The 71,773-nt window shown below is 42.3% G+C and overlaps 2 protein-coding genes and 1 pseudogene across 2 annotated transcripts, besides 2 other annotated features; 1 reads left to right on the plus strand and 2 right to left on the minus strand.

Annotated features, from left to right (window-relative positions):
• Positions 1-20,516: 20,516 nt before the first annotated feature.
• On the minus strand, positions 20,517-22,037 carry BEX1 (brain expressed X-linked 1). The gene is made up of 3 exons (NM_018476.4): positions 21,962-22,037; positions 21,508-21,597; positions 20,517-21,145 (listed from the first exon to the last, which is right to left on the minus strand). The coding sequence occupies exon 3, from the start codon at positions 21,138-21,140 to the stop codon at positions 20,763-20,765; it is 378 nt and encodes a 125-aa protein (NP_060946.3). The 5' UTR covers positions 21,141-21,145; positions 21,508-21,597; positions 21,962-22,037; the 3' UTR covers positions 20,517-20,762.
• Positions 21,927-22,221: an enhancer, noted in NCBI's record as "tiled region #49; HepG2 Activating DNase unmatched - State 4:PromP, and K562 Activating non-DNase unmatched - State 7:EnhWF". NCBI's record gives its function as "activates a minimal TATA promoter and a strong SV40 promoter by Sharpr-MPRA in HepG2 and K562 cells {active_cell/tissue: HepG2 | K562}" and the evidence as "EXISTENCE:reporter gene assay evidence [ECO:0000049][PMID:27701403]".
• On the minus strand, positions 33,676-51,009 carry NXF3 (nuclear RNA export factor 3). The gene is made up of 20 exons (NM_022052.2): positions 50,862-51,009; positions 42,581-42,749; positions 42,208-42,361; positions 41,475-41,558; positions 41,264-41,368; positions 41,059-41,139; positions 40,870-40,939; positions 40,626-40,714; positions 40,121-40,230; positions 38,442-38,478; positions 38,014-38,082; positions 37,879-37,934; positions 37,629-37,736; positions 37,450-37,508; positions 37,225-37,340; positions 37,087-37,129; positions 36,426-36,498; positions 35,480-35,612; positions 34,107-34,167; positions 33,676-33,866 (listed from the first exon to the last, which is right to left on the minus strand). Exons 1-19 carry the CDS (start codon positions 50,887-50,889, stop codon positions 34,156-34,158), a joined length of 1,596 nt encoding a protein of 531 aa, NP_071335.1. The 5' UTR covers positions 50,890-51,009; the 3' UTR covers positions 33,676-33,866; positions 34,107-34,155.
• On the plus strand, positions 44,862-47,337 carry LOC100128601 (zinc finger protein 770 pseudogene; annotated as a pseudogene).
• Positions 61,649-62,318: an enhancer, noted in NCBI's record as "NANOG-H3K27ac-H3K4me1 hESC enhancer chrX:102358711-102359380 (GRCh37/hg19 assembly coordinates)". NCBI's record gives its function as "activates a minimal SCP1, AML or CMV promoter by ChIP-STARR-seq in primed H9 embryonic stem cells {active_cell/tissue: H9 hESC(primed)}" and the evidence as "EXISTENCE:reporter gene assay evidence [ECO:0000049][PMID:30033119]".

The following is a 71,773-nucleotide window of genomic DNA, read 5'->3' on the forward strand; positions in this document are numbered from 1 at the left end:
TTTTAATTACCTGTTCTTTTGGGGTTTTCATCATTAATTCTTTGCCCAGACAAATGTCCAGAAGAGTTTTCCATAGGTTTTCTTCTAGTATTTTTATAGTTTCATGTCTTACATTTAAGTCTTTAATCCATCTTGAGTGAATTTTTGTATATAGTGAGAAATAGTGGTCCAGTTTTATTCTTCTGCAAATGACAATCCAATTTCCCAGCACCATTTATTGAAAAGAATATCCTTTTCCCAGTGTATGTTCTTGTTGATTTTGTCAAACATCAGATGGCTGTAAATATGTGCCTTTACTTCTGGGTTTTCTATTCTGTTCCATTGATCTATGTGTCTACTTTTATGCCAATATCATGCTGTTTTGGTTATACAGACTTGTAGTATAATTCTAAATCAGATAATGTGATGCTTCCAGTTTTATCATTTTTGCATAGGATTGCTTTGACTATTCAGGATCTTTTTTGGTTTCATAAGAATTTTAGAATTGTTTTTTTCTAATTCGGTAAAAAATTAAGTAGGTATTTTAACAGGGATAACATTGAATCTGTAGATTGCTTTGGGCAGTATGATCATTTTAACAATATTGATTATTAAGTGTGTTATTTATACCCTCAAGTATTTTGGGGGTTTTCCAGTTATCTGTCTCTTGTTGATTTCTAATTTAATTCCACTGTGGTCTGAGAGCATGCTTTGCATGATATCTATTCTCTTAAATTTTTAAGGTGTGTTTTATAGCCCAGAATGTCATCTATCTTGATGAATAATTTGTGTAAGCTTGAAAAGAGTATGTATTCTGCTGTTGTTGGATGAAGTATTCCATAAATATCAATTAGATACAACTGACTCATGATGTTGTGTTTAACTATATCCTTATTGATTTTATGCTTGCTAAATCTGTCAATTACTGATAAAAGGTATTGAAGTCTCTACCTACAATAGTTGATTCATCTACTTCTCTTTGCAGTTTTGTAAGTTTTGGACTCATATATTTTGATGCTCTCTGTTAGGCACATACACATCCAGGGTTTTTATGTCTCTTTGGAGAATTGACTCTTTTGTCATTGTTCAGTGCCCCTCTTTATCCCTGGTAATTTTCCTTCCTTTAAATTTTTCTTTGCCCCGAGTTTATAGCTACTATAGCTTTCTTTTCATTAGAATTAACATGGTATATTTTTCTCAACCCCTTCACTGTTACATTATCTATGTCTTCATATTTAAAGTTGGTTTCTTGTAGAATATAGAAAATATATAGTTGAGTCATATTGTTTTATCAACTTTGACAGTTCATTTCTTTCAGCTGATGTACTTAAATTATTAAAATTTAAGTGATTATTGGTATAGTTGAATTAATGTCTACCATGTTTTAACTGTTTTCGAATTCTTATCGCTGTTATTTCTCTCTCTTTTTTGTCTTCCACTCTTTTTCTGTCTTCTCTGGTTTTAATTGAGCACCTTGTATAATTCCATTTTATCTTTTCTCTTAGCATATCAATAATACTTTTTAAAAACTTTTTTTAGTGATCACCATCGAGTTTGTAATACATATTTATAACTAATAAAAGTCCACTTCCAAATAATACTATATATTTTCATGGATAAGTACTAATTAATAGAGTATTCCCAATTTCTCCCTCCTTTCACTTAAAACATTGCTGTTATTCCTATCACTTTTCCATAGCAGTAATCACTGAATGCATTGTTGCCATTGTTATTTTGAATAAATTGTAACCTGATACGTTTATTAAAATAATAAAAGATTTTATTTTATCTTCATTTACTCCTTCTCTAATGTTCTTCCTTTCTTTATGTAGATCCAAGATTCTGATCTGTATTATTTTTCTCTCTGAAGAACTTCTTTTAACATTGAAGCATATATTATGGCAACAAATTTCCTCAATTTTAATTTGTCTGAGAAAGTCTTTTTCTGTCTTTTACTTTAATTTTTTTTATTTTTAATGTTTCTGGATACACAGTAGGTATATATATTTCCCGGGTACATGAGATATTTTGATACAGGCATATAATGTGTAATAATCATATTAGGATAAATGGGGTATTCATCTCATCAATCATTTATCCTTTGTGTTACAAACAATCCAATTATACCATTTTATTTTAAAATGTACAATTAAATTATTTTTAACTATAGTCACCCCGTTGTACTATCAAATACTAGATCTTATTCATTCTTTCTATTTTTTTTCTACCTATTAACCATCCCCACTTCCTTCCCAAACACCCCCCTGCATTCTCCTGCAACTACCGTTCCCAGCCTCTGGTAACCGTCCTTCTGCTCTCTAGCTCCATGAGTTCAATTGTTTTAATTTTTAGCTCATGAAAATAAGTGAGAACACGTGAAGTATGTCTCTCTGTGCCTGGGTTATTTCACTCAACATAATGACCTCCTGTTCCATCTGTGTTGTTGCAAATGACAGGATCTTATTCTTTTTTTATGGCTGAATAGTACTCCTTGTGTATATGTACCACATCTTCTTTATTCATTCATCTGTTGATGGGCACTTGGGTTGCTTCCAAATCATGACTATTGTGAACAGTGCTGCAACAAACACGGGTAGGCAGGTATCTCTTTAATATACTGATTTCCTTTTTTGGGGTATGTAACTAGTAGTGGATTTGCTGGCTCATATAGTAGCTCTATTTTTTGATTTTGAGGAGACTGCAAAATTTGTAGTTGTACTCATTTGCATTCTCAAAAGCAGTGTACAAGGGTTCCCTTTTCTCCACATCCTCGTCAGCATTTGTTATTTCCTAACTTTTGGATAAAAGCCATTTTAACTGGGGTGAGATGATAACTCATTGTAGTTTTTACTTGTATTGCTCTGATGATCAGTGATATTGAGCACCTTTTCTTATAGCTATTTGCCATTTGTATGTCTTCTTTTGAGAAGTGTCTATTCAGATCTTTTCCCCTTTTTAATTGGATGATTAGATTTTTTTCCTATAGAGTTGTTTGAGCTCCTTATATATTCTGGTGGTTAATCTCTTGTCAGATAGATAGTTTGCAAATATTTTCTCCTATTCTGTGGGTTGTCTCTTCACTTTGTTGATAATTACCTTTGCTGTGCAGAAGCTTTGTAACTTCTGCACAGCAAAGGTAACAATGTGATCCTATCTGTCCATTTTTGCTTTGGTTGCTTGTGCTTGTAGGATATTACTCAACAAATATTTACCAGTCCAATGTCCTGGAGATTCGCCCCAACTTTTTCTTGTAGTAGTTTCATAGTTTGAGTTATTAGGTATAAGTCTTTAATCCATTTTGATATGATTTTTGTATATGGTGAGAGATAGGGGTTTAGTTTCATTCTTTTGCATATGGTAACCAGTTTTCCCAGGACCGTTTATTTAAGAGACAGTGTATTTTTTGGCAGCTTTGTCGAAAATGAGTTCAGTACAGATGCATGGACTTGTTTCTGAGTTCTCTATTCTGTTCCATTGATCTATATGTCTGTTTCTTCTTTTCTGATATGGAGTCTCTCTCTGTTGCCCAGGCTGGAGTGCAGTGCCACGATCTTGACTCACTGCAACCTCCGCCTCCTGGGTTCAAGTGATTCTCCTGCCTCAGCCTTTTGAGTAGCTGGGATTACAAGCGCCCACCACCATGCCCGGCTAATTTTTTGTATTTTTAGTAGAGATGGGGTTTCATCATGTTGGCCAGGCTGGTCTCAAACTCCTGACCTCAAGTGATCCACCCGCCTCGGCCTCCCAAAGTGCAGGGATTACAGGTGTGAGCCACCACTATGTGTCTGTTTCTATTCCAACACCATGCTGTTTTGGTTGCTATAGCTCTGTAGTATAATTTGAAGTCAGGAAATGTTATTCTTCCTGTTTTGTTCTTTTTACTCAGGACAGCTTTGGCTATTCTGGGTCTTTTGTGATTGAATACACATTTTAGAATAGTTTTTTTAAATTTCTGTGAAGAATCTCATTGGTATTTTGATAGGGATTGCATTGAATCCGTAGATTTCTTTGAGTAGTATGGACATTTTAACAATATTGATTCTTCCAATTTGTGAATTTTGAATATCTTTACATTTTTTATGTCCTCTTCAATTTCTTTCATCAATGTTTTATAATTTTTATTATAGTGATCTTTCACTTCTTTGGTTAATTCCTAGGTACTTAATATTGTTGTAGCTATTATAAATGGGATTACATTATTGATTTCATTTTCAGATTGTTCACAATTGGCATATAGAAATGCTACTGATTTTTGTATGTTGATTTTGTATCCTGCAACTTTACTGAATTTGTTTATCAGTTCTCTTAATTTTTTTAGTGGAGTCTTTAGGTTTTTTCCAAATATAAGATAATATCATCTGTAAACAAGGATAATTTGACTTCTTCCTTTCCAGTGTAGGTGTGCCTCATTTCTTTTTCTTGTCTGATTGCTCTAGCTGGGACTTCCAGTATTATTTTGAATAAGAGTTAATATGGTTTGGATTTGTGTCCCCACCCAAATCTCATGTCAAATTGTAATCCCCAATTTTGGAGGTGAGGCCTGGTGGGAGCTGATTGGATCATGGGGGCAGATTTCCCCCTTGCTATTCTCTGATAATGAGTGAGTTCTCACGAGATCTGGTTGTTTAAAAGTGTGTGGCGCCTCCCCCATCTCACTCTTCCTCCTTCTCCAGCCATGTAAGACGTGCATGCTTTCCCTTTGCCTTCTGCATGATTGTAAGTTCCCTGAGGCCTCCTCAGCCATACTTCCTGTACAGCCTGCAGAAATGTGAGTCAATTAAACCCTTTCTTTATCCAGTCTCAGATAGTTTTTTATAGCCATGAAAGAATGGAATAATACAACAGTGTAGCAAGGGGGCATCCTTGTGTTTCAGATCTTAAAGAAAAGGCTTTCGGTTTTTCTTCCATTCTGTTTAATATTAGCTGTGGGTCTGTTATATATGGCTTTTATTATGTTGAGACATATTCCTTTGATACTCAGGTTTTTAGATTCTTTTTAAATCATGAAGCAATGTTGAATTGTATCAAATGTTCTTCAGCGTCAATTGAAATGATCATATGCTTTTTGTCCTACATTCTCTTGATATGATGTATCATATTGATTGATTTGCATATGTTGAATCATCCTTGTATCCTAGGAATAAATCCCACTTGGTCATGATGAATGCTCTTTCTAATGTATTGTTAAATTTGGTTTGCTAATAGTTTGTTGAGAATTTTTGTATCAATATTCAGGAGACATATTAGCCTGTAGTTTATTTTCTGATGTGTCTTTTTCTGGTCTTGGTATCAGGATAATACTGGCCTAGTAGAATTAGTTTGGAAGTATTCCCTCCTCTATTTTTTGGAATAATTTGAGTAGGATAGGTATTAGTTCTTCTTAAAAAGTTTGATAAAATTCAGCAGTGAAGCCGTTGAGTCCCAGGCTTTACATTCCTGGGATAATTTTTATAATGGCTTTGCTGTTCAGGTTTTGTATTTCTTTCTGGTTCGATCTTGGTACATTGTATGTGTCTAGAAATTTATCTATTTCATCTAGATTTTCCAATGTATTGGCATATACCTGCTCATAGTAGCCTCTAATGATTCTTTGAATTTCTGTAGTATTGGTTGTAATGTCTACTTTGTAGCTCTAATTTTATTTATTTAGGTCTTCTCTCATTTCTTCATAATGACTCTGGCTAACGGTTTGTCAATTTTGTTATTATTTCAAAAACTCAACTTTTTATTTCATTGATCTTTTGTATCATTTTCTTCATAAAAATTTCATTTATTTGTGCTCTGATTTTAATTATTTCTTTTCTTCTACTAATTTTGTGTTTGGTTTGTTCTTGCTTTTCTAATTCTGTAAGATGCATTATTAGGTTGTTTATTTGAAGTTTTCCTGCTTCTTTGATGTAGGCACATATAACTTTAAACTTCCCTCTTAATACTGCTTTCACTGTATTCCATAGGTTTTGTTATATTGTGTTTCCACTGTCACTTGCCTTAATAAATTTTACAATTTCTTTCTTAATTTCTTTTTTCTCTTTTTTTTTTTTTTTGAGACGGAGTCTTGCTCGTCTCCCAGGCTGGGGTGCAGTGGCATGATCTCAGCTCACTGAAAGCTCCACCTCCCAGGTTCATGCCATTCTCCTGCCTTAGCCTCCTGAGTAGCTGGGACTACAGGCACCCGCCACCAGGCCCAGCTAATTTTTTTGTATTCTTAGTAGAGACAGGGTTTCACCATGTTAGCCAGGATGGTCTCAATCTCCTGACCTCGTGATCTGCCCATCTCGGCCTCCCAAAGTGCTGGGATTACAGGCGTGAGCCACCACACCCAGCCAATTTCTTTCTTAATTTCTTAATTGAACCATTGATTGTTCAGGAGCACATTGTCTGATTTTCATATGTCTGTATAGTTTTCAAAATTCCTCTTGTTACTGATTTCTAGATTTATCCCATTGTGGTCAGAGAAGATAATTGATATTATTTCAAAGTTTTAAAAACTGTTTTCAGACTTGTTTTGTGACCTAGTATATGATATATCCTTGAGAATAATCCACGTTTTGAGAAGAAGAGCATGTATTCTGCAACCGTTGGATGAAAGGTTCTATAAATATTTACTAGCTCCATTTAGTCTATAATGGAGATTAAGTCTGATGTTTGTTTATTTTCTGTCTGGATGATGTCCAATGCTAAAAGTGGAGTGTTGAAGTCTCCAGCTATTATTGTATTGATGTCTTTCTCTTTAGCTCCAGTAATATTTACTTTATATATCTGCATGCTCCATTGTTGGGTGCACACATATTTATAATTGTTATATCTTTTTGTTTAATTGACCCATTTTGCATTTTATAATGATGTTCTTTGTTTCTATTTATAGTTTGTGTCTTGAAACCTATTTTGTTTGATATAACTATAGTGACTCTTGCTCTTTTTTGGTTTCCATTCACATGGAATATCTTTTTACATCCCTTTATTTCCATTCTATATTTGGCTTTATACATGAAGTATGTTTTTTGTAGGCAACAGATAGTTGGTTCTTATTTTTTATCAATTCAGCCACTCTACATCTTTCAACTGAAAAGTTTAGTCCATTTACATTCAATGTTATTATTGATAAGTTAGGACTTACTCTTGCCATTTTGTTATATGTTTTCTGTTGTTTTGTGGTCTTCTCTTCCTTCTTTTCTTCTTCCCTGTCTTCCTTTTAGTGAAGATTATTTTCTCTGGTGGTATGTTTTAATTTCTTGTTTTTGGCCGGGCGCGGTGGCTCACGCCTGTAATCCCAGCACTTTGGGAGGCTGAGGCGGGCGGATCATGAGGTCAGGAGATTGAGACCATCCTGGCTAACATGGTGAAACCCCGTCTCTACTAAAAATACAGAAAATTAGCCGGGCGTGGTGGCACGCACCTGTAGTCCCAGCTACTCAGGAGGCTGAGGCAGGAGAATGGCGTGAACCCAGGAAATAGAGCTTGTAGTGAGCCGAGATCGCGCCACTGCACTCCAGCCTGGGAGACAGAGAGAGACTGCGTCTCAAAAAAAAAAAAAAAAATTATTGTTTTTGTTTTTTGTTTTGTTTTGTTTCTGTTGTGTGTTTTTGATTTGAGGTTACCCTGAAGCTTGAAAATAATATCTTATAACCCATTATTTTAAACTGGTGACAAGTTAACACTGATTACATATACAAACATATAAGCATAGAGAAAACTAATAAAACTCTACGCTTTAACTTTTTTCATGTGATTTTTAACTTTTTTTGTTTCCATTTATATCTTAATGTACTGTCTGTGTGTTGGAAATTTGTCATACTTCTTATTTTATATCAGTTCATCTTTTAGTCTTTCTACTTAAGATATGAGTAGTTTACACATCACAATTAGTGTTATAATATTGTTTTTCTGTGTGCTCACTATTACCAATGAGTTTTATACCTTCAGATGATAGCTTCTTGCTTATTAATATCTTTTTTTTTAGATTGAGGAACTCCCTTTAGAATTTCTTGTAAGACAGGTCTGATGTTGATGAAATCCCTCAGCTTTTGTTTGTCTTGGAAAGTCTTTATTTCTGCATTATGTTTGAAGGATATTTTCACCAAATATACTTTGCTATGGTAAAAGTTTTTTTTTCCTTCAGCACTTTAAATATATCATGCTACTCTCTTCTGCCTTGTAAGGTTTCTAATGTAAATGTGAAGGTCTGCTGTGAGATGTATTGGAGGTCCATCGTATTTTGTTTCTTTTCTCTTGCTGCTTTTAGGATCCTTCCTTTATCCATGACCTTTGGGAGTTTGATTATTAAATGCCTTGAGGTACCCTTCTTTGTTTTGTTTTGTTTTGTTTGAGACAGAGTCTTGCTCTGTAGCCCAGGCTGGAGTGCAGTGGCGTGATCTTGGCTCACTGCAACCTCCACCTCCTGGGTTCGAGCAATTCTTCTGCCTCAGCCTCCCAAGTAGCTGGGACTACAGATGCATGCCACCATGCCCAGCTAATTTTTGTATTTTAATAGAGACGGGGTTTCAGTATGATGGCCAGGCTGGTCTCGAACTCCTGACCTCATAATCCGCCCACCTCAGCCTCCCAAAGTGCAGGGATTACAGGCATGAGCCACCGCACCTGGCTGGTTTGTTTCTCTTGATAGCAGGTCTTGTTAAGAAGAACGAAAGGTTCTGTGTATATATCAGAATGGTTACTTTTAGCATCCCCTTGTCAGAAGCAGGAAGGTATTTTTTTTCTGATCTTCACTGTGAGAAACTGGTAGGGCTCCGGACATAAACACACAAAAGTAGGGGTGGATACAGGCTGAGACTGAGCCCACCTGGAATTTCCAACTCTTAATCTTGTCTACACTGAACCTTCAGTAATTTGTCAATTATGGGTTATGTTTTCCTACCGTGGTACAAGCTCCAGTGGTGGTTTCTGCTCCTGGGCTCCTGCTCCAGGTAAGCTGTGATTCTTTGTATACACCTGTCTGTCTCTCCAATTTGGGGGGACAGTAGTTTGCCCTGTGACCTCAATTCTCTCATAGTCTAAGAATTGTTGATTTTCAGTTTATCAGTTTTTACATTGTTGGAGAGAGAGAGAGAGAGAGAGATAAAGAGAGAGAGAGTGAGTCCCGGCCAGAGTCTATCCCATTCCCGGGTTTCAGCACCAGAATGTAAGGTCAGCCAAGAGAAAGGAGGAATAGACCCAAATTCAGGCAAGTACGTTTATTGAACCTGCTGGCTACTCCACTACAGACAGAGAAGGCAGCTCTGAGCTTACAAAATGAGAGATTTATATGGGGAAGAGAGACCCTGGGGTTGTTTGCTGGTTAATTTTGCCACATATCACCTTGTGACGTTTATTACAGGGGTGTAGGTAAAGTTTGTTTATGCTTCCCACGACCTCCCCTGGTGCGGTCCGGATGGTTTATAATTGGGGTTTGTTTATTGCAGCAAGGTCTGATAAGTGATGCTGGCTTCACTGCAGCGCCTGGATAAGGGCATAGAAATGTAAAGAGGCTTGGGGGAAGGAGAAGAGTTGCAGAGTGTAGGGGAAGGGACGGGCAGCACGGAGAGGTTTGGGGGAAGTGTTGGCAGTACCAAGAAGTTTTTTGGGGCAGCTTGTCCCTAACAGTAGGCATGATATTTAAGATGAGTCCTAAAGAGTAAATAGTTGTTAGCCAGGGCAGGAGTGTGGTTAGCCTCCCAGGAGAAACAGCAAATGCACAGGCTCTAAGGCAGGAAAGTCCTCAGCCCATTTAGAACTAAAGGAAAGCAGTGTCGCTGGAGCTTAGCAATGAAGGGAAAGAGTACCTGTGTCAGAGTAGTGGCCAAGAGCCAGATCTTACAGGGCCTGAAGGGTTTTATTTTTTTTTAACTACCTGAATGCAACAGAGGCATTTATTGGATATAATGAGGGGAGGTGTATGCTCTAATTATCTTGTAAAATGTTCTGGCTGGGTGCAATGCCTCACGCCCATAATCCCAGCACTTTAGGAGGCCAAGGCAGGCAGATCACGAGGTCAGGAGATCAAGACCATCCTGTCCAACATGGTGAAACCTCATCTCTACTAAAATACAAAAAAAGTTGGCCGGGTGTGGTGGCACACACCTGTAGTCCCAGCTACTCAGGAGGCTGACACAGGGGAATCGCTTGAACCCAGGAGGCAGAGGTTGCAGTGAGCCGAGATCGCGCCACTGCACTCCAGACTGGTGGAAGAGTGAGACTCTTTCTCAAAGAAAAAAAAAATGTTCCTTGGATTGCCATATAGAGACTGGATTGGAGAAGGGTAAGAGGAGAAACCGAAAGACCAGTTCACTGATTATTCAGTGGCCTAAGATCTGTGATAGATACAAAACAATTATGAAACATAATTTAAGGCATCATGGGGTGTGGGTGGGAGCAGAACATGGGATGCCTGTGCAGGTCCACTGTTGCATGTAACAACTGCTGGGGAAAAAAAATTGAAAAATTATGGGGTCCTGTCAGCCCAATAAAAGTCTGAGAAGGGGAGTATCTGTAGAGCCAGAGAAGTTATTGTGAGGAAGATGAATCTGGGTCTGATCTAGAAAGGTGGATTGGATTGGAGGGTTTTTTTTTTGTTTGTTTCCCTTTGTTGTTGTTGTTTGAGATGTTCTGGAAAGGGCTAGTGAAGTAAAGAGAGTAACCTGGCCTAAGAAGTGAACAAACAGTGCCCAGTGGAAGCCTTTGCAAACCTCAGCAAGATTCAAAGCTGAGACAACCAAAGTGTTTGTTTTTCAGGGATGTTGTGCAACAACATTCAATGCTGACTTTCTATCTACTCCTGGAAGGAGAGGGATGCCCAACATGGTCCACAGAGCAGGGCAAGATTATGGGAAGGGAGGTGCTGTGTATGTGATAAGAGTAACAACTCTAAAGAATGTATCTATTTGCAGTTCTCCTCACTTGATTCTGTTCCTCAGTGACTGGTTTTGTGGGCATCCTGTGGGCACAGACCCACATGATTTCCCCTTAGCTCTAGTGAATGGCCTTGTCAGAGCTGGTACTCTGAAAAATGCTCCTTGTTCCGGTTTTAACCCCAGGGATCCAGGGATCCCTCAGATTTTTGTCCATTGGGGAGCTTTTATTGAGTCATATTATTTAGCCTCTCTCTCTCTCTCTCTCTGGATCCTCTATTTTTTTTTCTCTCCTCCCCTGGGTGTTGGCACTTTCTGGATTGCCTCAGTTATTTAAGCCCCGCTTCCTTTCCTTCCAAAGATTATTCAGCATGTCTTCTTTCTGTCTTTCACCTCCCACCAGGTCCTCTTGGAGTCCATAGTGTCCTCAGCCATTCCTATGTTTGAGGCTCCCAGTGTCATCTATACCTACCTAACATGAATTTCCCTCTTCCTGCCTAACAGAACTCCAAATATCTGGATGTCAATGCCATCCCACTTCACCACAAGCTTCAGAGGACAGGTCCTAGTTATTCTGAACCTGTCAATACCTGGAATTTACCTAAGGGCCATTACTGGTTGAGGGTGGCCAATCCTCTTAAAATGGCCTGATCATATTGAAGGGATGGCATTTTATTCCATAGTTAGGAAAGGTTTTCCCCTCTCTCCTGAGGGACAGAAACAAAGAAGAATGTACACTCTATCACAATAAACAGCCATCTTGTTACATTAGGGATAATTCCAGCCTTAGGATGAAGCTGACACCAGGCATAGCAGAAGCTGACCAGAAATGGAAGGAACCTGGATCCTTAACGACTTCATTTAGTTACTGAATCAATGGCCCCTGATGCCTGTCCTACCTACCTGTGCTCTTCCTGCTATGTGAGATCACAAACTTCCTTAATAGTTAAGCTAGTTCGAGGGGATTATTTTTTATATACAGCTAAAACTCCCTATGCAATATAATTGATATAACAACATTGCCTAAAAAGTTTTCCATTTCATTCTGCTCAGAACTACTCCATTATTTATAATGGCTGTATAGTTTTTCCAAGTATTATTTCATCTTAATGTACTAATCTTTCCCATTATTTCTAAGCATTAAAGTCTTATTGAGTTTTTTGGTTTTTCAAAAGTGCTAAAATAAACATCCTATTATTGCATATATTTACATTCTTGCACACTTGGATATTTTCAAAGCCCAGATACAAATTATTTGTATGACTACTCACTTGTGATATAGTACAGTAATAGGCATAGAATTTCTAGGTTATAGATATTCTTTTAATACTTATTTCCAAGCCACCTTCCAGAAATGTTGTACCAGTTCTCATTCTCACCAGCACCGTATAAAATTGCCCATTTTTCTGAACCCTCATCTCTAGGTATGAATAATTAATAATGTCATGGATTCAGAAGTCAGACTGTCTATGTTCAACTCCAGCCTCACAAGTATAAAGTAATGTGGCTTTGAATATGTGGTCCAATCTCCTTATAATAGCATCTGTAAGCAATTTATATGGTTAGGGAAATTGAATGAGTAAGGCGTGTAAAGCACTTAGATCATAAGTTGTCAATAAATGTTGGCTGATGTTATTATCAAAATTATTTGCCAAGTTAATACTTCAAAATGTTACTTGCTCTCATTTGCATTTCCTTGATTACTAGCTGATGTGGACTGAATGTTTGTGTTTCCCCAAAATTAGTATGTTCAAGCCCTAATCCCCAATGTAATGGTATTTGGAGGTAGGATCCTTAGAAGGTACTTAGGATTAGATTAGATCATGAGAGTGAGGCTCTCAGGAGGAGATTAGTGGCCTTATAAAAAGAAAAAGAGTCACAGGATCTCTTTCTCTGCCTGTGAAGATACAGCAAGAAGGAAGCCATCTATAATGCAAGCTGGGAAGAAAACCCTCACTGAACTCAACAATGCTGGCACTCTGACTCCAACCTCCAGACAGTGAGAAGTAAAATTCTGTTGTTTAAGCCACCTAGTCTATGGTATTTTGTTATAGCAGCTTGAGCTAAGATGTGGATGAAATTGATCATTTTTTCCACGTGTCTATTAGTCAGTCATAAAATTTTTTACCTTTCCTTTTTTGTCGTTTTTGATATTTTTATGTTCCCCTTTCCTTGATTGATTTGAATCAATTTACTATATAGTTATAATATTAATCCTTTGTCTTTCCTATATGTAATATTTTTCAGTATTTCATTTGCCTGTTTTTACATTGTACTTATACAAAAGTTTATTTTTTATGTAATAAAATCAGTTATTTTATGTTTAATTTCCTTGAGTCATATGCTGAGAAATGCCTTTAACATACTTGAATTAAATAATTATCTGTACTTTCTCGTACTTTCTCCCAGTTTTGTTATTATTGTACTCAATTTGTTAATCCATTTAACAACTTTGTTTCAAAGAATTCTTAAAGATATTTCAAAAAGATTATGGTTGCTTTTTTTTTTTTTTTTTTTTTTTTTTGAGACGGAGTCTTGCTCTGTCACCCAGGCTGGCGTGCAGTGGTGCGATCTCAGCTCATTGCAAGCTCTGCCTCCCGGGTTCACGCCATTCTCCTGCCTCAGCCTCCCAAGTAGCTAGGACTACAGGCACCCGCCACCAGGCCCAGCTAATTTTTTGTATTTCTAGTAGAGATGGAGTTTCACCGTGTTATCCAGGATGGTCTCGATCTCCTGACCTAGTGATCTGCCTGCCTCGGTCTCCCAAAGTGCTGGGATTACAGGTGTGAACCACCACGCCCAGCCAAGATTATGTTTAAATGTTAAGTGAAAAAGGAACATAAAATGGTATGTACAGTATGATCCAATTTTTATAGAATAAGATTCTATGTATGAATATTTCATGTAGAAAAATCTAAACAAAAAGAAACTGAAATATTTATCAATATTTAGTAGAATTAAGATTTTTAATTTTTTCTTTGTGTTTTCCAAAATGATTGTTTATCATTTTTATCAGACATTTTAAAGTAAGTTTTTTTAATTTTAAAAACATGGTATAGCTTTTAAATGATTTGGAATGGTGCTATTTAATAGAAATATATTATGAGCTACAAATCTAATTTTAAGTTTTGTAGTAAACATAATTTAAAAGTAAAAAGAAACAGATAAAATTAATTTTAATAATATATTTAACACAGTATATCCAAAATGCTATCACTTCAACACATAATCAATATAAAATTACTGATATTTCACTTTATTGTACTATGTCTTTAAAATCCTGTGTGTACTTTATACTTTTAGCACATCTCCAATTGCATTAGTCACTTTTTAAGTTCTCAATAGCCAAATATGGCTCATGGTTACCTTATTGTAAATTGCAGATTTGGAGCATAAAAAGTATTGAATTCCGCATTGGTCTGAATCTCAATCATTTGCTGAACGATTGCTTCATATCACTTTTGAAATGTATTTGATATGAATTAAAGAATACAAATTGAAGTGCCTCTAGGGGCCAGGAAGGTAACTAGGTAATGTAAACAAGCTTTACTTTCTTTAAAGCTGAGTAAGGAAAGTAAAACGGAAACACCTGCCTTTCTAAAGGATTGAAACCACCACTAGGCTACCTCCAGTCAACTGATGCAATGTGGGAATGCAACCCCAGGGTTTACAAAACTCCTGGTTTTTCATGAAAATCTAAAATCTCGATTTTTCCTGTGGAATTTATCAATTTTTAAATATCAGCAGTGATTCAAAAATCATATATCACTGTGTGATACAAACTATGTGCTTGTCAGATTTGATCCTCTTTAGGCCAAATTTTGACATCTGGGATCAATAAATACTTTTTAAAACCCACTAATGTTATTAACTTTTAAAGATTAGACTACCCATTTTTAGTGAATCAAAAGCATTTTTTCATTTTACTGCTTTATAACATTAACAGCTAGCATTTACTGAGAACTTAGTATATGAAGGGCATCTTGCTAAACACTTTCTACATTTCACAGGTAAGAGAAATAAAGGTAAGGGAGGTTGACCAACTTTGTTTAAGGTCACACACGGTACTTGTAAGTGGTGGTGCCAATATTTGAAGTAAGGTCTCCTGACTCCAAAGTCCATGCTTCTACAAACACTCCTTTAAACTGCCTAGGAGTATTCATGTCTAGGTAATCAACCAATCTATCCCTTCCCACCATTACACCTCCCCCACTTTTCACAAACACACACACACGCACACTCTCACACACTTTTCTTGGCCCTTTTGCTCATAAGAGTACTGTATACAGCTGACTTCTGTCTGCCTTGATCTCTTTTTCTTTCATCTTCCCCTCATTTATGCTCATCCTACATCTCCTTTACAACATGTATTTCCTTTTCCCACTTTCATCTTTCATTTTCTTTGCATGGGAATGTTCCTCTTTTAATCACATTGATGAGGGAGGCCTTTAAGCAAGTGGTGTGCTCTTGACAGCAAATTGTGCACATCCCTTCTCAACTCTGCGTTAAGTGACATCATGTTGGTAGCTGGAAATCAACTGTAGCAGGAGCATTTACATAGTGGAAATAGGCTAACACTACAAATAGTTTAATGGAAACTCAGTTGTTAAACATTTATCAATACACAACTGCCTTTGTCCTTGTTAGGACCTCCAATAGAAAGCTTATCTTTATATCTGCCCATCTACATTTCCTTTGGTTCTGTAAATACTGTCTTTTGGAATTCAAACTCTCACTACCTCCTTCAACGATTATATTGATTCATAGCTTGTGTGGTAAATTTTATTCCTTTAACATTCATAAGAATTTTATTTTCTAGTTCTGTTGGAACAGTTTACTATAAATTCCCCATGGAATGAAACTACTTTTTATTCTTTAAAAAAAATCCATTTTAGTACCTCAAGTATCCATTAGTTAATAGCTAATGGATCTGTGCTGAATGCATTTTCTTCACTGGGCTAGTCGAATATTACCGGCAGAACCCCCTTCAGCTCATTCTGCATTGTTTTGTGCCCTGTTTTTGCATCTCTCCTTCTCTCTTAAGCTGCCTCTTACCCTGCACTTATGCCATCTATTTCATAGTTCCTTTCCTTAAAATCTTCTAAAATTTGTCCTTGGTCTTCTAGTTTTGTTTCAGCCCCATGCTGTTTAAAGGATCTCCAAGTCTCTGCTCATGAGAGCATACTATTATTATTATTTTTCTTCCTGAAGCACTTCCATTGCCCCACCTCCATGGGACTACTTCCAGATGACGTTGACTAGATGAACCCAATCTTTTCAGTATCGTATTCACAGATATTTTCCTGCTTTATCCACAGAGATGGAAAATCATGTCTGTTGTCTATCAGATTTACTCATTTATAATGCTCACAGGACATCTTTATTTCCAAAATGTGAGGCCCTGAAGACTCACAAGTTATATCCTCCATGTACAGTCAGTTGTCCCTCAATGTCCATGGGGAACTGGTGTCAGGAACCCCCAGGAATATAAAAATCTGCAGATGCTCAGTTTCTTAAAATAAAATGACATAGAATTTGCCCATAACCTATACACATCCTCCTGTAAACTTTACACAACGTCTAGATTACATTTAATACCTTATACAATGCCTACATATAACTTTGTTAAATGCAGATTCCATGTAGTACTTGGCATATTGCAAATTCAAATTTTTCTTGTTGAAACTTTATAGAATTTGTTTTTCCAAATATTTTTGATCCACGATTGGGTGAATCCATGGATGCGGAACCCACAAATATGAAGGGCCTACTGTATTTATATTAGTCCCCTAAATTTTGTGTGTCTTGAGAAAAAAAAAAATGGCTTCTTGGTGACATACTCCATCCCTTCTTCAATCAAACTGGATAATGAAATGGTTTCTTATGCTTTTTGGTTTATCCTGTTGTCTCAGTCCCATGTTTCCTCTAATAGCACTGTAATACAACTTGTCATTGAAGGTATTTACTCAATGGCAATAGTGAATGGTAATCTTGTAATTTATGCCTGCATCTTTCCGACTTTATCAGCCTGCAGCCAGTTTTTCTTTTTTTTTTTTCTTTTTGAGACAAAGTCTCGCTCTGTCTCCCAGGCTGGAGTGCAATGGCGCGATCTCGGCTCACTGCAACCTCCGCCTCCCGGGTTCAAGCAATTCTCCTGCCTCAGCCTCCTGAGTAGCTGGTATTACAGGCGCCCACCACCACACCCTGCTAGTTTTCATATTTTTAGTAGAGATGGGGTTTCGCCATGTTGGCTAGGCTGGTCTCCAACTCCTGACCCATCTCAGCCTCCCAAAGTGCTGGGATTACAGGCATGAGCCACCATGCAGGTATTTTTTTTCCTTCTAGAGTTAAACAAGTTACTTTGACAAATCTGAGTACATGTAACTATTTGACAAGACTTCTGAAAAATGCAGATATCAGAGTATCAAATGATTGTTTGGGGTTACTCAGTTGTGTGTCACAACCCTTCCTTATCCTCAGACTGTCTTAAATTTTCATTGCATAAACAGACCAGCTTTTCTGTTATCATTTGCTAGACTTTCAGAGTCTGTGACCCCAGACCTATGTTGGATCTGAGGCGTTTTTTCAAACACGCATTCTTTTGTCAGCTTCTCCGTAGAAGGCTTTACATTAGGTGTTTCCTGTTATTTGTAATTTGATGAGGCCAATAGTGTTCCTCAAGCACATAATTTATTTTGTGTTAGTTTACATAGTTTCAGGTTAAAAATTATGAGACCTGGGAGGGCACAGTGGCTCACACCTGTAATCCCAACACTTTGGGAGGCCAAGGCAGGCAGATCACCTGAGGTCAGGAGTTCGAGACCAGCCTGGCCAACATGGTGAAACTCTGTCTCTACTAAAAATACAAAAATTAGCCAGGCATGGTGGCGGGCAACTGTAATCCCAGCTACTTGGGAGGCTGAGACAGCAGAATCATTTGAACCCGGGAGGCAGAGGCTGTAGTGAGCTGAGACTGTCATTGCACTCCAGCCTAGGCAACAAGAGTGAAACTCCATCTCTCTCTCTCTCTCTCTCTCTCTCTCTCTCTCTCTCTCTCTCTATATATATATATATATATATATATATATATATATATATATATAACTACTGAGAATTTGAAGAGTGGACATTAAGAAATTTTTGCCCATTTTTATGTTTGATAATGGTGCTGTGGTTGTTTTAAAACACCATTATCCTTTAGAGACTGTATTAATTATCTATTGTTGTGTAACAAATCACCCCAAAATTTAGCAGCTTACAAGAACGTTCATTTATTATCCCAGAGATTCTGTGAGTCAAAAGTCTGGGTGTGGCTTATCTGGATCCTCCACCTCAGGGTCTTTTAGAAGGCTGCAATCAAGATGTTAGCCTGGGCCACAGTTTTATCTGAAGACTAAGCTGGGCAAGAATCTGCTTCCAAACTCACCTTTGTTGTTTTGGCAGGATTCAATTCCTCGAGGGCTATTAGACTGAGGGCCTGAGTTCCTCACTGGCTGTTGGCTGGCGAACACTCTCAATTCCTTGCTATATGTGCCTCTCCAACATGGCAGCTTGTTTCATCAAAGCCAGCAAAAGTGGGAGGAAGGAGGAAGGAAGAGACAGAATGAATCTGCTAGCAAGATGACAATCACAATCTTCTGTAACATAATCACAGAAGTGACATCCCGTCACTTTTGCTGTATTCTATTGATTAAGACAGTTATTTTACCTGCACTCCATAGGAGGGATAATTACACCAAGGCATGAATACTCTATCCAAGGCTAACATGAAATTTACATATCTCAGTTCTGTCAATGGGAATTTTTATGTGTTTCAATTGCATTTGTAAGCTAACTGAATAGTTCTTTGGATCTGGATCTGTTGTTAGCTTGTATTTCTTCTTAACGTAATCCATGTTAAGAAAAATGCAGTTGAGTACAGAAGAAATCACCTAATATTCCACAAAAGATAATAAAATTCAAATTGTTATGTAATAAATCTAATGCTTTTTTCATGATCTCATCCTTTACATTTTAATGGTTCCCTGAACTGAATTCAGATATTCACCTTTATATTCTGCAAGTTATTATGGCTTTTAAGAACTGATATCAGCTGGGCACGGTGGCTCACGCCTGTAATCCCAGCACTTTGGGAGGCCGAGGTGGGCAGATCACAAGGTCAGGAGATCCAGACCATCCTGGCTAACACGGTGAAACACCATCTCTACTAAAAAATACAAAAAATTAGCCGGGCGTGGTGGCGGGTGCCTGTAGTCCCAGCTACTCAGGAGGCTGAGGCAGGAGAATGGCGTGAACCCGGAAGGCAGAGGTGCAACAGAGCGAGACTCCGTCTCAGAAAAAAAAAAAAAATTGACATCATAGTAAATATTTACATACCAGTAGCCATTTAGACATTAATGTGCATCAGAATCACCAGGAAAGCTTGCTAAAAACAAAAGTTCTGAAGCCCCATTCAGGGGATCTATGTTGGGACCCAAGAACTTTGTATGAATCCACATTTTCAAGAAATCCCCTGGTGATTCTCACACAGGTGGCAGATTAGCATAGTTTTAGAAACACTGTGACATTACTAAATGAACCCAGTGTTCCTTTAGGAATGGCAAGTAATCTAAGTTACACATCCAAAGTTATTTACTTGTTTAGAAACTGAACCGAGACAAAAACTCAGAGCTCCTGACTCAGTCATTATTAATTTTACTTCGGTTAAGTGCCTGCCTCGTCATGAAGAAACCACAGCATGACCAACAGACATTTTATTCCTGAGAATAGGAACTATGCTGGACTAGTGAGACCTACCTTTGAGCACTCTGCTAAACATCTGAAGGGAAAATCTGAGGATGAGAGTCTTGCATAATAGGTGTGGATGGGAGAAAAAACAGGTAAACACAGGTCTCACACAAATGACCTCATTCCAGTCATGTGAAGGAAATGCCACCCCCAACTTATACAAATTCCTGAGTTTATTTACCTGGCTAAGAGATCCAAATTTGATTAGCAAGTATTTTTTTTTTCTTTTTTTAAGAAAACTTTTAGGTTCCAGGGTACATGTGAAGGTTTGTTACATAGGTGAACTTGTGTCATGGGCTGGGGGCAGGTGGGGGGGTGGTTGTTGCACAGATTATTTCATTACCCAGGTATTAAGCCCAGCACCCAATAGTTATCTTTTAGGTTCCTCTTCCCCCTCCCACTCTCCACCCCTACAGATCCCAGTGTGTGTTGTTCCCTTTTTTGTGTTCATGAGTTTTCATTTAGCTCCCACTTATAAATGAGAATATGCAGTATTTGGTTTTCTGTTCCTGCATTAGTTTGCTAAGGATAATAGCCTCCAGCTCTATCCATATTCCCACAACAGACATGATTTCTTTATTTTTATGGCTGCATAATATTCCATGATGTATATGTATATTTACTTTATCCAGTCTCTCACTGATGGACATTTATGTTGATTCCATGTCTTTGCTTTTGTGAGTAGTGCTGATCAGCAAGTATTTATTAAGTGACTCTACTGCCTTCAAAGGTTATTTAAAAATGTTTCCAATTTTTCTTAAATTACAGAAAATATAAAAAATACATTAACCCATCTCATAGAATGAGTCCCTATATTAATCCTTTGGTATATTTAATTTCAGTACTTTTCTTTTCATGTATTAAGTACAATCAATATAAATTTTTAACAAAAAAAGAATATAGAGATTGCTTTTTAAAGGTGCTTTATTAACTTCACTATAATGAGCATCTTTCCATGCAATAGGTAAAATTCTTCTGCTAACAAAAATCTTACAGACTGGTTCAAAAACACAATATTCAATTAGAAGCTGGTAATAGGAGACCCACGTAAACAAGTGACAGGTAAAGGTTTACAACAAGGGCACATCATGAACATGTAAATTCGAAAGCAGGGGTCTGTTTCCGTAATAACTTTAGGGAAACCATCAGGATTCAGGGCATAAGGCAAAACTCATCATGATGGTCATGGTGAGGGGGGTCAGTGCTGACTGCCCGCAGACTATGACTCAACTGCTTTTCCCTCAGCTTTTCCATCAGCTGTCTCACCTCCTCCCCAATCCTTTCCATATTCTCTTCTCTCATCCTTGCCTGTGGTTCTCCAAGCCTATGCATCATATCCCATCTATACTGCAGGATGGGCTGCCTAACGCGGAACCGCCTACGATTTCCTCTAGGCACACAGTATTCACCAGCATCCAAAGGGAGGGCCAAGGGCTCCCCTTTATTAGCAACTTGCTCCTTTTCTTCATTTTCTTGGTTGGCATTTTCCATGCTGAGACTGTTTACTGCTCGTTTCTCTTTGGACTCCATTACTCCTAGGAGACAAAAGGAGAGAGAAGGGGCTGAACAGCTGGTGAACGCTTCAGTACCGAGGACAGAGGCACGGCTACTCATTTTTCAGGATTCCGCGTCATGGCTATCAACATGTTTTGTTTTGTTTAATTTCACGTTTCCCACCAGAGAGGTTTCGTGCGCCCACTAGGGGGCCCCCATTCGAGCCCGCCCCCCCCCCCACCTCTCGTGTCTTCCCCTACCTGCCCCCAAACCCACCATTTTCCCTACAGATCCATCCCTAGATCTCGGCAGGCACCAAAATGGAGGACGGGAGATGGGGGAGTTGGGAGGGGACCTCAGACTGGACTCTGCACCCGCCCCCACCACCGTCCCTCGCACTGACCTGGGCCTATCCTTGTAGTCTCCTCCTTCTCCCGATTCTCGCCACGAGGTGCGCCGCCGGGACACTTGGCCCCGCAGACCTGCAGAAGGGCTGGGGTGTGGGGAGGGGGGGCTGCTGCAGCGGAACGCTAGCTCCTTCTCCGCCTAGGGCCCTCCTCACTGCCAGCGCCCCGCGTCTCCCGCCCCCCGCTCCCACCCTCGGCCGCCTCGCCCCCCGTGGTGTTCACCGTTTTCCTGCAAGGACTCGGGAATGGTTTTCCATCGCTCTTGGTTGCTCTGCTGCCCCTGGAGCCCCAGCCGCCACTGCTTCCCCACCCCAGGGGACCACTATGTTCCCAAGAATGTTGGGGTGTGGAGAAAGCTGGCGGGGATCCCCTGCGCTGTTCTGCGCTCGTCGGGGGGGTCGGTGAGCCTCTGCTGGCCTAGCCAGGGCGCGCGGGCCCCGGGGCCCTTACCTGGTCCGCTTTCCCCCGGGCCGGATGCCAGCCCGCCGAGCGCAGGGCAGCGGGGAGCTGGTAGCGAGACACGAGTGACGACTGCACCGAAGGCTGCGTAGCTCTGCAGCTCCCGGTCACGTGAGGGCCGTGCGTCACCGCCAAGCTCACCCTCCTTCTCACCAACCCCCACGGGCCGGCGGCCAGTTAACTGGTACTCCCCCCTTTGGAACACACAGACACCCCCCTCCTCCCGTCTGTGCGCGGTGCCCCAGTGCGCACAGCCCCGTCACTCATCTCCGTCCTCTCCAATCTGAGGGCCCACAAGTGGCATCATCGCTTTGCGGTTGGAGTTTACCCATCTTCGGTTATTTGGGAGGGTCTGTACCCTTCCTTTCCCCCACCCCAAACCCCCTTCCTCTGGCCTTGGCCTTTTCTTCTTTCCTCTTCTCACTGGCTGTGTATATGCTTCCTAATAATTTCTCTTTATTTCCTTTTTAAAAATCAGCATCCCTCAAAAAATTGAAAATAATCAAATTTTATTTTTGAAAGAAACACTTCAACCTGGGAAAGTAATATATATATATAGTTTATGTTCATCTATAGCACACAGAAAACATTTTCTCTAGGCTCCACACCATCATTTTTAGAGCATTCTCACTTGTTTGAAAATTTTATGAAAAAAAGGAGAGAAAATTTTCCTGAACACAGTTGGTGTTTTCAAAATAATCTGTGAAGTAAATCTTCAGGAAACAGTTCTGTTGTCAGATCTTGGCCATTTTATGTAAATAATCTACGTTTTTATCCTTCTGGGACAAATTTCAAGTTTTATTAATAAACATTTCTATTTTATTCTATTATAATAAACATTCATTAAATATGAAAAAACATTTGCTGACAACTAATGCCACCTGCTAAAATTAGTGGCTATCACTGTTGATGGTTTGAAGACTTAAGCAAAAGGAAGAGCTGTGAGGCCAAGGCAGGTTGAGTGACGCAGAGATAGAGTATCCCTGCCCTGACAAGAGGTTGGGAAGGTGCTGGTCTTCCACTGTTATATTCGAGAGCTTCTTAATTCCTATGTTCAGACTCCTAATTCTGTTGCTTACTCCAAAAATATAGATGGACAGGTGACCAAGGTGGTGACCTTAATATATCACTTTGGCTCCTTCCTTCTATTTCTTCCCCAAATTCCCACCTAATGACTCACTTCTCAGCATAGTTGGGAGGTCTCTTCCCATTCTGGAAACCAGAATAGGGCTTTTCTACAGCTCTGTGGTGAGAGATTCCAAGAAAAGCCTAGAAGTAATTGAGGAGGTGGGAGGAGTGGGGAGCAGTTCTCAAACCTGCCTGCTCTCTTCTCTTTTTCACCCACCCCGGGGAAAAGTCTCTTTGGGACATTTTTGCTATCTCTCACCTGGCTTTTGTAGTGCAGCATACCGAGACCCTCACCCTGACTGTCTCACCTCCAGGTCACCCAGAAGAGCTTAGTCTTGCTGCAGGGTCACTATCTGCCAGTCCATACCCACTCTGATACCTCTTCATTTATGCTAGGGCCTGGGGAACACTCTCCACTGACCATTCTTACTACACTTGGCTTTCTCAACTCAGAAGCCTGTGGAAGCCCTTAATACTACTATTTCTTCTTTTTCTTCTTCTTCTTTCTTCCTTCTTCCTTCTTCTCTCTTCTCTCTTCTTCTTCTTCTTCTTCTTTTTCTTCTTTTCTTCCTCTGTCTCTCTCCCTCTCTCTCTCGGTCTCTCTCTCTCTCATCACTTCTTCTCACCTTAGACATGTTTATTTTCCTTTGTTTTCTACCTTAGTACTCACCCCTTGACCAACCCAGAAATGTGGCTATTATCCTTGAATCACTCTACATTGTCCCTCATATTCAAATAATAACCAAATCTGGTTAAGTCTCAATTTATATATGTGTGTGTGTGTGTGTGTGTGTGTGTGTGTGTGTGTGTGTGTGTGTATATATATATTTTTTTTTTAGATGGAGACTCACTGTGTCAGCCAGGCTGGAGTGCAGTGGCGTGATCTTGGTTCACTACAACCTCTGCCTCCCAGGTTCAAGGGATATTCCTTCCTCAGCCTCCAGAGTAGCTGGGACTACAGATGCACACCACCATGCCCAGCTAATTTTTATTTTTATTTTTAGTAGAGACGGGATTTCAGCCATATTAGCCCCGCTTGTCTCAAACTCCTGACTTTAGGTGATCCGCCAACCTCGGCCTCTTGAGTGCTGGGATTACAGGCGTGAGCTACCGCACCTGGCCTCAATTTATATCTTTTAAAAACAACTTTATGGAGATACAATTTGCAATCCATAAGATTGCCCATTTAAAGTGTAAAATTCAATGGTTTTTAGCATATTCATAGATACATGCAACCATCACCACAGTCAACTTCAGGATATTTTCGTCACCTCAAAAAGCGACCTCCTATTCTTTTGCTATCACTCTCCTATTCCCCCATCCTCTTCATACCAAAGCAACTACTAATACGTTTTCTGTCTATAGATTTCCCTATTTTGACATTTCATATGAATGAAATTGTATAATATGTATTCTTTGGAAATTGGATTTTTTATTTAGCATGATGTTTTCAAGCTTTATGATTCCAATATGATTACTCATTTGAGGAATTGCCAAACTATGTTCCAAAGTGGCTGAATATTTTACATTCCTACCAGTAGCATATGACGGTTTTGATTTCTCCACATTCTTGTCAACATTTGTTATTATCTGAAATTTTGATTCCAACCATTTTAGTGGGGGTGAAGTGGTATATCATGGTGGTTTTGATTTGCATATCCTTGATGACTAATAATGTGGTGCATCTTTTCATGTGCTTATAGGTCATTTGTATATCCTCCTTGGATCAATGTCTATTCAGATCTTTGTGCACTTTTTATTTGAGTTATTTTTCTTTTTATTATTGAGTTGCAAGAGTTTTTATATATTCTAGACAGAAATCCCTCACTACATATATGATCTGCAGATATTTTAGCCCATTCTGTGGGTTTTTTAATCAGTTTCATAATGGTGCCTTTTGAAACACAATGGTGTTTGGCCAGGCACGGTGGCTCATGCCTGTAATTCCAGCAATTTGGGAGGCCAAGGCAGGCGAATCACTTGAAGTCAGGAGTTTGAGACCAGCCTGGCCAGCATGGTGAAACCCCATCTCTACTAAAAATACAAAAAATTAACCAGGCGTGGCAGCACCTGCCTGTAGTCCCAGCTACTCTGGAGGCTGAGGCAGGAGAATCGCTTGAACTTGGGAGGTGGAGGTTGCAGTGAGCCGAGATTGTGCCACTGCACTCCAGCCTGAGCCACAGAGCGAGACTCTGTCTCAAAAGAACAAAAAAAGGAAACACAATAATTTTTAATTTTGATGAAGTCTAGATTACCTTTTTCTTTGCTGCTCCTGGTATTGGTGTCATATCTAAGAATCTTTTGAATTCAAGAGTCATTTGAATCTAAGAATCCTTTGTAATCCAAGGTCACAAATATTTATCCCTATATTTTCCTCCAAGAGTTTTATACTTCTAGCTCTTCCATTTAGGTCTTTGACCCAGTTTGAATTAGTTTTTTATAAGGCGGGAGGTAAGAGTGTAACTTCATTCTTTTATATGTGGCTATGCAGTTGGCCAAGCACCATTTGTTGAAAAGACTATATTTCTCCACTGAATTGTCTTGGAACCCTTGTCAAAATTCATTTGAGATTAGCCACATAGTTTTACTTTTGGACTCTCAAAACAATTCCATTGGCCGGGCGTGGTGGCTCACACCTGTAATCCCAACACTTTGGGAGGCCAAGCGGGGCAGATCACTTGAGGTCAGGAGTTTGAGACCAGCCTGGGCAACATGGCAAAACCCTGTTCCTAATAAAAAAATAGAAAAATTAGCCGGGAGTAGTGGCGAGTGCCTGTAGTCCTAGCTACTCAGGAGGCTGAGGCAGTAGAATCACTTGAACCCAGGAGGTGGAGGTTGCAGTGAGCTGAGATTGTGCCACTGTACCCCAGCCCAGGTGACAGAATGAGACTCCGTCTCAAAAAAATAAATAAATAAAATAAAAGCGAGAAATTATTAAGTGTAGTGAGGAAGGCATGTCGAAAGCCAAAATAAAAGCTAGAAATTATTAAGTGTAGTGAGGAAGGCATGTCAAAAGCCAAAATAGGGACAGGTGTGGTGGCTCACGCCTGTAATTCCAGCACTTTGGGAGGCCGACGTAGGCAGATCACAAGGTCAGGAGTTTGAGACTAGCCTTGCCAACATGGTGAAACCCCGCCTCTACTAAAAATACAAACATTAGCCAGGCGTGGTGGTGTGTGCCTATAATCCTAGCTACTCGGGAGGCTGAGGCAGGAGAATTGCTTGAACCCGGGAGGTGGAGGTTGCAGTGAGCCGGGACAGTGCCAGTGCACTCTAGCCTGGGCAAAAAAAAGGCAAAACATCCTTATTGCTAATATGGAGAAAGTTTTAGTGGTCTGAATAATAGATCAAACCAGCCACAACACTCCCTTAAGCCAAAGCCTAATGCAGAGCAAGGCGTTAACTCTCTTCAGTTGTGTGAAGGTTGAGAGAGGTGAAGAAGGTGCAGAAGAAAAGTTTGAATCTAGCAGAGGCTGGTTCACGAAGTTTGAGAGAAGACATTATCTCCATAATGTAACAGCACAAGGTAAAACAGCAAGTGCTGATATAGAAGCTACAGCAAGTTACCCAGAAGATTTAGCAAAGATAATTGGTGAAGGTGGCTACGCTAAATGACAAATGTTCAGTGTAGATGAAACAACCTTCCACTGGAAGAAGATGCTATCTAATACTTTCATAGCTAGTGCTATCTAATACTTTCATAGCTAGTGAGAAGTCAATGCATGACTTCAAAGCTTTAAAGAACAGACTCACTCTCCTTTGTTAGGGGCTTATGCAGCTGGTGACCTTAAGTTGAAGCCAATGCTCATTGAAGATTCTGAATATCCTAGGGTCCTAAAGAATTTTGCTAAATCTACTCTACTTGTGCTCTAGAAATGGAACAACCAACCAAGCCTGGATGACAGCATATATGTTTACAGCATGGTTTATTGAATATTTTAAATTAACTACTGAGAACCATTGCTCAGTAAAAAAGATTCCTTTCAAAATATTACTGCTTATTGACAATGTACCTAGCTACTGAAGAGCTCTGATGAAGATGTGCGAAGTGATCAACGTTGTTTTCGTGCCTGCAAATACAGCATCCATTTTTCAGCCCACGGATCAAGAAGTAATTTCGACTTTCAAGGTTTATTATTTAAGAAATACATTTCATAAGACAATAGCTGCCATAGATAGTGATTCCTCTGATGGATTAAGGCAAAGTAAATTGACAATCTTCTGGAAGGGATTCATCATTCTAAATGCTATTAAGAACATTTCTGAATCATGGGAGGAGATCAAAATATCAACATTAACAGGAGTTTGGAAGAAGTTGATTCCAATTATCATGGATTACTTTGAAGGTTTCAAGATTTCAGTAGAGGAAGTCACTGCGGATATGGTGGAAATAGCAAGAGAACTAGAATTAGAAGTAGAGCCTGGGCCGGGCACAGTGGCTTACACCTGTAATCCCAGCACTTCGGGAGGCTGAGGCGGGCAGATCACGAGGTCAGGAGTTTGAGACCAGAATGACCAAGATGGTGAAACCAAGTCTCTACTAAAAATACAAAAATTAGCCAGGCATGGTGGCGCGTGCCTGTAATCCCAGCTATCCAGGAGGCTGAGGCAGGAGAATCACTTGAACCCGGGAGGTGGAGTTTTCAGTGAGCCAACATCGTGCCACTGCACTCCAGTCTGGGCGACAGAGCAAGACTCCATCTCAAAAAATATATATAGAGAGAGCCTCAAGATGTGAATAAATTGCTGCAATGTTATGATAAAACTTAAATGGATGAGGAGTTGTTTCTTATGGATGAGCAAAGAAAGTGGTTTCTCAAGATGGAATCTACTCCCGGTGAAGATGCTGTGAACAATGTTGAAATGACAACAAAGGATTTAAAATGTGCCGTAAACTTAGTTGATACAGCAATGGCAACGTTTGAGAAGATTGATTCCAATTTTGAAAGAAGTTCTACTGTGGGTAAATGCTATCAAACAGCATCACATGCTACAGAGAAATCTTTCACGTAAGGCAGAGTCAATCAATGGAGCAACAACTTCATTGTTGGCTGGACGTGGTGGCTCACACCTGTAATCCCAGCACTTTGGGGGGCCAAGGTGGGCGAATCACGAGATCAGGAGATTGAGACCACCCTGGCTAGTATGGTGAAACCCCGTCTCTTCTAAAAATACAAAAAAATTAGCCGGGCGTGGTGGTGGGCGCCTGTAGTCCCAGCTACTCGGGAGGCTGAGGCGGGAGAATGGTGTGAACCCAGGAGGCGGAACTTGAGTGAGCAGAGATCATGCCACTGCACTCCAGCCTGGGCAAGAGAGTGAGACACCATCTCAAAAAAAAAAAAAAAAAGCTTAATTGTTGTCTTTTTTTAAATGTAAGAGTCAGGGGTCTCACTAGGTTGACCAGGCTGGACTCAAACTCCTGCAGTCAAGGGATACTCTCTCCTCAGCCTCCCAGGTGTCTGGGACTACAGGCGTGTGCCACTGCACCCAGCCACTGCTGCCTTATTTTAACAGATTGCCACAGCCAACCCAATCCTCAGCAACCATCACCCTGATCAATAAGCAGTCGTTAACATTGAGGTAAGACCATTTATCCTTTCAGCAAAAAGATTATGACTCACTGAAGGCTTGGAGAATCATTAGCATTTTTTAGCAATAAAGTATTTTAAAAATTAGGCTATTTACATCTTTCTTTTTTCTTTTCTTTTCTTTTCTTTTTTTTTTTCTGAGATGGAGTCCGCTCTGTCCCCAGGCTGGAGTGCAGTGGCGTGATCTCGGCTCACTGCAAGCTCCACCTCCCGGGTTCATGCCATTCTCCTGCCTCAGCCTCCCAAGTAGCTGGGACTACAGGCACCCACCACCACGCCCGGCTAATTTTTTGTATTTTTAGTAGAGATGGGGTTTCACTGTGTTAGCCAGGATGGTCTTGATCTCTTGACCTCATGATTCGCCCGCCTCAGCCTCCCAAAGTGCTGGGATTACAGGCGTGAGCCACCACGCCCGGCCTACATTTTTCTAAACATAATGCTATTGCACACTTAATAGACTATAATGCAGTGTAAATATAACTTTTCGAAATAATTTCAAAGGTATTACAAGAAAACTATAGAACAGTACCCCTTATGGATACTGATGCAAATATCTTCAACAAAATACTTGCAAGCTAAATTCAACAGGATATTAAAAGGTTATACATGATGACCAAGTGGGATTTATTCCTGGAATACAAGTGTGCTTCAACATATAAAAATCAAGTCATGTAATGTACCACATTAACAGAATGAAGGGGGAAAATGCACATAATTATCTCAATTAAATTAGAAAAAGCATTTGACAAAACTTATACCCTTTCACAATTGAAAACACTCAATAAACTAGGAATAGAAGGAAATTATATTAACATAATAAAGGCCATATATGAAAAACCCATGAGTAAAATCATACTCAATGGTGAGAGACTGAAAGTTTTTCCTCTAAGATTGGAATAAGAAAATAATGCCCACTCATGCCACTTCTATTCAACACAGTACTGGAAGTCCTAGCCAGAACAATTAAGCAAGCAAAATAAGTAAAAGGCATTCAAGTTATACAAGAAATAAAATTAGTTAGTTCTGTTTGCAGTTGAAATAATTTTATATGTGGAAAATCCTAAAGACTCCACCAAAAAACTGTGAGAAGTAATAAATGAATTCAGCAATGTTGATGGATACAAAATCAATACACAAGACTGGATGTAGTGACTCATTCCTGTAATCCCAGCACTTTGGGAGGCTGAGGTGAGAGGATTGCTTGAGGCCATGAGTTTGAGACCAGCCTGGGCAATATAGCAAGACTCTGATCTACAAAAAAATTATTTTAAAAATTAGCCATCTGTGGTGGTGCATGCCTATAGTCCTAGCCACTCAGGAGGCTGAAACAGGAGGATTGCCTGAGTGCAGGAGTTCAAGGTTACAGTGAGCTATGATCACACCACCGCACTCCAGCGTGAGTGACAGAGTGAAACTCTGTCTTTTAAAAAAAATTATTTACATTTCTATACACTAACAGTGAGAAATCTGAAAGAATAATTAAAAAACAATCTCATTTAAAATACTTATGATTAAACTTAACCAAGGAAGCAAAAGACTTGTACACTAAAAACTATGAAATGTTACTGAAAGAAATTTAAGAAGACAAATAAATGCAAAGACATCCTCTGTTCATGGATTAGAAGACATTGTATTGTTAAAATATTAATACTACCCAAAGTGATCTATGGATTCAATGCAATCCCTATCAAAATCACAATGACGTTCTTGCAGAAATCAAAATCTATCCTAAAATTCATATGGAAACTCAAAGGACCTGATTAGCCAAAACAATCTTGAAAAAGAACAAAATTTGAAGTCTCCCACATCCTGATTTCAAAGCTTAATACAATGCTACAGTAATCAAAACAGTGGTACTGGCAGAATGGCAGACATGTAAACAAATAGAATTGGTAGTCTAAAAACAAATCCTGGCATAAATGGTCAAATGCTTTTCAAAGGGTGCAAAGACTGTCCAATGAGGAAAATACAGTCTTCAACAAATGTTGCTGGGGAAACTGGATATCCACACAGAAAAGAATGAAGTTATACCTTTACATTATACCATATACAAAAATTAACTCAAAATGGATGAAAGACCAAAATATAAGAGCTAAAAGCATGAAACTCTTAGCAGAAGACACAGGGACAAGCCTCATAATATTGGATTTCACAATGATTTCTTGGATATGACACTAGAAGAACAGGAAACAAAAGAAAATAACAGATAAATTGTACTACATCAAAATGAAAGACTTTTGTGCATCAGAGGATGTAGCAATGGAATGAAACGGGAAAATATTTTCAAATCATGTATCCGATAAGAGATTAATAGCTAGAAAATATAAAGAACTCCTACAACTCAGCAAAAACAACAACAGAAAACAACCCAATTCAAAAATGGGCAAAGGACTTAGACATTTCTCCAAAGAAGATATACAAGTAGCAATAAACACATGAAAGATTTTAAGTGTGTTTTGGATAAAGAGCCAAGAGTGTGGCTGGATACCTTTTGCTAAAGACATTTAATGTGTGATTAATAAATCCAATTAATCCTCTCAGCTGAATCGAGGAAAAATATACAGTATCCAGAAAGGATCTGTGGATAACCCTCTTGTCTGATGGCATGGATCCCTTTGACACACACAGGAGACCCACAAGGTTTTTTCAGAAGAACGTTATACCACTAAAAAGACTGCCACTTTGACCTGAAGAAAACAAAAAAAGGGAAAAATGAAAGAAAGCTATCAGACATCTAGGATTCTACAGGCAGTAAAAAGGATGATAGAGTTACTTGACCGTTAACATCTGACATCCTTTAAGATAAAGGAAGAATGACTCAGAGGGCAGAGCCATGGATACAGAGGAGGACGCCAGTAGAGCAGTGATGCCTTTGTGGCCCAGACAATAAAGCATCAAGCCACAGAGGGTAATTCTCAGGCCTTGAAACCCGGCCAGGTTTCTGTTTTTTGTTTTTTTGAGGCAGAATCTCACTCTGTCGCCCAGGCTGAAGTGCAGTGGTGTGATTTTGGCTCAGTGCAACCTCCACCTCCTGGGGTTCAAGCAATTCTCCTGCCTCAGCCTCCCGAGTAGCTGGGATTATAGGCGCCTGCCACCACGCCTGGCTGATTTTTGTATTTTTAGTAGAGATAGGGTTTCACCATGTTGGTCAGGCTGGTCTAAAATTCCAGACCTCAAGTGATCCACCTGCCTCGGCCTCCCAAAGTGCTGGGATTATAGGTTTGAGCCACCACGCCCAGCAAAACCCTGCTAGGTTTCAAACATGCTTGAATCAGTGACTGCTTTTATTATTTCATATTCTCCCCTTCAGAATGGGGATGTGTATTCTATACCTGTCCTGCCAATGAATTTTGGAAGCAGGTAGCTTGTTTTCTGGTTTTACAAGTCCACAGATGGAAAGGAATTTTGCCCCTACATGGTTCATAGATCAGATTTCACTCATAACCTGATTTAGATGGTGAGATTTGGGACTTTTTGAGTTGAGGGTATTTAGACAGGATATTTGACTTACAATTGATACCAGAATGCATTAACTTTTGGATATGGTGGGATGGGGTGAATGTATTTTTCACATTAGATGGATAGGAATTTTCAGGGGCCAGAGGGCACAATGTAGGAGGTTGAAGAATGGCCTCCAAAAGATATGTCCACCTGGAACTTCAGAATGGGACTTTATTTGGAATAAACGTCTTTGTGGATATTAATGTAGGGATCTAGATATGAAATTACCCTGGATTAGGGTGAACTATAAATCCAGTGAGTGACTTTGAAAGGGAAAGAAGACCCTGAAAGAAAGACAATGTGAAGATGGAGGCAGAGATATCAGTTATGCTGCCACAAGCTAAAAATCAGCAGCAACCAGAAGCTGGAAGAGGCAAGGAAGGATTCTCCACCAGAGCCTTTGGATGGAGCATGGCTCTACTGGCACCTTGATTTTGGATTTCTGGCCTCCAGAACTGTGAGAAAAGAAATCTGTGCAGTTTTAAACCACCTAGTTTGTGGTACTTTATTATGGCAGCTCTAGGAAACTACTACATCAATACAGACACAATTCCCCACATGCACATGTGCGTGCACACACACAATGTTATTTTTCTGAAAATAAGTTTTTAGCTTTTTCTTCTAAATTACCATCTTATCTCAACGACTGCAGTTATGTTTTTGTAGTTATTATGGTTGGATCGCTTTTCATAGATTTTGGGGGGCCATTGCAATTGCTTTTTATTTTTTATTTTTAAATTATTATTATTATTTTGGAGACAGGGTCTTGCTCTGTCACCCAGGCTGGAGTACAGTAGTGCAATCTCAGCTCAGTGCAACCTCCGTTTCCTGGGTTCAAGTGATTCTCCTGCCTCAGCCTCCCGAGTAGCTGGGACTACAGGCATGCATCATCATACCCGGCTAATTTTTGTAGTTTTCGTAGAGACAAGGTTTCACCATTTTGGTCAGGCTGGTCTCGAACACCTGACAAGTGATCCGCCTGCCTCAGCCTCCCAAAGTGCTGGGATTACAGGCTTGAGCCACCGTGCCCAGCCGCAATTGCTTTTTATAACGATTTGAGATTGATATCACTTTCCCTTCTCTCTACTGATTTCTCTATACATGAAGGCTATTAATCCTATGTCCATCATATATGTGGGCAATTTTTTCTTCCCAGGTTTTCGTGCATTCTTTAATGCTATTTTTCCCCAAATGCGTTGTTTTTAAATTTGAATAGATTCGTATGGCTAAGAAAGTAATAACGTTCTCTGCATAAAAAATATCTTACTTGATGCACTAGGGACATAGAACATTAGCCTCCAGGCTTAACAGGGTTAAAGAGCACTCTCCACCTTTGAAGCCACATGGCCCTCTGGAGTACAGCTCTATCCTAAGGGTGGGTCCAAGATTTGAGACTCGACTCTAGGATTTCCCAGGAATTACTCATTCTCTTTGAATATCCCTTTCCTTTTCCGTAGAACAGAGATAATAATGCCTGACTCAAATGGATTTTGCAGGGATTTGACATAACAAGACACCATACTTTATTGTGAAAAGGAACAGAGATCCTGGGGGTAACAGGGGTGGACAAGTGCACAGAACAACTGGCCCCTTTGGAAGGATGAGAGTCAGCCCTGTGAGTTGGGCTTCGGCTTCTTAGCCCCAGCCAGATCTCCTGGTTCAGTCACAGGGAAATACATCTATTGGAACAAAAATACAGGGAAGATGATGAGGCTGAAGATTATGACACTTAAGGATTTCCTCTTAGGGCTTTGTTTTCAGGATCCTAGGTCAGTCTGTGTGAGGGCCTTCTCTAGGATCTTGCCCTTGGCCGAGAGGAAGTGCAGGAGGGAGCTGGGAGATCAGCAGAACCGGAAGCCCAAGTTCAATCCCCAGGCCACCCAACCTCTGCTCACTTGGCCTGAATTCCTAGACCTCACCTTGGGCCATGCAAGAACATGAGGAGCTCTGACGTAGTCACACTGGTTGTTACGAAGGCAGCTGTGGTGGAGGAAGGACAGGTAACATCCATTAGGACCCAAGTGCAGACACTCTGACAATACAATGCCATTTCTTAATCTATGCAACAGAAACATGTCTGTGTTTTCTGGAATTTATTGCAGCAGAAGGAACCCTGTGAAAAGCCAAATGTCTACCAACAAAGGAACAGGATCCATGGAACTGTGAAAGGAAAATAAATCTTGGGGTCCCAAAATCACTAAGCTAAAGGTAAAAGTGAAGCTGGGAACTGGGTCATGCAAACCTGCCTCCCCTTTTGGTTCCTAAATAAGATGGCTATAAGATGAAAAGCTACACGCCTCCCCCATATTTTGTCCGCAAGGAAATTCCTCGTGAGCTGCAACATCTTTGCTGTAAGGTGTTTCTGTTAAAATTTCACCATGACAATGTAAATTGATAGCTTATCTTTACAGGTACAGTCACCCCCCCATCCACCAGACACAAATGCGTATCTGATTGTTCCCCCACCCCATTTTCTCTATGTCATCTTATATAAAAAAATGCAGATTCACTGAGCCAGCCAAAGGCATGAGTAACTATCTTTCCCTACCCTCCCCCTTACGTGAAAATTGTGTACTTCTCAATATCCTACCCTTTCCCCTTTAAATCTGGAGTCCTCAAAATCATCTTTGAAAGGCATAGACCTGTCTCCCGGGCACATGTCCTTAACTTTGGCAAATAAACCTCCTAAAATGATTGAGACTTGTCTCATCATTTTTCTCGATTGACAGAATTCAGAGAAGTACTGTACACCTGTTCAAAATAACTAGGTAGCTGAATATGTATCAAGAGGGAAATGTACAGTATGATACTGAGTGAAATAAAGAAGCAAAGCCAACTATCTGCAAGTTCCCATTATTCACTCCCCTGCTCCTCCCAGTGCATACCAATCACTAATCACCATACACACCCAGCACTCACTTCTTTTTTTTTTTTTTTTTTTTTTTCCGAGACGGAGTCTTGCTCTGTTGCCCAGGCTGGAGTGGAGTGGAGCAATCTCTGCTCACTGCGAGCTCCGCCTCCTGGGTTCACGCCATTCTCCTGCCTCAGGCTCCCAAGTAGCTGGGACTACAGGCGCCCGCCACCACGCCCAGCTAATTTTTTTTCTATTTTTAGTAGAGACGGGGTTTCACCGTGTTAGCCAGGATGGTCTCAATCTCCTGACCTCGTGATTCGCCCGCCTCGGCCTCCCAAAGTGCTGGGATTACAGGCGTGAGCCACCGCGCCCGGCCCAGCACTCACTTCTGAGGCAACTGGTAGTTCATCCCCCAGACTGGGCAGAGAAAACCTGTACCATTTTCTGCTGCTCCTGGGAGAAGGCAGGCACGGAGCTGGAGAAGGCTGTGGGCACTAGGGTGAACAAGGCACTCTGGGTCCCTTGGTGGCTGGTATCCCGCACAAAGAGCTTGTCATTCACGATGCACAGACTGGAGGAAAAATGGGCCATCAGGTAGCCGGAGAGAAGGACACCTCCCCACCCGCTACAAGGATCTTTTTCCTACTGTTCAGCAACCTGATTTCTTCGATACCTCTACTGTGCCTCCCTCCTAGCTTTTTGGCTGGTACCCTCTAAACCTTCCACAGAGCCCACCTTTGGAGAGATTACCTACATGCTTCACCAGTTTTGTAGGTTTACCTACAACCCAAGGATGGTTTTACACTCACATTTGCCCTTTACAATAGCCCAAGGGAGTGGACACTGTAATCACCAGTTTCAAAGGAAGATTCTGAATTACAAAGAGGTCACATGCCTTGACCAAAGTCACAGTGAGTATTGCATCAGGAAAGAACTCATACTCTGACTCCAGAGCCCACACATTTTAAAAATTTTTTTCAATACAGGGTCTCACTCAGGCTGGAGTGCAGTGATGTGATCTAGGCTCACTGCAGCCTCAACCTCCTGGGCTCAAGATCCTTCCACCTCAACTTCCTGAATGGCAGGATGATAGATGCACACCACCACACCCAGCTAATTTTTAGTTTTTTTGTAGAGACAGGGTCTCACTGTGTTGCCTAGGCTGGTCTCAAACTCTCGGGCTCAAGCAATCCTTCCACATTCAGCTTCCTAAAATACTGGGATTACAGGCGTGAGCCACTGCTCCTGGCCCATACTCTTAACTATTAGACTAGACTGTCGGTTTTTTACAACATTGAGAACACCCCGAGGACTGCACCACCACATTCCCACACCACTGGCCCCAGGTTGGGATGGGTGCTCCCACCCACAACACAGCACTAACCTGGAACTGCTGCCAGGGGTAGCAATGAAGGTCCGGGTGAAGGCGAGAACAGAACCCTGAGACTGTCCTTCCACTTCAAAGACAACAAACAACATTGCCTTAGAGTTGCACAGGCTTTACGTGCTCACATGGTGATCCCCAATCAGAGTCTTGCTTGACACTCACACAGAAGGGGGCCAGACCAGGACAGTTGTTCACTTGGAGTGAGGCGGATGTGGTAGGAATGGGGAGGGCAACAACAGGAATAATCCGCTCCCAGTGATAGGGCCCCTATCATGTGTGGGGCCCTGTGAAAACCACAAGTTCACTTAATTCCTATTTCACAGTAGCCCAAGAGATGGGTTATTATTAGCCCCATTCTGCAAATGAGGAAACTGAAGGGTTAAGTAACTAGCACAAGTTCAGAGTAAAGACCTGGGATGAGAGCTGTCAGACTCCACAGTCTGTGTGCTTAACGCACGCCTGAGCTGTGCAGGGCAGACAGGCATGGGCCTAGGTCAGATCAGGGTGGTTTGTGGGCAGAGTTGGGGTGGGAAAACACGGAGGGAACAAGAGGAAGGAAAGGAACGAAATGAGGGAAGCTGGGGGAGTTCTGAGATGGAGCCCAGCCAGGGGGAGGGAGGAGTGGGGGATCTGGGGAAGGGACTCTACAGACACTCACCTTCCTTGAACACCCCGTTGACAGAAAAGCAGAGCATCCATTCCTGAAAGGGAAGATCTCAGGTGCTCAGGATCCCCCTTAACCTCCTACCCACCTCTGGCTTTCTGGGCCTGCCCAAGGGAGGAAGCAGGTACTCACCGTCTGGTACCACATGTCCACCAGGAAGGAGCTGAGGTCATGCTGAGTTTTAGGCAACGCACTGAGGGAGTCCACAATATCAAGTTTTGTGTGCTTCAGCAGCTCCCCCCGAAGGTCTGTAGAGGAGAAGAGAAGCAAGGATTTGGGGGGCTGCCACACCCCAGTTGTGTGATTGTTCCTGTCACACCCCCTTACCCTGCCCAGACTTCTCCATCACACACTTACAGGGGTCCTTGAGAATTTTTATATTCCTGCTATCCTTGAAGAACTTGCAGAAGCTGCTCCTAGAAGAAAAAGAGGAGCAGGAGTGGGTGGTCTGGCCAGTGCAGGCATCTCCAGGAGCTGGTGTCTTTCTGCAGGGGAGTCACATGGCCCTGGACCAGGGTCGGAGCTGTGATACTCACGGGGCTGAGTCCTCAGGATTGAAGGGAATGCTCAGGGAGAAGCAGGCCTCATCGTGGTAAGCACTAAGGAGACCCTGTCGATCTCCAGAGTCATAGATCAAGTAATACCTGTTGGAGACCAGTGAGGACAGGCTATCTCTGTGGCCTGGGTGCCAAATGAGTCTTGAAAGTCTGACTGTAGGCAGACTTGTACTTGGGTAAATTCATCTGACCTAGCCTTCTCTTGCCTCAGATTCCCAGGGATACTTACTGCTGCAGGAATTGCAGGACCAGATTCTTCAACATCTCAGATCCAAAGAAGCTTCCCTGGAATAAAGAGTCCCCAGGACCACAGATGGTACCCCCCCTTCCTCATGCACCACCCTGCTGGATCCTCTCTTCTCACCTTACAGGTTGGTAACCTCTTGTGGGCTTCAGTACCACATAAAGTTGCTCTGGGTGACTGCTGGCCATCCTGGGGAAGGCAAGAGGAAGTCAGTAGTGCAAAGTAGGGAGGTGGCACAGAAAATTACGGAAAAGGATAGACCCAGGAGAGGGTGAGATCAGAAATCAGGTGTGAAAGCGTTCTGGAAATTACGTGGGCAAGACTACAGTCGGGATTGCCGCCACCTGAAGCCTGTTGTGAACCTGTGTGAAGAAGCTCCACAGGCTCTGCCAAGTTCCCACATGGGTCCGTATTCCCTTCCCCCACTCCCTTGAGGTTTAAGGGTTAGCTCCAAAAATGTAACTGGGACAATATCTAAAGGGGTTTGGGGCAGTTGGGGGCAGCATCAGTCCCAATTAGGAAAGTCAATGATCAAGGAATACACTTACCAGGCATAATAATTTGGGGAACAATTCCAGGATGGAGCTGCCGAAAATCAAAACAAAATGGACAACGGTAAGTGAAACTGTGGAGCTGTCCTCCTCATGGGAGCAATCACACCTACGTCAGAGACACAGTGCAGTGTGTCCACCTACACTCCGAAGTTCCTGCCTCTGCAGCCCTGGGCAGCATTGGGAGCCCAGGCTTCAGGACTTTCTTCCCCTCCCTCCATCCCTCTCTCACCTTTGTCCAAGTCCCCACTGAAGGCTCTGCAGGGAGTAGGAAATGGGGTGGGAGCCCAGGGCTCTGCTACCTCACTGGATGTCCGTCAGTCTGCCTGTCCTGGCCCTGGCCAAGACCAGGTCAGCTCTTAGGGATGGCCCAGGATGCTGGGACAGGGAGGTGAGTGACGCAGGCTCAGGAGGCAGAAGGGGAAGGCAGGGGAATGATGGCAGAAACGGGGTGAAGGTAGGGGAGGGAGAGACAGGTGAGACATATGAGAGGAGAGACAATGGAGAAACAGGATGCAAAGCAAAGGGAAGGGAAAGATGCTCTACCGTGGTGGTGGAGTTCAGGGAGGAAGAGAGAAGAAAAGGGCTCCCCTGCTGCAGCCCTTTCCCTCACTGGCCCCAGCTGGCCCTGGGGACCGAGGCAAGAAAGGAAAACATGCGCCTGTTGGGCTGGGGCCCACTGGATGCAGCTGGAGCCTTTCTCACCTGTGTGAGCTCAGTCTGAGCTGGGCATGGGAAACAGAGCAGCCACGGGGACAGGAGACCTTCTCCCGGGAGAAGTGAAGGGTCAAGCCCCAGCTCAGCATGGGGTTCAGAGTCTGGGGACCCCCTCTCCCGACCACTGCATTCTCTTCTGATGGTCCCAGACTCCTGTGCCCCTCTGTGCTGATGCCTTGACCGAGGAATGCTACCCATCTCGGGCTACCCAGGGCTCCTCTGAGGACCCAGGCAGGATGATGTGAGGTGGAGAAGGAGGGAAGGAGGGGCAGTGCCCTGAGAGGCCTGTCCTTCTGTCTCCTCAACCTCCTCTGCCCTCTGCCTTCCACTCCTGCCTCAGGAATGTGGCCCGCTTCTGGTCCCTTGACTCAGGAAACCCAGGTTTCTCCCCAAGGAGGGCCCAGCTCCTAGCATTGGCCAGAGGAAGAGATGGCATGACAGCAGCCACCCAGGGCCTCGGCCCTCAGTATGGGGCAGGGAAGCCCCCATGCCAGCCTGGGACAGGAGAGGGGACCTTTTTGGAGCAAGAGAAGGAGAACCCCTCTCGGGACGGAGGAGGGAAGCCCCATATCAGCATGGAGGCAGGAAGGCCTGTCTCAGCATGAGGCCCTGGACTAAAGGACTCTTCTCGGTCCAGGGCACCAGCACCTGAATACTGCTGGTCCTGGGGAAGTGGGGGAGCCCCGCTTCCTGGAGCACACTCACAGAGGGCACGCTAGAGGAGGCTGGGTGGAGACAGGTGGGAAACACATCCCAGAGCGGGTGAAAAGGGGACCATGTCAGAGGAAGGAAAGGAGATGTCTAAGCACAGATGAATGAGTGACACAGAGAGAGGAGTGGGGCGAGGGGGAAGGAGAGGGTCTGTGGTCCTCCCAGAAGACTAGTGCTGCCTCCTCCTGCAGAAGGGCGCTATCAAACACAGGTCAGGGTCCCAGGTGGTGACAGAGGGTACAACTGACTTTATGTTGCTGGAGGTATCCGAGAAGGTCGTGCACACTGGGCTTCTGTCCGCACACTTCTCTCCTGGCTCTATCCCTTTCCACTTGTCCATCTCCCCTGCAGACATCACCTGCAATTATGCAGAAGAACCACGTAGACCCAGGAAAGAGCAGCTGGAGGGCCCTGCACCCTCAGTCTCCTCCCTTGCCAACAAATCCACTTCCTTGCCTCTTGTCACTACCCTAATGAACCCTCCTCCCCCTTTTTCTTCAAAGAACTATCTGAGTATTACACCTCATTTTATTTTTCAAGAAATTCAGCTTGTTAATGTTGGGGGCCTTTGGCATAATGTCAAGCATCTGGTAGGCTTTGTTGCTGTTTGGGTTCAAGGGCAAAAGCTATGGGGAGGAATGAATTAAGAACTAAGAGTGAAGGCCCCCAACAGGGGATATCTTAGACCAATTAGCCTCCTAGCTAATCTCTTCCACCTTCACCCTCAATCCCAGCATGAGCCTAAGGCCTCACTGTAGGTATGTTCTCTTCATGGACGTCCAGGGAGGCAGCCATGCACTTTCTAGGATTCGATGCCATCTTAGTATCACGGTTCACCATGTCTCCAGAAAGCAGAGAGGAGAAAATCAGAAGTCTGAGAGGGACCCGCCTGGTACAGCATCAGCACTAACCCCTCCCCAAGTTGCCAACCGTAAGTCTCCATCTCACACAGACACCTCTGCCCTCATCTACCATAGAATTACTTTCTCAGCCATACCTGGGTAAAATGGGAGTCTCTGGATATCAAGAGCTTCCTGGGAGACATCACACTGTTGGTTCATGGCCAGCTGCAGAGTTAGAGATGGGTTTCAGAGGCTCTGAAGTTGAGGTGGTGAAGGGGGCAATAGGTGGGGAAGAAGCAGTGGGTCTGGCTTTGTGTGAACAACTTGCCATGAGTCTGTGTTACCTTTATCTGCTCCACCTTTTCTGACTTCAGCTCCCTGTGCACAAAGTGGGGTATGCCAGCAGGGTTGACAAAGATTGATATCTGCAGAGAACCCAAGAGGGGCTGAGTAAACACTAGGAACTCTGACCCCCAAGATCAAGCAAGACCTTACCCTTGCCCTGCCCTCTTGCTCGATGCTAGCCCTGGTCATTCATTTGACACACACCTTTTCATTATCCTCATCCCAAATCTTGCCACTGACATTCTTCAGTGCATAGGCGATGCTGGCATTCTCCACAAAGAAGCTGGCATGCATGTTTTCATAGTGAAACTATAGGGAGAGTTGCAAGAGAAATGAAATATGAGGCCAGAGTCTCTGCTCATCCAGCCCCCAACCTGTCCTGTTTTCTCTCGTCTGCCTCACGGTCCTTTCTTACCTCAACTGGGACGAAGGGTACACTGCATTCATTCTGAATCAAATTCAGCAGCCACTTCTCATTGTATTTTATGCCAAAGGGAACCTATGAGTGAAAGAAAGAATGAGTGAGGAAAGGAGACTGACATAATGGAATTAAACGTTAAAAGTGGACCCAAATATGTTCCTTTCAGACTTTAAAATAGTTTAAGATAGGACAACATCCATTATTGCTAACTTATGTATTTCATTATTATTTCTTTCATTATTTCTAATATCTATTATTTCTAACCAAACATGGATTTCCTAAATACCCTTTCTTACTATTCAAATAGTTTTCTTAAAATAATCAATTTAAGATGTTTAATATGAGCTTTCTTTTATAAAGTCCCACAAGAGCCTACCTAAGGCAGACCAGGCCTGCCCCTTTGACAAGGACCCCACTAATTCAACCCCTCACACACTTAGTTTGAGCTAAACTGAAGCATCTGGTGTGGAGATACTCTATCTCCTTAGCATTCGTTTCCTCCTTTGATTGTAAACGACCTCTTCCGCTCTCTCTGCAGTCAGTCTGTTCCCCTTACATTGCTTCTCTGAATTTACTCTTAAGATGATCTAGGATGTTAACTCCTAGTAATAAAGGACAGATTACATACTTTCCTGCCCTTACAAAAGTATCTAGTGTCCACACAAATCCAACACAATTCCCCCTGTTCTCCTTCTGAACATTAGATCCACTTTGCCAGGACACTCACTGTGATCTTGAACCAGCTCCCTAAGGTCCCATCCGGCATGTTCCCCTCCATTCTTCTCTCTGGAGGTTTTTGCTCTCTCTCCATGTTAACGTGGGTTTGGTCTTGTTTACGAAAACTGCCTTTCCGATTATAGGGTGAAATAGTATAGGGAGTGCTGTGAGCAAGTGGAGAAAAGGTAGTTCACATATGCTCCGAAAGTATTTTATACACATTTGATCCACTGATACCAGGGCTACAATGAAGTTAAATCAACCATTAATCGAGTTCTGTCATTCCTCTCTCTGTCAAGTTGGAAAGAATGACATATTCAGCTACAGAGTTATGTATTTCACTGGCTGGTACATTCCAGCCATGCTGACTACTGGTCACTTACTATCTTACTGGAGAGTCCATGTGGGCACCATGCATTGCTGCATCTCCATCTTGCTGCTGATGGGATGAAGAATGCATGCCAGGATTGACAGGTTCAGACCTACTGCTAAATCTCCTTTGGTAAATATCCCAACATCTTGCTCTTCTTTGAACAACTTGATCAGTGTGACCTTAAATTAAGAACAGCACATCAACACTTAGAATACCAGAAAAAAATCTTGGGAAAATATAATGGATAATGAAAAAATTCACTGATATTTATTTATTTAGAGTCAGGATCTGGCTCTACTGCCCAGACTGTAGTGCAGTGGCATGATCACCACTCACTGTGGCCTTGTCCTCTATGGCTTAAGAAATCCTCCCACCTCAGCCTCCCAAGTAGCTGGGACTACAGGCATGTGCCACCACATCTGGCTAATTTTTTTTTTTTAGAGATGGGGTCTCTCTGTGTTGCCCAGGCTGGTGATTTTTATAATCTAGAAAGAAATATATCACAGTGCCAAAAAAAGTTGAAAGACTTCACTGTGGTTTCACCTCCTGGGAGATGAGTGTTGGGGAACATTAACAGCCAAGGAGAAAATAAGCACAGCAGAAAGGGTTTGGGTTTAGGTGATACTAATCTATGATGATAGTCCTTGCTCTGCCCTTTTCAGGCTGGGTAACATGGAACAAATTGCTTATCATCTGTAACCCTAAATTCCCACCTCTAATTGGAGAATAATAAAATCTACCCTAAAAGTTTGCTATTATGGCTCAAGGGTCAAAGGCAAGTTCCCTGCCTCAAAGAAGAATCAGATAAATGAAAACATTGCTGAAGAAAATATCCAGAATGAATCTTGGAGAGACATAATTATGGAATTAATTACCAAAAGAGTGAAAGAGAGAATTTAAAAAGATGTGGTAAGCGCAGCCGGGCGCGTTGGCTCTTGCCTGTAATCCCAGCACTTTGGGAAGCCGAGGTAGGTGTATCACGAGGTCAGGAGATGGAGACCATGCTGGCTAACATGATGAAACACCCTCTCTACTAAAAATACAAAAAATTAGCCGGGCGTGATGGCGGGCGCCTGTAGTCCCAGCTACTCGGGAGGCTGAGGCAGGAGAGTGGCGTGAGCCCAGGAGGCAGAGCTTGCAGTGAGCCAAGATCACACCACTGCACTCCAGCCTGGGCGACAAAGCGAGACTCTGTCAAAAAAAAAAAAAAAAAAAAAAAGAAAGAAAGAAAGAAAGATTTGGTAAGCATATCTAACACTACTTCTCCACTGTTCCCTCTCCTTATTTCTGGGACTCAAATTCCAGACCTCCAGGCCAGGCTGGTCTCAAATTCCAGACCTCAAGTGATCCGCCCACCTTGGCCTCTCAAACTGCTGGGATTACAGGTGTCGGCCACCGTGCCCGGCCTCTACAAAATTATTTTTTAAAAAATTAGCTGGCTGGCGGTGGCTCACGCCTGTAATCCCAGCACTTTGGGAGGCCGAGATGGGCGGATCATGAGGTCAGGAGATCGAGACCATCCTGGCTAACACCATCTCTACTAAAAATACAAAAAAATTAGCCGGGGGTGGTGGCGGGCGCCTGTGGTCCCAGCTACTCAGGAGGCTGAGGCAGGAGAATGGCGTGGACCCGGGAAGCAGAGCTTGTAGTGAGCCGAAATCCCGCCACTGCACTCCAGTGCAGAACTAATTTACACTGGATTGTGATAGGGCAAAGATATATATTGTAATCCTAAGGATAAACACTACAACAATGGCAGGAAGTTTCACTTTCTAGCCAAATGAGATAAAAATTTAATAGTTAAAACTATTAATCATTTCAAAGGAGAGGTGTGGAAAAAGAACTTAAAACAGGCAAAAATAAATATATAGTAATACGGTCTATTTAAACCAAATCATACCTATATTTTCATTAAAAGAAATTAAACTTAAGTATTCTAAATTAAAAGGCACAGAGTATCACACTAGATAAAAAATTCCATCAAATTATCCTGAAAAAAAAACATGTAAAATTTAATAATACAGAATATTTGAAAATAAGAAAAATGGCACGATTCATACCATTTACACACTGACTGACTGAAAGCTTATGTAACCATATTAATAAGAGAAAATATATACTTTAAGAAATACTAGAGAAAAGAACTCATAATGATAAAGGTTCACATCAACAAGAAGATATTAAGAAAGCAGGTGCGCGCACTGCCTTCATGGCACCTGGGCCTGAGGTGGGTGGCTCCTGGGCCCTCGCCAGCTCCAGGTGTGTGAGGTAGACTTCAGAAACCCGATTGAGAAGTGGAGAGACTCCCAGGGAGGGTCAGACCTGCCTCAATTCCGCTAAGGTCTTTCATTTCTTGTTCGCCTACTTTCGTGAAATCCTCACATCGTTTTAATGGTACTAGTCAAGACAAGAAAATCAACAGGCTTTCAGCCTTGAGGCAACACTGGTGTAGGAACGCTATGGAGCTCATCAGACTACATCACTGAAGAATATGATGCCTGAAAACTATTTAAAAATGCTAAAGATTCAACAGTGTGTGGTAGCCAACAAAGTACCTAGAAACAGGCCATATATTTGCAATATTTGCTTCAAGCACTTTGAAACACCATCAAAATTAGCTAGGCACTATCTCATTCATACTGGTCAAAAGCCATTTGAATGTGATGTGTGTCATAAAACCTTTAGACAACTAGTTCATCTGGAGAGGCATCAGCTAACTCATAATCTGCCTTTTAAATGTAGTGTTTGTCAGCGCCACTTAAAAAATCTGAAGACATTTGTGAAGCACCAACAACTTCACAATGAAACCTATCAGAATAATGTTAAACAGGTCAGAAGACTGCTGGAGGCCAAACAAGAAAAGTCAACATATGGAGTGTATAATACTTTTACCAGAGGAAAGATGGGCATTACACCCGTGCTCTAAGTCCGATCCCACATATAGCATGAAGAGAAGAAAGAATATTCATGCATATACAATCTGTGGCAAGATGTTTCCATCACAGTCAAAACTGGATAGGCATGTACTTATTCATACTGGTCAGAGGCCTTTTAAATGTCTCTCGTGTAGTAAATCTTTTTGACAGTCACCTCACTTAAAAATCCACCAACTTACACATTCAGAAGACCTTTTCAATGTTGTTTTTGTCAAAAAGGTTTTAAGATTCAAAGCAAACTTCTGAAGCATAAACAAATCCATACTAGGAATAAGGCTTTTTGAGCTCTTTTATTAAAGAAGAGGCATACAGAATATTGCCCCCTGCCTAATAAGTTAAATGCAAATCAGGGTGGTTTTGAAAATGGTGATATTGGTGAATCTGAGTAGAATAATCCACTTTATGTCCACTCAATTTATATTGTCCCTTTTCAATATCCAAAGTGTGAAAATGTTTTGAATCACAGCAGATTCTCAATGAACACATGTGTTTTCCTGCTAGAGGTGGCAAAATTCCAAGCAGGTTCAAAAGAAGCTACAACTATAAAACCATTGTTAAAAAAAATATTGGCCAAGCTTAAACGTGCTAGGAGTAAAAAATTAGATAACTTTTGATCCTAGAAAAAAGTATTTAAAAAGAGATTCTTGAAAAATTGTGATCGTATTTCTGGTGAGCCGTGCTCTGAACAAACCCAAAGAACATTTGTGGGTTCTCTTGGCAAACATGGAACATATAAAACAATTGGCAATAAAAAAAAACATTGACTTTGCGATTTTCTTGGCAAAAGCAGTTCCAGAACCAAAATGTGGGAAAAAAATGAAAGGTATCCTTACTACAGCAAACTTATTAAGCATTGATAATTCAGTGAATAAGAAAGACTTGTCAATCTGTGGCTCATCAGGTGAGGAATTATTTAATAACTGTGAGGTACTTCAGTGTGGTTTTTCAGTTCCAAGGGAAAACATACGTACTAGACATAAGATATGTCTCTGTGACAAATGTGAGAAGGTATTTCCTTCTGTATCCAAACTAAAAAGACACTATTTAGTTCATACTGGACAGAGGCCTTTTTGCTGTTAATATTTGTAGGAAATCTTTTAGACAGTCAGCTCACTTAAAAAGACATGAACAGATTCATAATGAAAAGAGTCCTTATGCATCCCTTTGCCAAGTAGAATTTGGAAACTTGAACAATCTTTCTAATCATCCACGTAATAATGTTAACTATAATGATTCCCAACAATGTCAGGCTCCTGGTGTTCAAAAATACGAGGTCTCAGAGTCAGATCAAATGTCAGGAGTTAAGGCAGACTCACAGGATTTTATTCCTGGTAGCACCAGGCAGCCCTGTCTTCCTAATGTACTTTTGGAATCAGAGCAAAGCCATCCTTTTTGCAGTTATTCAGAACATCAGGAGAAAAATGATGTCTTCCTGTACCGACGCAGTGTTTGTGCTAGGAGTTTCTGATCTCCATCTATACTGGAAAAACACTAACTAATTCATGCAGGGCAGAAACTATTTGAATGCTCAGTTTGTGGCAAAACATTCCGACAGGCTCCTCACTGGAAGAGACATCAACTTACTCAATTTAAAGAACGACCACAAGAGAAACTGGTTGCCTTGGATTCGGTTATGTAAACTGTCACAACCACTAACAATTGTGGTCTCTGGTGATCTTATTTTTAAAGCCTGTATTATTTAAAATGCGTTTTTATCAAGAGGCCTGCATTAAATTGAATGGTTTCACAGGCATTTGTTTGTCCTGCATAGTAAGGAGGTAAAATACATAGAAAATTAATACAATGTTTTAGAAACAGCCAAATTAATTTTTAGAGGCAAGAACATGATTTGATGCTATAAAGTAGGCATTTTAATATTGTAAACATATGCTGTGTCTGTATTGAAAAATATAAATTCATGATGCTGTATAAATAATTTAGTCTCATTCATTTTTAAAGGAATTATTCCTTAAGACATGCCATCTCTTTTTATATATACTCAAAAGACCGAGAGGCAAAAATTGGTTTTTAGCTGCAGCACATATCCCTGCTATATTTCATTTATCTTACATTTCATATGAAAGCATAATTTTGTCCACATGTGGCTCAAATTGCATTGGAAATTTTTTGTAAATTTAAAGAACTACAGAGGCACTAAAGGTGAAAATGGATGAGAAAATTATAGTATTTTTTCATTGGTCTTTTCAAAGCTATTTATTTTTAGGACTATGTGGTAATTTCACTTCTTCAGGTGATTAAGGTTTTTTTTTTCTTTTTTTTTTCCCAGCGAGTGACATCTTTCTCAAAATAATTTAAAAGTAGGCAAGAGGCTAGGATGTATCCATATACATTTACCATGTTTATTTACCAGGAATATTTTCCAAGTGCCATAGTCTTTTTCATAATATGTATGCAGTTTTATCTTTTCAGAGGAATAATTTCAAGTCATTCATTTGCTCATTAATTATAGCAGTAGTCATAGATTTAAGACTCTATTCTAGAGATCTTCATCTCCATAAGACTTTAACATTTATTTTAGTAAACTTTTCTTTTTATGCCTCTTTAATGGAGTGGTCCTATTATTTAAGCCTGTTCTAAGTTTGATCAAATGGCAATGACTAGGTCTAGTTTTAGTTTTTATTTTTGCAAGAGTCTAATGCTAAATAATTTTATTTTGATCCTTGTTAAATTTTTATTTTGATTAGTAAGGTAGTCATTCCTGTAGAGGGATAAGATGCTTGTAGAGTTGTGGGTATCATTCCAAATAGAACTGTTATGATTTGGGAAATATTCTAAACTACAAAGGACTTATTTCATAATGACAAATTGTCCTTCACCTTTGCCTTTGTTTATAAAATCTTCAGGAATGACATTTTCTAGCAATAAAAGGAATTAACCATTATGTTTCTAAGCTGAAAAGAGGAACAGGTGGGTAATTATCCTACCATACTTAAATATAGTGGAAAATCCTCTATTGAGAATGTGGATAAAAGAACAATTGTAAATTTTGCATCATAATCTGAGAACTCCCTTTTGGGGCAGGGGGAGGCGGGAGGGATAGAAGGTGGGGGTGATCTGCTTGCTTCTTTTACCACAGGTGATTTTTAAGTAACTTGGGTTTAATTTACAGAGATGAAACATGGCAGTCTGAGTAAAACACCCAATGATGTAGAAGTGTGCCTGTTTATTACGTAGAGACAGCCAACAAAAACAGAGGAGAATCACATGCTTTAAAAAACACTTTCTCTTAGGTTTCCTTGGGATATGTTCTTCCAGTGCAGGCAAGATAGTGGTTTACAGAATTTGCTTAATACAAAACTTTTCAAGAACTCATCTGTTACACAAAAGCAAGGAATAGCTAGTTTATATTTTCCAATAATGTTCAAGGTTTTCTCCTTATTATGTCTGAAATTATTGATTTTGGCATTTTTCTAAGCAATTTATGTAATTTTATTTGAAGGAAATGTTTTATATACTCTTTTTCCCGACCTAAACAGGGAGAGTCCTAACAGTGTTGTGTTTGTATGATTATGAGGCTTTATTTGCCTAAGTGATGCTACTATACTTTTTTTTTGACCCATGCCTTTTTAAGCTGTTTCATATTGAAAGTTGGAATATTGTAAAAATTTTGTCAAAGATGTACTGAAGTGCTATTTGAAGTACCTATAACAAAACACAGTTGGTCCTCCGTATCCACGGACTCTGCCTCTGTGAATTAAACCAATTGCAGATCAAAAATAATAGGAGAGAAAAATATAAAAATAATACAAATAAAAAATACAATATAACTGTTATTTAAATAGCATTTACATTCCATTAGGTATTAGTCTAGAGATAAAGTATGCAGGAGGATGTGCGCTGGTTATATGCAAGTATGCCACTTTATGTAAGGGACTTGAGTATACTTGGATTTTTGGTATCTGTGGGTGGGCAGGGTAGGGGGGGTCCTGGAACCAATACCCCATGGATACCAAGGGACAACTGTACTTATTTACCTTTATTATTATTGCAAGCTTCTTAAGGAAACTTTATAGGAATGAAAATACACATGTTAAGAAGATTAGGCCAGGCGCGGTGGCTCATGCCTGTAATCCCAGCACTTTGGGAGGCCGAGACAGGTGGATCACGAGGTCAGGAGATCGAGACCATCCTGGCTAACACCGTGAAACCCCGTCTCTACTAAAAATACAAAAAATTAGCCAGGCATGGTGGCGGATGCCTGTAGTCCCAGCTACTCGGGAGGCTGAGGCAGAAGAATGGCGTGAACCCGGGAGGCAGAGCTCGCAGTGAGCCGAGATTGTGCCACTGCACTCCAGCCTGGGCGACACAGCAAGACTCCATCACAAAAAAAAAAAAAAAAAAAAAGAAGAAGATTAAACATTAGATATTAGATGGTCTGTTGCATGCTAGAACTGTTAGTATTGTTGGATCAATTACTTTGGTTTTATGAAAAAATTAATGATAAATATCTTTAAAGAGAACTAGAAGAATTTTTTGTTTGATTCTAGGCTGTAACATGATTATTTACGGACATAGTTTGATTGGCTGGCTAACTTAGTAGAATTAATTGGCTGGCTAACTTAGTAGAATTATTGTTTTTTTTTGTACTGCAATAGGGCTTATAATTGTAAGATAAAAATGTGTGTGTGCTTAAGGGAAGTAAGTGCTGGTTAAAATTATTGAAAAAATTTCAGAATACTTTAAAAATAAAGTTTCAAGTTATACAAAAAAAAAGAAATTCTAAATTTGTATGCATGTCTTAACATGGACCAATCTATGTTTAGATACAAAGCAAAAACTGATCTAAGTAAATAGAGAAATAGTTAAAACCACTGTGATGTGGGAATTTAACACACCTCTCTGAGTAACAGATAAAACTAGCAGACAAAAATTCAGCTACATATAGAAGATTTAAATGGCATGAGTAATAAGTTTGCTTAAATGACATAGAACACTGCACAGAAAACCTTCACATGGAACATTCCAGAATAAGTCATATGCTGGGCCATAAGGCTAGCCTTGATAAATTTCTGGGGCTGGGGTGGGAGGTAATACAATCTACCTTGAATGGTTAGTGTGAAGATTAAAGATGTATTCCCTGCCCCACTACCACCTCTAGTGTACATCCAAGGAATGTTAATTTTTACCAACCCCTGCCTCAGGTGACCCTCCTCATACCTCAAACCCTGGCCCTGAGAAGGCCACAAGACTCAGGCCTGGGCCCTTGCCACTGCCCACCCCCATCTAAAGGGAGATTGGCTGGGTGTTATGTGGGTTAGGGTAAGGTGGGGAAGGGGGCTCAGTCCCTTTTGCCCTGTGAGACCTGAGACTCCAGCCTCATGCTGGCCAACTCACCCGTAGTGTGTCCTGAAGGCAGTGACATTTTACCAATGTCCTTATAGGGCTCTCTTGAGGAGAATCTGTGTGGCCTGGGGACGGGAGTTTGGAGAAGATTGAGGAGGGCTGCTGACGAAGGCGAGAGCAAGCCTCAAGCCTTGCTTACAGGAAGTTCCTTCCCCAAGCATAGAGAGGAGTGTCCTAGGAGTCACAGAATTAACTTCCTGTTCTTACCACTCCCCAAAGTTTGCTGCCAGCCTAACACCCAGGGAGATGTTTCTAATGTAGCCACTCCTGCAAAGGTGGTTAGCAACAATCACAATCATGAGGCCTAGGACCCAGATACTTATTGAAACAAACACGGAAAACTCAGCTTGCTGGTCATCTCCAGTGCATTACATTGTATTCATTTACTCTGCAGACTCAGAGACTCAGAGACTCAGAGTGCCTATGGTAGCTCAAGCTCTGTACTTGCTACATTACTTTTTTCTCCATGTATTCCTCACAAGGGGACTCTCAACTCAGAATCACCAGCTTCCTGAAGGTGCTGAGGCTTAATGAGGTATAGGACCTTGTCTGGAATGATTCAGATGTGACCTGGAGAAACAAAGTGGAAATGAGAACCATGGAATAGTGGGTGACCCCTCTATGCACAGCTTTTCTAAACTCTTATAATATTTGGGGTTTACTTAAGTTAGGGCAAAGTAAGACAATGTTCTGCAAATACTCGTGTGACTGGAATTAACTACAGCCCATCCTAGAGAGAGAATACAAAAAACAGACCAGGAAAATATAAAGTAAAAGTTTAGTGTGTCACTGTAATGAAAGTAGAAAAGAATCAAGTATTGTCTTAAAGACAAAATAAAGTATAGTCAATGTAGATGGATACTCCTAATGATTAGAGCCAGAAATGTAGCTCTTAAAGTCTCAGGCCAGAGAGAGGGAATAAACTAGTGAGAGGTGACAGCTTGCTGGCAGCTCTCACAGCCCTCGCTCGCTCTCGGCACCTCCTCTGCCTGGGCTCCCACTTTGGCGGCACTTGAGGAGCCCTTCAGCCCGCCACTGCACTGTGGGAGCCCCTTCCTGGGCTGGCCGAGGCCAGAGCTGGCTCCCTCAGCTTGCGGGGAGGTGTAGAGGGAGAAGCGCTAGCGGTAACCGGGGCTGCGCGTGGCGCTTGCGGGCCAGCTGGAGTTCTGGGTGGGCGTGGGCTCGGTGGGCCCCACACTCGTAGCAGCCGGCCAGCGCTGCTGCCCTGGGCAATGAGGGGCTTAGCACCTGGGCCAGCAGCTGCTATGCTCAATTTCTCTCCAGGCCTTAGCTGCCTTCCCGCGGGGCAGGGCTCGGGACCTGCAGCCCGCCATGCCTGAGCCTCACCCCCACCCCCGCCTCCGTGGGCTCCTGTGCCGCCCAAGCCTCCCCAACGAGCGCCGCCCCCTGCTGCACGGCGCCCATCTATGAAGGTGGAGCTCTCGTGGCCTAATTACTTCCCTAAAGCCCTACCTCTTAATACTGTTGCACTGGAGATTAAGTTTCAATGTGAATTTTGGAGGAACACAAACACTCAAACCATATCATTTACCGTTTTATAAAAATGTTCACATAATATTGTTTTATAAAAAAAATAAAGATTTAGGCTGGGCATGGTGGCTCACGCCTGCAATCCCAGCACTTTGGGAGGCTGAGGCGGGTGGATCACTTGAGGTCAGCAGTTTGAGACCAGCCTGGCCAACATGGTGAAACCCCCTCTTTACTAAAAAATACTATTAACTGTGGACATCAAGTCTGAAAATAGCCATTATTAAAAACCTGATGAAAGTCTATTATAATAGTGATGCAATTGACAAAAAAATTTGGTTATTTCTGAACCAACATTGTGACTGATAGTATTTATACCAAGACATATCAGAGTTCTAGGAATGTTATACAATTTCGGAACACACATTAATAATATATCCATGTAAATATAACTCAGAGAAGATTAACCATCATTCCTTATTTAGACAGTGCTTCTCATATAAATGAACATATCAGATAAGCTGATGGTGTAATATCTCTTTTACAACTACTTTCAGAAGTTCTAGGGCTTGTCATAATATCCCAAAGTTACTTCAAGGTCAAAAATACTTAATTTTGATATTTGAGAAGTTTGTCAACTATCAGTGGTCTAGAATACTTGATCAAAATAGGATCACAGGTCACTATGAAATAAAATGGAAGTGACAAAAGATTTCACAGGCACAAAGCCCACGAAATTATCTTGATTAAACACAGAATCTCTGTTCCCTAGGCCAGTTACCTAAAAGGTAAAGAAAAACCTCGCACAATTTCCTTTTAAAAACAGCTTAATGTTCTGAGAAAACCCAGTTATTCCAACACAGGAGCCCAAAACCTTGCCTTCACCAGCGCATTTTTTATTAATCGTCAATTTTTGGCAAAACTTTGTATTATTTATAATTAGCTTCTATTTTAGGCAACTTGATGACACAAAAAATTTCTTTCATGAGATTTCTATTCTGTGAACTTTCTATAACTTGCAGTTTACTTTCCTTTTCCCTATATCATTTTGACCACACAAAGTTCTCTTAAGCAAAAGAAAAAATTACTTTTTTCATCTTTCTTTACCAAAACTACATCTTCATACTTATAACTTTTTTTTTAATCTCTTCTGCTTACCAGTTCATTCCCTGCCTTGTTTGTATTTCCTTCTGTAAACCAAAAATAAAATTCTAAGTCCCCTCAACCATCTGAATGGACTTTCTCCTCAGCCAGCGTTCTTAAAATTGAACCTGAGAGACTGTTTTAGGTCATGATGTGAAGTGGGGGTTGAACAGGCCTCATTATACCTCTTCAGCATTAACATCAACATAGGCTTTAAGTCTGATAAGAAATATTTCACAACCTATTCTCTCTGAAGCCTGCTAACTAAAAGCTTCATCTACATAGTAAAACTTTGGTCTCTACAACCTCTTATCACAACCCAGACATTCCTTTCTATTGGTCACAGTTCTTTAGACAACCTCAACGAATTGTCAACCAGAAAATGTTTAAATTTACCTTAAATTTACTGATAGCCTGGAAGCCCCGCCTTGGAATTGTCCCACCTTCCTGGACCAAACCAATGTATTTCTTAAATGTATGTGATTGACGTCTCATGCCTCCCTAAAATGTATAAAACCAAGCTGCACCCTCACCTCCTTGGGCACATGTTCTCAGGACCTCCTGAGGGCTGTGTCAAGGGCCATGGTTGCTCATATTTGGCTCAGAATAAATCCCTTTAAATATTTTAGAGTTTGACACTTTTTGTCGACACTTCCTAAATCTATATTTTGAAATATCCTTTCAAAAACCTCCAAATTAGATGAAATTTGCTCTTTTAACAAAAATATATTCTCATGTCTTTTTACAATTTCTCTTGCCAAAATGAGAGACAGGACTAGCTGGATTTCCTAGGCCGACTAAGAATCCCTAAGCCTAGCTGGGAAGGTGACCGCATCCACCTTTAAACACGGAGCTTGCAACTTAGCTCACACCCGACCAATCAGAGAGCTCACTAAAATGCGAATTAGGCAAAAACAGGAGGTAAAGAAATAGCCAATCATCTATTGCCTGAGAGCACAGCGGGAGGGACAAGGATCGGGATATAAACCCAGGCATTCGAGCCGGCAACGTCAACCCCTTTCGGTCCCCTCCCCTTGTATGGGAGCTCTGTTTTCACTCTATTTCACTCTATTAAATCTTGCAACTGCACTCTTCTGGTCCGTGTTTGTTATGGCTCGAGCTGAGCTTTTGCTCGCCATTCACCACTGCTGTATTGCAGCTGTCGCAGACCCGCTGCTGACTTCCACCCCTCCGGATCCAGCAGGGTGTCCGCTGTGCTCCTGATCTAGCGAGGTGCCCATTACCACTCCCCATCTGGCTAAAGGCTTGCCATTGTTCCCACATGGCTAAGTGCCTGGGTTCGTACTAATCGAGCTGAACACTAGTCACTGGATTCCACGGTTCTTTTCCATGACCCACGACTTCTAATAGAGCTATAACACTCACCGCATGGCCCAAGATTCCATTCCTTGGAATCCGTGAGGCCAAGAACCCCAGGTCAGAGAACATGAGGCTTGCCACCATCTTGGAAGTGGCCTGTTGCCATTTTGGAAGTGGCCCACCACCATCTTGGGAGCTCTGGGAGCAAGGACCCCCAGTAACAAAAACACACCTTACTTTCCTTGTACACTTTACATACATATATTTTTTTTATTTCTAGTAATTTTAATTACATATTTAATTAAAATTTTGAATTCTTAGTAAGCTTATTTTTTATGAAAATGTAAGAAATGGCAATTTGAACTGTCTTATGCCAATATTTTATGAATATACTGAAGAGAATCAAAATATTTCATCCCAAAATATACTTCTTTGACATGTTTTGAGATGGCTATCCAGACAGCCAACTGAGGCAGGGAAATAGGATCTGGAGGTAGGGAACATAAGGCTGATTCACACTTCAGCCATGACAGGAAATATCCTCTCCATAGGGCACAGGCCAAGTAAATGACTTTGTAACTTCATCCTCTCCATTTACATAGGGCATACCCCAAGTAACCAATGGAATCCTCTAGGGGATATTTAAACTCCCAAAAATTCTGTAATGGGGTCTTTGAGCCCCTATGCTCAGGCCCGCTCCCACACTATGGAGTGTACTTTCATTTTCAATAAAACCCTTCATTCCTTCCTTGCTTTGTTTGTGCGTTTTGTCCAATTCCTTGTTCATGACGCCAAGAACCTGGACATCTTCCACCATTAACACAATGAGCAGAAGTAACCCCACAAAACTCTTTTCTTGTGGAAGATTTTGCATCTATAAAGAATCTGCATTGATGCAACCAAAGTTTCTCTGAAGCCCTTCTTTGTCTAGATCTAGGAAAGATTAACTGAGAGTCTGACACCTTAAAGGTCTATGAAAAATATTTATCATCTATTGTTTCTGATGGCTGCTACCTGTCATGTTTCATCTACATAACAAGACAACCTTTGCCAGCCAGGTCTCCACTTCTCTCCCTCCCATAACCCATCTTGCAGCTATAACCTGATTTACCACCACAACCTGTTTTTGGCTATGCTCCAAGTCCCCATTCTTTCTGTAACCTCGAAATAGTATATAAGCTTCCGTACTCCAATAGGGGGCGGGGGGGAATCACTCTGTGATTCTCTCCACGCAAGCCAATAAATGTGCGTGCCATTTCTCCTATTAATCTCCCTCTTGTGAGTTGATTTTTCAGCAAATCTTCACAGAGTGAAGGAGAGGTCTTCCTTTGGCCCCTACAGTTTATTTCATAATTTCTAGAGGCATGTACTTTCTCATAGAACAAATTTTTAAGTGTTTACTAACAGACCCAAATATATTTTGCTTCTCTATACCACATAAAAGCAAGATGCCAACGTATATAAATTTTAAACATGTGATTAGTAATTAATGTTTTAGTATTCTAACTTATTTAGAAATAACCTGAACATTTAATGACTATTTATTACTTAAGGATTTAAGTTACCAAAAAGATTTCTGAAACTATGAAGAGTTCATTTATAAACATTTGTGCCTAATTTACATATTTAATACCTTTTTGTGATCTATAATGTTTGTGATCCTAAATGTCTCAAAATGGAGTCACTTATGACAAGTGACTCAGCTGATAGTGAAACTACTGAGCTCTGAGAGTGATAAGCATATGTATGGTGGAATGAGGTGATAAGATGACACTTGCTGTGGCCAGACACTGTTAGGGGTGGCGAATATTCGTTACTGACAGCTAATCCATACTGGTCTGCAGCAACTGCAGTTCCTGCCTACTCAGAAGAAAGAATTTGACTGAGGGGCATAAGGCAGAAGAAGAGACTGAGGCAAGTTTTAGAGCAGGAGTAGAAGTTTGTTAAAAAGCTCTAGAGCAGGAGTAGAAGTTTGTTAAAAAGCTCTAGAGCAGGAACGAAAGAAAGGAAAGGACACTTGGAAGGGGCCCCAATGGGCAACTTGAAAGACAAGTGCAGCATTTGACCTTTTGACTTGTATATGCTGGACTACTTTTGGTGTCTTGCATCCCTTTCCCTTTATTCTTCCTTTAGGGTGGGCTACCCACATGTACAGTGCCCTCATTGCACTTGGGAGGTGAGCATGTGCAGTGTGTTTACTGCAGTTGTACACATGCTCAACAGAGGCTTTCTTCCCTTTTCCAGTGGAATGCCCCCAGAAGGTCATACTCTGCCTTTTTGTCTCTTAATGTGCATGCCCAGGCTCACTTGCCCAATACCTGAGATTTTACTGGAAGCTGCTGATTACCAATTTCAAGTGTTTTTATCTATTGGGAAATTGCCTCTCCCTGGCACCTGTGACCAATTACATTTTAATGTGACAACTGCTGGATCATCAGGAAATTGCCTCTCCCTGGTGCCTGTGACCAATTCTCATTTTTAGAGAGGCAGTGTGACAACTGCCGAATCATCACCTGATGGTCACCTGACATTTCTGGTGCAGGGGTGGGGAGCCCTCTCCTGCCCCACTCATGCCTGACTAGCTACCTGCTGTAACAAGACTTGACAAGACAGTGAAGCCAAAAGGTAGCTGAAGAAGATGGGTATGGATACTGGACACTTTTACAGAGGACCATAAAACCCACAAAGAAACGGACCACGACAGAGACACCTGTAGAAACTCTGCCTGTGAGAACTCAGAGGCCTCTTTTCCATCCATTGCAGTTACCGGAAGCACTGCTGAGAGAAAAGAAGCATCCCCCCCGCCCCCTCCCAGTCAGTAGGCTGGTCTCCTGAACTACTTGCTGTGTTCCTTCTCTCTGTCTATAACTGTCTGTGTCTTTGAATATATTTGCGTGATTGGTGGTGTGTGAACGCCTTGGAGTAAACTATGAATTTGTAGGAATTTAATTAGTCACTGAGTCATTTTGAAACATTCCCCTCACCACCCTCATAAGAATTTGCCCAACCAGACTGATTTGACCTGACACAAGATCATGAAAATTCTATGAGACATTGAATAAAACTAACCACCATCTCCAGTTATTCTGTTAATCATTTTTACAGCATAAAAATGTTAGGCATTGGCCACTTAATCAAAAATCCGAAAGTTAAATACATGGGTATTTTTGCTGATCAGAAGACACAATTGTTTCCAGTCTTATTTACCAAAAATTTACTCAAGTCACATAAGCCAAAAGGTATTTGAGTTAGGTTCTATTTTTTGATAAAATATTTGATTTAAGCACTTTTTCTTTAAGTCAATCAGTCAGAGTCTCTTACACATTTTGGTTGAGAAATATTACATAAGCATAACACACATAGGCGTGGAAAAAGAAGCAGATTTTATAGCTTTATTAAGATTCTTCCTTTGCCAGTTTTGAAATACTTTCCCCCCTTTAGCCCATCAAACTTTCAATCACCCATTCCGTTGCCCGAAGCAATTGTTAGCCAGGCAACTCTACAATTTGCACTTCCAAAAAAAAAGATGACTTTCAGATAAAACAAGACAATTTACAGTACTTAGAACAATATAGAAACTTCATTAATAGAAACCCTATTATTTGTCAAAACAAAAAAAGGCATAGGTAAACCTCCAATTAAGACAAGATGGCTAGAAAAGGCACCTTAAACATTGGTAAGACTGTTAACGTAAACTAAGCCACCACCTTTCCCGTTGTTAAAGTTTCTAGTGGTTTAGGTGCAGAAAGGGAGACAACCTTACTAATGGGGATTTCCTTTACAGATGCAAATTTCTTTTACAGAGAGTTTCAAAATAGCCAATTAAATGTCATAAAGTTGTATTTTATTTTATGTATATTTTTAGAGACGTCTCTCTCTGTCACCCAGGCTGTAGCGTACTATCACCATCAAAGCTCACTGCAGCCTAAAACTCATGGGCTCAAGCAATCCTCCCACTGCAGCCTCCCAAGCAACTGGGACTACAGGTGCAGGCCACCAAGTGTGGCTAATTTTTTTTTTTAGGGAGGGGGTCTGCCTATGTTGCCCAGGCTGGCCTTGAACTCCTGGCCTCAAGTGATCCTCCCACCTTAGCCTCCCAAAGCACTGGGATTATGGGTATGAGCCACTGAGCCCGACCAGTTGTAAAGATTTCATTTCATAGTTAGTCTTTTCAATTTAGATTTTTTGTTAATTTGATTACTGACTTCAGGGAAGAGCCCTTTAATGAAAAGGACAAAAAATAACTGGTAGAAACTTAACCCTGAGTATTCCTTGGGGGCCTATAAATCCTGGTGTTAACATGAAGATTATTATCAGAGGGAGTGGGCAGCCTGTTTTCAGGGGCTTTCTTGGAAATCTTTGGGGGCACTCCCTTTTTCAGTGTCCTAGTTGTTTGCACAAATGGCAACAATACTTCAGAAACTGCTGTTTCAGGGGTCCCTTATTGGAGAAGTGCTCTAGGACAAGTCTAGAAGTCATTCTAGGTTGTTGGTTGCCATGGAGCTGAAACACTTTGGGAATGGCTTTCAAAAGGTCATCTGAGTCTTTCTGGCTTTGCCTGGCCCATAAGTAGACCAGATGGGGCTTGTGAGGTCCTTGATATTGACAGAGCAGGAGCACCATCATCTCAGACAAACACTGCCATTTTAAGTTCCAGCTCCTTTTCCAGCCTCATGCATTTCAAGGAAATCACTTTTCTTCTAACTACAAGCAGCCAGAAAGAGCAGACAGTAAAATACAGATAAGACAGCTCGGGCACAGAGGGAGGTGGGAGGAAAGTCTCTTGGGTAACTGCCAAACTTCACCCTCATACAATGGGCCCCAGTAAAATAGTGGGCCTTAATAAGCACATTCCTTTCCCTTTGGGTACACTAAGATAAGGAAGCTAAAAGCAGACTCAGGGAGGCGGCGGGGGGTATGCCTGCAGCTGCAGAAAGATATATGGGAACAGACACACAATTGTCCCTCCCAGATAAGCACAACAAAGAGACACAGAAGCAGTCCAAGCCTCTGATAAACTTTCCCACCCTGAATCCTTGAAAACTCTTAGTCTGTAAGAGAGTGTGCCTCTGACCTAACTTGGCCAGACACCCTTCTCAGATTTGTTTTCTCTAAAATAAACTTTTTGTGTTTCTTTCCTCTTTCTTTAATTCTTACAGATACCATTCTCAAGAGATTATTCTACCTCTTTTACCTTTTTGGGTCTCCCCAGGTCCCACCAAATGTATTAGGTGGTAGAGGTCAAGTATCATAAGGCATCATAAATTACAATTAAGGGCCGGGCGCGGTGGCTTACACCTGCAATCCTAGCACTTTGGGAGGCCAAGGTGGGTTGATCACTTGAGGTCAGGAGTTGGAGACCAGCCTGCCCAACATGGTGAAACCCCTTCTCTACTAAAAATATAAACATTAGCTGGGTGTGGTGGCACACGCCTATAATCCCAGCTACTCTGGGGGCTGAGGCACGAGAATCCCCTGAACCTGGGAGGCAGAGGCTGCAGTGAGCTGAGATAGTGCCACTACACTCCAGCCTGGGCACAGAGTGAGATTCTGTTTAAGAAAAAAGTTACAATTAAGACTTTGAATTTTGTTTTGTCAGGCACAGTGGCTCATGCCTGTAATCCCAGCAACCTCAGGAGGATTGCTTGAGCCCAAGAGTTTGAGGCTGCAGTGAGCTATGATCAGGCCATTGTACTCCAGCCTGCTGAGTGACTGAGCAAGACTTTGTCTCTAAGACTCTGGCCTGAATTCTTCAGAAAACTTTTGAAGATCTTAGGAATTTTTTTTTTTTTTTTTGAGATGGAGTCTTGCTCTGTCGCCCAGGCTGGAGTGCAGTGGTGTGATCTCGGCTCACTGCAAGCTCCGCCTCCTGGGTTCATGCCATTTTCCTGCCTCAGCCTCCTGAGTAGCTGGGACTACAGGTGCCCACCACCGCGCCCGGCTAATCTTTTGTATTTTTAGTAGGGACGGGGTTTCACGGTGTTAGCCAGGATGGTCTCGATCTCCTGACCTCGTGATCCGTCCACCTCGGCCTCCCAAAGTGCTGGGATTACAGGCTTGAGCCACTGCGGCCGGCTGAGTTTGGAAATTTTTAAACTGTGGTCCTGGCCTCCATTTTTTGTCCAGAAAGTATAATCAAATAGTGGACTATCTCCAGAATTTTGGAGTGTTTCTACCTTATAAGGAAACTGTTTAACTTTCCTTTTTTTTTTTTTTTGAGACAGAGTTTTGTTCTTGTAGCCAAGGCTGGAATGCAATAGCAGGATCTCAGCTTGCTGCAATCTCTGCCTCCCAGGTTCAAGCGATTCTCCTGCCTCAGCCTCCAAAGTAGCTGGGATTACAAGCTTATGACACTATGCACTGCTAATTTTTGTATTTTTAGTAGAGACGGGGTTTCACCATGTTGACCAGGCTAGTCTCGAATTCCTGACCTCAGATGATCCACCCGCCTCAACCTCCCAAGGTGCTGGGGTTACAGGCATGAGGCACTGCGCGCCCAGCCGAACTTTCCTTTTTTTTCAGAAAGGAAATGCAATTCAGACACTGAATTGTTTAGTACACTGGGAATATTCCAGGCAACGTAAATTAAAGGGAAGCACTAAGAGTTAGGTAAGTTTTACGGTCCTTTATATAGGGGATATCTTGCATTTTTAGCTTTTTACTAACTTTTTGCAATTAGTCTTTTAGAAAAGCTATTTTAGAGTCCTGTTGTCTACTCCAACCTTCTACATGCCAATAGGAATTCCATTTTCTCTGCCTTCAAGAGGCTGAGAATTCAAGTACACTTTCTTAGATTGCATTCCACATAATGGCCATCATAATACTAGATTATCGATTATCTTTAGTAAAATTTTGTCACTTTTGTAAAAATTTGTTGCTTCTGGGGCCAGAAATTTTTTATTTATTTTTTTTTATTGATCATTCTTGGGTGTTTCTTGCAGAGGGGGATTTGGCAGGGTCATAGGACAATAGTGGAGGGAAGGTCAGCAGATAAACAAGTGAACAAAGGTCTCTGGTTTTCCTAGGCAGAGGACCCTGTGGCCTTCCGCAGTGTTTGTGTCCCTGGGTACTTGAGATTAGGGAGTGGTGATGACTCTTAACCAGCATGCTGCCTTCAAGCATCTGTTTAACAAAGCACATCTTGCACCGCCCTTAATCCATTTAACCCTGAGTTGACACAGCACATGTTTCAGAGAGCACAGGGTTGGGGGTAAGGTCATAGATCAACAGGATCCCAAGGCAGAAGAATTTTTCTTAGTACAGAACAAAATGAAAAGTCTCCCATGTCTACTTCTTTCTACACAGACACAGCAACCATGCGATTTCTCAATCTTTTCCCCACCTTTCCCCCTTTTCTATTCCACAAAACCGCCATTGTCGTCATGGCCCGTTCTCAATGAGCTGTTGGGTACACCTCCCAGACAGGGTGGTGGCCGGGCAGAGGGGCTCCTCACTTCCCAGTAGGGGTGGCCGGGCAGAGGTGCCCCTCACCTCCCGGATGGGGCGGCTGGCCGGGCGGGGGCTGACCCCCCCACCTCCCTCCCGGACGGGGCGGCTGGCCGGGCAGGGGGCTGACCCCCTACCTCCCTCCCGGATGGGGCGGCTGGCCGGGCGAGGGGCTGACCCCCCACCTCCCTCCTGGACGGGGTGGCTGCCGGGCAGAGACGCTCCTCACTTCCCAGACAGGGTGGCTGCCGGGCGGAGGGTCTCCTCACTTCTCAGACGGGGCAGCTGCCAGGCGGAGGGGCTCCTCACTTCTCAGACGGGGCGGCCGGGCAGAGATGCTCCTCACTTCCTATATGGGATGGCGGGCGGGCAGAGACGCTTCTCACTTTCCAGACTGGGCAGCCAGGCAGAGGGGCTCCTCACATCCCAGAGGATGGGTGGCCAGGCAGAGATGCTCCTCACTTCCCAGACGGGGTGGCGGCCGGGCAGAGGCTGCAATCTCGGCACTTTGGGAGGCCAAGGCAGGCGGCTGGGAGGTGGAGGTTGTAGCGAGCCGAGATCACGCCACTGCACTCCAGCCTGGGCACCATTGAGCACTGAGTGAACGAGACTCCGTCTGCAATCCCGGCACCTCAGGAGGCCGAGGCTGGCGGATCACTCACGGTTAGGAGCTGGAGACCAGCCCGGCCAACACAGCGAAACCCCGTCTCCACCAAAAAAATATGAAAACCAGTTAGGCGTGGCGGCGCACACCTGCAATCGCAGGCACTTGGCAGGCTGAGGCAGGAGAATCAGGCAGGGAGTTTGCAGTGAGCCGAGATGGCAGCAGTACAGGCCAGCTTCGGCTCGGCATCAGAGGGAGACCATGGAAAGGGAGGGAGAGGGAGACCGTGGGGAGAGGGAGAGGGAGAGGGAGAATTTTTTTTTTTTTAATATTGGCTCACTCTGTTGCCTAGACTGAAAGGCAGTGGTGCAATCATAGCTTACTGCAGCCTCGAATTCCTGTGCTCAAGGGATCCTCCAGCCTCAGCCTCCCTAGTAGCTAGGACTACAGGCATGTGCCACCAGGCTCATCTAATTTTTTTATTTTTATTTTTTTGTCTTAGAGACAGCTGGTTTCAAACTCCTGACCCAAAACAATCCTCCCTCCTCAGCCTCACAAAGTGCTGAGATTATAAGTCTGAACCACCAAGCCCTGCCTGGGGCTAGAAACCTTATGCATAACTAAGGCAGGTCTACTGAAATGTGACGTACTCAGATCTTTAGAAATTAGGGATCCCAGCCGGGCGCAGTGGCTCACGCCTGTAATTCCAGCACTTTGGGAGGCCGAGAGGGGCAGATCACGAGGTCAGGAAATCAAGACCATTCTGGCTAACATGGTGAAACTCCGTCTCTACTAAAAATACAAAAAAATTTGCCGAGTGTAGTGGTGGGCGCCTGTAGTCCCAGCTACTTGGGAGGCTGAGGCAGGAGAATGGCATGAACCTGGGAGGCAGAGCTTGCAGTGAGCCAAGATTGCGCTACTGCACTCCAGCCTGGGCAACAGAGTGAGACTCCGTCTCAAAAAAAAAAAAAAAAAAAGAAAGAAAAAAAAGAAAGTAAAAAAAGAAAGAAAGAAATTAGGGTTCCCACTTTCATGTTGGATCTTGGGTTTCCCAGAGCCAAGATGGCTTTGGCTACAAGATCTTCTTGACCAACTTAGCCAATGATTTTACAGTTTCTGTCTGACCCAGTCAGACACCTGAGGCTTCCCTTACCTAAGTGCAGAAGAAAAAACCCACATACCCATGAATTCCAAAAACCGGAGATCACTCCCCTGCATTAATAACCACTCACTGCCACTACTGTCAGTTACCTTAAAACTGCAGCCCTTTATGCTAGTGTGTCCAGAATTGGTGGGTTCTTGGTCTCACTGACTTCAAGAATGAAGCCACGGACCCTCGTGGTGAGTGTTACAGCTCTTAAGGTGGCACGTCTGGAGTTTGTTCCTTCTGATGTTCAGATGTGTTCAGAGTTTCTTCCTTCTGGTGGGTTCGTGGCCTCGCTGGCTCAGGAGTGAAGCTGCAGACCTTCGCGGTGAGTGTTACAGCTCTTAAGGCAGCGTGTCTGGAGTTCTTCCTTCCTCCTGGTGGGCTCGTGGTCTCGCTGGCTTCAGGAGTGAAGGTGCAGACCTTCGCAGTGAGTGTTACAGCTCATAAAAGCAGCATGGACCCAAAGAGTGAGCAGCAGCAAGATTTATTGCAAAGAGCGAAAGAACAAAGCTTCCACAGTGTGGAAGGGGACCTGAGCAGGTTGCCACTGCTGGCTCGGGCAGCCTGCTTTTATTCTCCTATGTGGCCCCACCCACATCCTGCTGATTGGTAGAGCCAAGTGGTCTGTTTTGACAGGGTGCTGATTGGTGCATTTACAATCCCTGAGCTAGACACAAAGGTTCTCCATGTCCCCACTAGATTAGCTAGATACAGAATGTTGACACAAAGGTTCTCCAAGGCCCCACCAGAATAGCTAGATACAGAGTGTCGATTGGTGCATTCAGAAACCCTGAGGTAGACACAGGGTGCTGATTGGTGTATTTACAAACCTTGAGCTAGATACAGAGTGCCGATTGGTGTATTTACAATCCCTGAGCTAGACACAGGGTGCTGATTGGTGTGTTTACAAACCTTGAGCTAGATACAGAGTGCGGATTGGTGTACTTACAAACCCTGAGCTAGACATAAAGGTTCTCCAAGGCCCCACCAGAGTAGCTAGATACAGAGCATCGATTGGTGCATTCAGAAACCCTCAGCTAGATACTGAGTGCTGATTGGTGTATTTACAATCCCTGGGCTAGACATAAAGGTTCCCCACATCCCCACCAGACTCAGGAACCCAGCTGGCTTCACCCAGTGGATCCCACACTGGGGCTGCAGGTGGAGCTGCCTGCTAGTCCCGGTGCCATGCGCCCGCACTCCTCAGCCCTTGGGTGGTTGATGGGACTGGGCACCATGGAGCAGGGGGTGGCGCTCGTCAGGGAGACTCGGGCCGCACAGGAGCCCATGGAGGGGGTGGGAGGCTCAGGCATGGCGGACTGCAGGTCCTGAGCCCTGCCCCACTGGAAGACAGCTAAGGCTTGGTGAGAAATTGAGCGCAGCGCCGGTGGGCTGGCACTGCTGGGCGACCCAGTATACCCTCTGCAGCCACTGGCCTGGGTGCTAAGCCCCTCATTGCCTGGGGCCGGCAAGGCCAGCTGGCTGCTCTGAGTGCGGGGCCTGCCAAGCCCACGCCCACCTGGAACTCCAGCTGGCCCGCAAGCGCCGCGTCCAGCCCCCGTTCCCACTTGCGCCTCTCCCTCCACACCTTCCTGCAAGCTGAGGGAGCCGGCTCTGGCCTTGGCCAGCCCAGAAAGGGGCTCCCACAGTGCAGCGGTGGGCTGAAGGGCTCCTCAAGTGCTGCCAAAGTGGGAGCCCAGGCAGAGGAGGCGCCGAGAGCAAGCGAGGGCTGTGAGGACTGCCAGCACGCTGTCACCTCTCACTAGCTGCAAATGTGGTGAAACCCACATTTCTGTATAGCCATAATCTTAAGAAAACACATGAGACATATCCAAACAGAGCAAAAAAATGCAGCCCTTGCCAGTAACTTGTCAGCTACTGCAAACCCTGCCCTGCCACAGAACAAACTAACCCTTTTTACTCCATAGTCAAATGCTTTCTCATAGCACAAGCCAACCTTGGTACACACAAAGCCAAAAATACCAGGGAACTCAAATGCCAAAGAGAGCTGAGCTCAGACCTGAAAGGGACTTACTCAAGACTTTCAGGGCTTCATGGGGAAGACTGTTCACTTCATGGTTGCCAGATATGTCAAAAGATAAAACTACAACAAATTTATTTTAAAGACCTCAATTGGCTTTATTTGTAATTCTAGAATCTGGTCACACATCACACCAGAAAATACAGTAAGTGCTCCAATGGGCTGAACAGAAGAGGTTAACTTTATAGACAGAGACAGGCTGAAGAATGCAGAAAGAAAGAACGAAGATCATGTTAGTGATTTTGAAGATACTTTTCTTATAAGAAAGGGACAGAGAGGCAGAACAGTAGAAAAACAACTGATTAGTTAACCTCAGGTAACTTCAGGGTACATTTTTTGTGTGAGAATTAAAGCAGAAGGAACTTCTTTATCATGCCAATTGAAGATTTTAAATGGGCTAGTGTGTAGTAAAATAGACTGTTATCTCTTTCGCTGGAAGGTCATACAGCAACTTAGTTTGGGTTTGGTTACTTAGAACTTTAGCATGAGTGGGCCGGGCACAGTGGCTCACGCCTGTAATCCCAGCACTTTGGGAGGCTGAGGCGGGTGGATCACCTGATGTCAGGAGTTTGAGATCAGCCTGGCTAAATGGCGAAAACTGTCTCTACTAAAAATACAAAAATTAGCTGGGTGTGGTGGTGGGCCCCTGTAATCCCAGCTACTTGGGAGGCTGAGGCAGGATAATCACTTGAACCTGGGAGGCAGGGGTTGTAGTGACCTGAGATTGTGCCATTGCACTCCAGCCTGGGTGGCAGAGCGAGACTCTGTCTCAAAAAAAAAAGGAACTTTAGCATGGGTGACTCCATTTTGATTTTTAGTCTATGCTGTTGAGGCCTAGTGCAAAAGGTTAGTCCGAAACAATGGCCTCCTATAATTTTTATTTGGCATTCCTTAGCCTCAGGTCTTTGTTTAAACATTACTTCCTGTGAGAAGTCTTCTCAAATATACTCTAATGCTTTAATTATCATTAGCCACCTAACTCCACTATCGGGGGAACCAGCCCCCAATATTTCAATGTAGGTTCTTTCTATTTTCCCTAAGTGTTGGCCGGTCTGAGAAATAAAGAGAAAGAGTACCAAGAGAGGACTTTTACAGCTGGGCCTCCAGGGGTGACATCACATATCAGTAGGTCCATGATGTCCGCCTGAGCCGCAAAACCAGCAGGTTTTTATTAAGGACTTTAAAAGGGGAGGGGGTGTACAAACAGGCAGTAGGTGACAAAGATCACATGCTTTAAAGGGCAATAAAGATCACAAGGCAAAGGGCAAAGCAAAGATCACAAGGCAAAGGGCAAAGCAAAGATCATAAGGCAAAGGGCAAAATTAGAATTACTGATGAGGGTCTATGTTCAGCTGTGCACAAATTTTCTTGATAAACATCTTAAACAACAGAAAACAGGGTTTGAGAGCAGAGAACCAGTCTGACCTCAAAATTACCAGGGCGGGATCTTTTCCCCACCCTAATAAGCCTCAGGGTACTGCAGGAGACCAGGGCATATTTCAGTCCTCATCTCAACCGCATAAGACAGACAATCCCAGAGCGGCCGTTTATAGACCTCCCCCCAGGAATGCATTCCTTCCCCAGGGTATTAATTATTAATATTCCTTGCTGGGAAAATAATTCAGTGATATCTCTCCTACTTGCACATCCATTTATAGGCTGTCTGCAAGAAGAAAAATATGGCTCTATTCTGCCCGACCCCGCAGGAAGTCAGACCTTTGGTTGTCTTCCCTTGTTCCCTAAAATCGCTGTTATTCTGTTCATTTTCAAGGTGCACTTATTTCATATTATTCAAACACCCATGTTTTACAATCAGATTTCATATTGTTCAAACACACATGTTCTACAATGAATTTGTACAATAGTGGTCCTGAAGTGACATACATTCTCAGCTTATGAAGATAATAGGATTAAGAGATTAAAGACAGGCATAAGAAATTATAAAAGTATTATTTGGGAACTGATAAATGTCCATGAAATCTTCACAATTTATGTTCAGAGACTGCGGTAAAGACAGGCATAAGAAATTATAAAAGTATTAATTTTGGGAACTGATAAATGTCCATATTAAAATGAAATCTTCACAATTTATGTTCCTCTGCCATGGCTCCAGCCAGTCCCTCCGTTTGGGGTCCCTGACTTCCCACAACATTCCACCAGCTTCACCATTTCCAAATGTTACAGGTAGTTAGATAGGCATGAGCAGGGCAGGAGAGGACTCTCCCCCCACCCACTAGGAATGTCAGGTGATGGTTTGACAATTATCACACTGCCTCTCTAAAAATGATAATTCAGCAGCCTGTGCCAGGGTACCAGGGAGGGACAATCTCTTTTTTTTTTTTTTTGAGACAGAGTCTCTCTCTGTCGCCCAGGCTGGAGTGCAGTGGTGCAATCTCGGCTCACTGCAAGCTCCGCCTCCTGGGTTCATGCCATTCTCCTGCCTTGGCCTCCCAAGTAGCTGGGACTACAGGCGCCCACCACCATGCCCGGGTAATTTTTTGTATTTTTAGTAGAGACGGGGTTTCACCATGTTAGCCAAGATGGTCTCAATCTCCTGACCTCGTGATCCACCCGCCTCGGCCTCTCAAAGTGCTGAGATTACAGGCATGAGCCACCATGCCTGGCCTGGAGGGACAATCTCTTGATGATACACAGCTATTAACATTAAAGTATTCATTGAAACCAGATTCCAGGGAGAGGAAGATTCCTGGGTATGTGCACTAAGAAACAAAATGGTGATTCATGACCTCTCAGGGACCTTCCATCAGAAAAGGGAAAAAGGCCTCAAATGGGCTTGCGTACAGCTTCCTAAGCACACTGAGCGTGCTCAATTCCCAAGGATTAGAAAGGCACTGCACATGCTTCCCTTAGGGAAGCCCACCCTAAGGGAAGAATCATAGGAAAGAGGAGCACCTGTAAAGTCCTAGGATCATGGTTAAATGCTGTTTTTGTCCTTTAACACCCTCTTTGATCTCTTCCAAATGAACTTTCCTTTCTTTCTTGTTCTAAAGCCTTTTTAAATAAACTTCTCACTCCTGTTCTGAAACTTCCCTTAGTCTCTTTTCCTGCCTTATGCCCCTCAGTTGAATTCTTTTTCTGAGGAGGCAAGAATTGAAGTTGCTGTAGACCCATACGGATATGCCACTGGTGGTAATTCAGGGTAACTCGGATCTCTGTGACCGGTAACACAGATACAATTTTTCATTTGAAAGGGGTCCAATGAGTGTGAGTTCATAATTTCTCATGGTTGTGACTTTACACAATGGACTGAAGGCTCTACAGCTTTCAAATGTCTTATCTAAAGATTGGCCCTAGGATTTGCCTCTTCCACTCTTGAGGGGGATGCCTGGGACATAAGTCAGATGAGCAATGGAAACACAGAGTTGTTCCATAGAGGACAAGTGAGCATGTATTTCTGAGAAGCTGTTGAAACTGAAATTCAAGAAGACCATGGATCAACATTTCCTTCTCTAAAAGATCTCATGAGAGGAATAAAATGACAATATCTTCTTTTTAGCAGACATGGTTTTGCATGATAAAGTCCATATGAATCTTCTAGAGGTAGAATTGCAGGTTTGAAGGTTTGAAACAATTTACTTTGTGAAATATTCTTTTAAATATATTTCTAAAATATGTAAATATATTCGAAAAAGAGGACAAACTGAAGAAGCAAGTAAAAATACTATTAACCATTGGTTAGATATCATCATGGTTTATATTCTCATTAAGCAAATGCTTCTGGGGATAAAAATCACTATTGTAAAACCTAAGACCAGTGCTTGAGATATTTTGCAGACCCTGCACTTGATGGATCAACTGGCACTACCCAGATGGATAAACTGGTTCATCTGATCTTGTGGCCCCCATCCAGGAACTGACTCAGTGCAAGAAGACAGCTTTGACTCCCTATGATTTCATCTCTGACATGACCAATCAGCAAATCCCGGCTCACCAGTTTCCCCTGACCCACCAAGTTCTCCTTAAAAACTCTGATCCCCAAGTTGTTCCTGGAGATAAAATAACTATTGTAAAACCTAAGATCATTGCTTGAGATATTTTGCAGACCCTGCACTGAATGGATCAGCTGGCACCATGCAGATCGAGAAAACTGGCTTGTCTGGTCTTGTGGCCCCCACCCAGGAGTTCCTGACTTAGTGAAACAGAACAGCTTTGATCCCCTATGATTTCATCTCCCATCCAACCAATCAGCACTCCTGACTCACTGCCCTTCCTCCCCCGAGTCAAATTATCCTTAAAAACTCTGATCCCCAAATGCTCAGGGAGACTGTTTTGAGTAATAATAAAACTCTGGTCTCCCACACAGCCAGATCTGCCTAAATTTCTCTTTCTCTATTGCAATTTTCCTGTCTTGTTACTTGGCTCTGTCTGGGCAGTGGGCAAGGTGAATCCATTGGGCTGTTACAAAACCGACATGAGAGATAGTAGGACCTGAAAGAAACCAAAGTATTTTACTCCAGACATATTCCTTTAACATATGGCCATTTTGAAATGGCCCTGCACAGCTGTCTCTTGGGAAAATCTACATTTTGTAGAGAATCTCCTTCTCTTTCCAGATCTTTTTCCTGATCCAGGAGAGAATTAACTAAGAGTCTGGCACTTTTTTTTTTTTTTTTTTTGAGACAGAGTCTCGCTCTGTCGCCCAGGCTGGAGTGCAGTGGCATGATCTCAGCTCACTGCAACCTCCACGTCCTGGGTTCAAGCAATTATCCTGCCTCAGCCTCCTGAGTAGCTGGGGCTACAGGCGTGCACTACCATGCCCAGCTAATTTTTGTATTTTTAGTAGAGAAGGGGTTTCACCATGTTGGCCAGGATGGTCTCGATCTCTTGACCTTGTGATCTGCCCACCTTGGCCTCCCAAAGTGCCCCTTTTTAAGACTGATAGGAAACATTTACAATCTATTCTCTCTGAAGCCTGCTACCTGGAGGCTTCATCTGCATAATAAGAACCTTGCTGTCCACAACCCCTAATCTAACCTAGACACTTCCTTCTATTGATCCCAAGTCTTCAGATAAACTCTTAACCAATTGCCAATCAGAAAATCTTTGAATCCACCAATAACCTGGAAGCCCCACCCCCCGGACACACACCCCCATCACCCTCCCCGTGCCCTCGACTGCCGGTTATTCTACCTTTCTGGACTGAACCAATGGACATCTTACATGTATTGATTGGTGTTTTATGTCTCCCTAAAATATATAAAACCAAGCAGTAGCCTGACCACCTTGGGCATATGTTCTTAGGACCTCCTGAGATTGTGTCACAGGCATGTCCCTAACCTTGGCAAAATACACTTCTAAATTTATTGAGGCCTATCTCAGATCCTTTTTGTTTACAAGTAAAAAGCCCAAGTTTGTTTGGCTCCAAGTATGCTCCTGGTGATCTTTCAGCTAGAGAACACTGACAGTGGCAAGGTTCTAAGTTGGCTGGCCACCTTAAGATGGTAATGCAAGGTTCCATAAGCCTTGTCATTCCTTGTTTCCATAGTATCTGGGCTCCACATTGGTTAAAAATCTGTGAGGGACAGCATCCACCGTAGATGCCTATACCAAAGTGCAGATAGATTACCTGTGGTATGGTGAGGAGTGTGGAATGGGAGGGCTGATTGGGACAGAAGACAGCAAATAGCAGCCACAGCCAGAGGGTCCAGTTACAGCTGCTCTGTTCATTTCCCTGGCCCTGGCACGCTCTGCTT

Source organism: Homo sapiens, chromosome X, assembly GCF_000001405.40.
Source record: "Homo sapiens chromosome X, GRCh38.p14 Primary Assembly".
Lineage (NCBI taxonomy): Eukaryota > Metazoa > Chordata > Mammalia > Primates > Hominidae > Homo > Homo sapiens.

Coding starts and splice junctions, on each gene's coding strand:
- NXF3 (NM_022052.2), bottom strand. CDS start 50,889: ATGTCACTGCCTTCAGGACACACTACGG. Junction 37,935..38,013: donor AGAGGTTACCAACCTGTAAG/GTGAGAAGAGAG, acceptor TCTTTATTCCAG/GGAAGCTTCTTTGGATCTGA. Junction 37,509..37,628: donor AATCCTGAGGACTCAGCCCC/GTGAGTATCACA, acceptor TTTTTCTTCTAG/GAGCAGCTTCTGCAAGTTCT.
- BEX1 (NM_018476.4), bottom strand. CDS start 21,140: ATGGAGTCCAAAGAGAAACGAGCAGTAAACAGTCTCAGCATGGAAAAT.